The 72089-nt window shown below is 42.2% G+C and overlaps 2 protein-coding genes across 2 annotated transcripts in view; both read left to right on the top strand.

Moving 5' to 3' along the window:
* Positions 1 to 22408: 22408 nt before the first annotated feature.
* LOC110527668 (ubiquinol-cytochrome-c reductase complex assembly factor 1) lies at positions 22409 to 61423 on the top strand. Its single transcript, XM_021609099.2, has 9 exons — positions 22409 to 22655; positions 27341 to 27448; positions 31044 to 31154; positions 34513 to 34585; positions 35046 to 35103; positions 39904 to 40012; positions 49843 to 49920; positions 50212 to 50325; positions 60723 to 61423. The coding sequence occupies exons 1-9, from the start codon at positions 22428 to 22430 to the stop codon at positions 60855 to 60857; spliced, it is 1014 nt and encodes a 337-aa protein (XP_021464774.2). The 5' UTR covers positions 22409 to 22427; the 3' UTR covers positions 60858 to 61423.
* Positions 61424 to 70535: 9112 nt separating this feature from the next.
* fam83c (family with sequence similarity 83 member C) overlaps positions 70536 to 72089 on the top strand; it is an 8841-nt gene continuing 7287 nt past the window's right edge. The window contains exon 1 of the mRNA XM_021609098.2: positions 70536 to 71507. Within this exon, the coding sequence (XP_021464773.1) occupies positions 70998 to 71507 (510 nt within the window). The 5' untranslated portion in view covers positions 70536 to 70997. The remainder of the gene's footprint in view (positions 71508 to 72089) is intronic.

The following is a 72089-nucleotide window of genomic DNA, read 5'->3' as shown; positions in this document are numbered from 1 at the left end:
AGATGGATGGCCTGACATTCTCCTGTAGAATTCTCTGATACAGAGCATACTTTATGGTTCCTTCTATTAAGGCAAGTCATCCAGGTCCTGAGGTGAAAAAGCAACCCCAAACCATCACACTACCACCACCATGATTGACTGTTGGTATGAGGTTCTGCAGTGTTTGGTTTTTGCCATGAGGGGACCAATCATCCAAAAAGTTATACTTTTGAATCTTATGCCCATTGAACATTCTTCCAAAAGTCTTGATGATCAAGCAAGGTGCTTCCAAGTGTGTTTTGGAAAACTTTAGCCAACTTTTTGGATGACATAGGTCCCATTATGCCTGATGTGATAACATTCAGTATAAAACAATTCAAAAATAGAGAACAACAAAAAGGGGGCAAATACTCTTTCATAGCACTCGTAAAGTATTCAGACCCCTTGACTTTTTCCAAATTGTGTTGCGTTAGTCTTAATATTGACAAAGCAAAAACAGGATTTCATAAATGTTCCCAAAAACATTTTTTTTTTAAATATACAGTTGAAGTCGGAACTTTACATACACCTTAGCCAAATACATTTAAACTCAAAATTCCTGACATTTAATCCTAGTAAAAAATCCCTTTCTAAGGTCAGTTAGGATCACCACTTTAATTTAAGAATGTGAATTGTCAGAATAATAGTAAAGAGAATGATTTATCTCAGCTTTTATTTATTTCATCACATTCCCAGTGGGTCAGAAGTTTACATACACTCAATTAGTATTCGGTAGCATTGCCTTTACGTTGTTTAACTTGAGTCAAATGTTCTGGGTAGCCTTCCACAAGCTTCCCACAATAAGTTGGGTGAATTTTGGCCCATTCCTCCTGACAGAGCTGGTGTAACTGAGTCAGGATTGCAGGCCTCCTTGCTCGCACATGCTTTTTCAGTTCTGCCCACAAATATTCTATGGGATTGAGATCGGGGCTTTGTGATGGCCACTCCAATACCTTGACTTTGTTGTCCTTGAGCCATTTTGCAACAACTTTGGAAGTATGCTTTGGGTCATTGTCCATTTGGTAGACTCATTTGCGACCAAGCTTTAACTTCCTGCCTGATGTATTGAGATGTTGCTTCAACATATCCACATAATTTTCCTCCCTCATACTGCCATCTATTTTGTGAAGTGCACAAGTCCCTCCTGTAGCAAGTACCCCGACAACATGATGCTGCCACCCCCGTGCTTCACGGTTGGGATGGTGTTCTTCGGCTTGCAAGCCTCCCCCTTTTTCCTCCAAACATAAAATTGTCATTATGGCCAAAAAGTTATATTTTTGTTTCATCAGACCAGAGAACATTTATCTAAAAAGTACAATCTTTGTCCCCATGTGCAGTTGCAAACCGTAGTCTCGCTTTTTTATGGCGATTAGCCTATCAGAAGCTTCTAAAGCCATGACATAATTTGATAATAAGATTTTTAAAGGTGACCCACTGAAATTGTGATACAGTGAATTATAAGTGAAATAATTTGTCTGTCAACAAATGTTGGAAAAATGACTTGTGTCATGCATAAAGTACATGTCCTAACAGACTTGCCAAAACCATAGTTTGTCAACAAGATATTTGTGGAGTGGTTACTTTTTTTTTTTTACTTTAGTTTATTTTGTCAATATTTTTTTTAATCTATTTATTGAACTGCATTGTTGGTTAAGGGCTTGAATGTAAGCATTTCGGCACATGTGACAAATACAATTTGATTTGATTTTGATTTGATTTGAAATGTATATTTACTCTGTTCCATCTCACTGCACAATCCACTGTCTCATCAGTTTAGCCAGGGAATTTCTAAACTTGAAATTCGATCTCCAGCTGTCCCATAGTAATGAACGTCTTGGGAGTCGGAACGAGACACATGCAGGCAGCATTTCTCAGCGAGTTGAAATTATGAATCAGCTGGCATCATTTTTGTGGATATATACAAAGAAATGTCCATAGAAAACAGTTAAAATTAATCGAAATGTGGCTAGTTTGCGGTCTTTCCAGCTTCAGTTTGAAATTATTGTGTTAGCTGTGTTGTTGGCTAGCTCTTCTGAACAACAGTGTCCTGACGAGAGAGCCAGGCGAAATCGTGGAGCATTAGCTTATTGTTATGAATGTATCCAAATAAATGTCACTAGAAAACAACATAAACATTTGCAAATGCAGCTACTTTGCTGTTATTTTGGATGCACTGTTTGACGTGACTGTAAGTTAGTCATATTTGGATAGCTAGCAAGCCAGTATGGCAATGGAACATGTAGAATGAACGACTGAGTCGTGTCCATAGCTGCAGAACAAAAAGACTGACTGACTGGGTCATGTCTCTGGCAACCGAACATCCCTCCAGCTTGGGTAGCAACTCAAGATTTCTGCCAAGACTATACAGTGCCTTGCGAAAGTATTCGGCCCCCTTGAACTTTGCAACCTTTTGCCACATTTCAGGCTTCAAACATAAAGATATAAAACTGTATTTTTTTGTGAAGAATCAACAACAAGTCGGACACAATCATGAAGTGGAACAACATTTATTGGATATTTCAAACTTTTTTAACAAATCATAAACTGAAAAACTGGGCGTGCAAAATTATTCAGCCCCTTTACTTTCAGTGCAGCAAACTCTCTCCAGAAGTTCAGTGAGGATCTCTGAATGATCCATTGTTGACCTAAATGACTAATGATGATAAATACAATCCACCTGTGTGTAATCAAGTCTCCGAATAAATGCACCTGCACTGTGATAGTCTCAGAGGTCCGTTAAAAGCGCAGAGAGCATCATGAAGAACAAGGAACACACCAGGCAGGTCCAAGATACTGTTGTGAAGAAGTTTAAAGCCGGATTTGGATACAAAAAGATTTCCCAAGCTTGAAACATCCCAAGGAGCACTGTGCAAGCGATAATATTGAAATGGAAGGAGTATCAGACCACTGCAAATCTACCAAGACCTGGCCGTCCCTCTAAACTTTCAGCGCATACAAGGAGAAGACTGATCAGAGATGCAGCCAAGAGAACCATGATCACTCTGGATGAACTGCAGAGATCTACAGCTGAGGTGGGAGACTCTGTCCATAGGACAACAATCAGTCGTATATTGCACAAATCTGGCCTTTATGGAAGAGTGGCAAGAAGAAAGCCATTTCTTAAAGATATCCATAAAAAGTGTCGTTTAAAGTTTGCCACAAGCCACCTGGGAGACACACCAAACATGTGGAAGAAGGTGCTCTGGTCAGATGAAACCAAAATTGAACTTTTTGGCAACAATGCAAAACGTTATGTGTGGCGTAAAAGCAACACAGCTCATCACCCTGAACACACCATCCCCACTGTCAAACATGGTGGTGGCAGCATCATGGTTTGGGCCTGCTTTTCTTCAGCAGGGACAGGGAAGATGGTTAAAATTGATGGGAAGATGGATGGAGCCAAATACAGGACCATTCTGGAAGAACCTGATGGAGTCTGCAAAAGACCTGAGACTGGGACGGAGATTTGTCTTCCAACAAGACAATGATCCAAAACATAAAGCAAAATCTACAATGGAATGGTTCAAAAATAAACATATCCAGGTGTTAGAATGGCCAACTCAAAGTCCAGACCTGAATCCAATCAAGAATCTGTGGAAAGAACTGAAAACTGCTGTTCACAAATGCTCTCCATCCAACCTCACTGAGCTCGAGCTGTTTTGCAAGGAGGAATGGGAAAAAATGTCAGTCTCTTGATGTGCAATACTGATAGAGACATACCCCAAGTGACTTACAGCTGTAATCGCAGCAAAAGGTGGCGCTACAAAGTATTAACTTAAGGGGGCTGAATAATTTTGCACGCCCAATTTTTCAGTTTTTGATTTGTTAAAAAAGTTTGAAATATCCAATAAATGTCGTTCCACTTCATGATTGTGTCCCACTTGTTGTTGATTCTTCACAAAAAAATACAGTTTTATATCTTTATGTTTGAAGCCTGAAATGTGGCAAAAGGTCGCAAAGTTCAAGGGGGCCGAATACTTTCGCAAGGCACTGTATGTTTATCATTATTTGAATATGTTGGTAAGCGTTGTATAAAAGTGATAATGCCGGTGCCCTCAAAGCCGGTGTTTGGTGGATATATTCGTGAGATTTCGTGAGATTTGGTAGAGGGGCCCCCCCACCTAAAATATTTTCGTGGCCCATCACTTGACGTCGGAGAGAAAACAAAGTTAATTACCTGCGATTCTACACATTTTGTAATGGGGTGAAGAGAAAATAGAGACATTTTATAATGCATTTTATGCAATTCTACAAATTTTACCATGGGGCAGAGAGAACAAAATGTGTCATTTTACAACTAATTTCCTGTAATTCTACCCATTTTGCCATAGGTGAAGATATATGTTTTGCAGTTTTAAACTAAGAGAGGAAATTCACTTTTTTTGCCAGTTTAATGACGATGCCCATAATATATTTGGGCTAGGGCTGTTAATGGTTATGCTTATCGGTCAATAGGTTCATTTGCATAATTTAGTGGAATTAATTTGGCACGTGTCTTTTCATTAGTTGTCATTAGAACCTGACTGATTTATTGTTTGACTGATATTATCACGGATATTAGCCTTTTATGGCTAAAAGGACCAATTTAGAATAGATATATAGAATTACTTTTTTGCATTTCATTATTTGTCCTGAAGAAACTTCTTCTCGGGCCTAACAACACCCGTGCCAATAAATACTCCAAACACTGGATTCTCGGGCATTATCACTTAAGAGTGCCTTGAATTTAAAATATTCTGCACACCCTAAAACATACACACATATGCGTACCTGCATCCTTCATTTCGCTTGTTCAAGTATACGTGCCCATCTCCAAAGAGCGCCTCTCATCTGGATACGAAAGACATGCTCCTCCAAACGTATTCAATTATTCAGTCCTATAATGCTGTATCAACGGTAAGACTAGGCTATATTTTGCTTAATGAGACCATGCCTCAAACATACAATTTACAGGCTCCAAGTGTTTTTTATTTTAGGAGCAGTGGCAGAATTTATTAAAATACTGATGGAGAGAATTGTTTCTCACTTTTAAAATGAAAATGTAGGCTGTAGGAATCAAGAGCTTGATGAACGCTTTTCACACTCTAGTGGACAAAAGTGGTGATGACAGCTAAATATCTTTCAAATTTCAAATTATGTCTTCTTCTCCCCGGCACAAATGGTGAATAGTTCATATTTTCCTTGTGGTGTGGTGAACTCAATATGATTCACTTCGTTTATTTTACTAGAAATTATTATGAAAGGTTCTGCACAGAGCACAGAACAACTGCCCCAGAGTATCCTGTTGCAGGCATGAATAAAGGTATTAGCAAGGACGTAGGAGCCGGGGAGACTGAGGCCTCTTTATTTTGAAAAGGCCTCTGCGGCTGGAATATGAGTCACTTCCCCCGCCTTCACTGAGTGCTTCCTTCTCACTCTCAGTTGTTACAAGCAGTGTGACAGTGTGTGAGTGAGAGAAACAGCACTGTGCAGCACAAGCATCATTTCTCACCGCACAAGGTGAATACAAAGTGAGATATTGACATGTCAGTTGGCTAGCTAGCTTGAAGCTACTAGCTGAACACAGTCACTAATGTCATCAACAACATGAGTGAGGCTAGCTAGCCACAATAAGGATTAGACACAATAGTGGAATTTGTGGTTCAAAATAAAAGTCGGAATTTCCTATTTTTGTTGGCAACAACATAGTACGTTTAAGTAAAAATGTATGAATGTGAATGAAGGTTGAAATGTTAGAACGAACGTGAGCAACTATAAACTTTCTCCTGGCTAGTAGTTAGTTAGCTTTACATTTACAGTTTAGTCATTTTTAGCTGTGTCAGGTTTTATCTAACTAGCTAATGCTGGGTAGTTCTGGATGTGTGAAAAACTGATAGTGAATGTTTTGAAGCCAATAATACTTGCTAGCTACAGAATTACTTGCACAATCACTGTCTTAGTCGTCATCATATAGCAAGTTAACAACGGATGTGCCACCAGAGAGAAGAAAAAGCACCTAAGAGTTTTATTTCAAAGGATTGCAAAGGAGATTCTTGGCCACTGACCCCACACCACCCCTGGCAAACTAGCTGAGATTAACTAGCTGAGATTAACACGTTTAGGCATGACATGGGCTCCTGAATGGTGCAGCTGTCTAAGGCACTGCATCCTAGTGCTAGAGGCATCACTACAGACCCTGGTTTGATTCCAATCTGTATCACAACCGGCCGTGATTGAGAGTCCCATAGGCCGGCGCACAATTGGCCCAGAGTCGTCTGGGTTAGGGTTTGGCCGGTGTAGGCCGTCATTGTAAATAAGAATGTTCTTAACTGATTTGCCTAGTTAAATAAAGGTTCAATTATGGTTTTGCCTGCTACCTGTTTAAATTATATGAGCAAAAAATCTAAAATTTTATTTGGAATGGCAAGCCAATCAAAATTATTGGATTACTCACTCATTAATGCATTTGGATCAAAAATAAATAAGCTCCAACATTATTTATGATAGTCTTTAATAATTACATGTTTTGACTGTTTTGACCAGGTTCATCTGCTCACGTTGTGTGTGTTCAATTATTTGTGACGTGGCATTTAATGCATAATGAAGATAGAATCCGCCGTATTTGATGCTTATATACTCTAAAGTTTTACAGAGTATCTGTTCATCAAGATCTTTATGCTTCGTTAATAAAATAAAGATAAAAAATACTTTAAAAATGCAGATGTTTATTTCAACTACTGTACAGTACATTTCAGCTACAGTTTAGTTGCACTTCCCCCGAGCTCCACGACCACGGGTAAAACCTTGCTGAGAAGTTTTCAAATACTTATTTTTCACAAGGGCTATTAGCAGGACAATAGACATGATGTGGTTCTAAAAACATTGAATGTCTCGCAAACTTTGATCCATGCCAGGGCCTGCAGCACGCAAATCATTTGGTCCAAACTACAGAACAGTACAAAACAAGAGAACACACATGGTTAATGTTCTTGGAAAAAATATATATAATTAAACACTACCGTTCAAAAGTTTGGAGTCACTTAGAAATGTCCTTGTTTTACATGAAAACATACATGAAATAAGTTGCAATATGAATAGGAAATATAGTCAAGGTGTTGACAAGGTTATAAATAATGATTTTTAATTTAAATAATAATTGTCTCCTTCAAACTTTGATTTCGTCAAAGAATCCTCCATTTGCAGCAATTACAGCCTTGAGGACCTTTGGCATTCTATGTGTCCATTTGTTGAGGTTTTCTGAAGAGATTTTACCCCATGCTTCCTGAAGCACCTCCCACAAATTGGATTGGCTTAAAACTCCTTGTAACTACCCATCCCGGATCAGGGAGCGTTGTCATCAACTACAGTAATTAGCATAACGCAACGGACAAAAAATATTTTCTAGAAAATATTCTTATTCATGAAATATAGTGAAACACAGCCTTTTGTTAACCAGTTAGAGCTCTAGGGGCGCTATTTCATTTTTGGATAAAAAACGTTCCCGTTTTAAGCGCGATATTTTGTCACGAAAAGATGCTCGACTATGCATATTCTTGACAGTTTTGGAAAGAAAACACTCTGAAGTTTCAGAATCTGCAAAGATTTTGTCTGTAAGTGCCCCAGAACTCATTCTACAGGCGAAACCAAGATGATGCATCACCCAGGAATTAGCAGAATTTCTGAAGCTCTGTTTTCCATTCTCTCCTTATATGGCTGTGATTGCGCAACGAATGAGCCTACACTTTCTGTCGTTCGCCCAAGGTCTTAGCAGCATTGTGACGTATTTGTAGGCATATCATTGGAAGATTGACCATAAGAGACTACATTTTCCAAGTGTCCGCCTGGTGTCCTGCGTCGAATTCGGTGCGCAATTGCCAGCTGCTTCTACTTTACCATTTGATTCAGGGGAGAAAGCATGTGTCCAAGAACGATGTATCAATGAAGAGATATGTGAAAAACACCTTGATGATTGATTCTAAACAACGTTTGCCATGTTTTCAGTCGATATTATGGAGTTAATTTGGAAAAAAGTTTGCGTTTTGAGGACTGAATTTATGGATTTTTTTTGGTAGCCAAATGTGATGCATAAAACGGAGCTATTTCTAATACACAAGGAATCTTTTTGGAAAAACTGAGCATCTGCTATCTAACTGAGAGTATCCTCATTGAAAACATCAGAAGTTCTTCAAAGGTAAATGATTTTATTTGAAGGCTTTTATGTTTTTGTTAATGTTGCGTGCTGGATGCTAACGCTAATGCTAACGCTAAATGCTAACGCGAAATGCTAACTCTAGCTAGCTACTTTTACACAAATTATTGTTTTCCTATGGTTGAGAAGCATATTTTGAAAATCTGAGATGACAGTGTTGTTTACAAAAGGCTAAGCTTGAGAGATGGCATATTTATTTCATTTCATTTGCGATTTTCATGAATAGTTAACGTTGCGTTATGGTAATGAGCTTGAGTCTGTATTCACGAACCCGGATCCGGGATGGGGAGATCAGAAAGGTTAATCACCCTGTCATCTCAGATTTTGAAATTATGCTTTACAGCCAAAGCAAGACAAGCATTTGTGTAAGTTTATCAATAGCCTAGCATAGCATTATGTCTAGCTAGCAGCAGGCAACCTGGTCACGAAAATCAGAAAAGCAATCAAATTAAATCGTTTACCTTTGATGAGCTTCAGATGTTTTCACTCACGAGACTCCCAGTTAGATAGCGAATGTTCCTTTTTTCCAAAAATATTATTTTTGTAGCCGAAATAACTCCTTTAGTTCTTCACATTTGGCTGAGAATTCGACCGGAAATTGCGGTCACGACAATGCCGAAAAATATTCCAAATTAGCTCCATAATATTGACAGAAACATGGCAAACGTTGTTTATAATTAATACGCCAGGTGTTTTGCAAAGATCTATTTGATAATATATCCACCGGGACAGCTGTATTTTCAGTAAGTCCAGGAGGAAATATAGCTACCTCTGTCTATTACGCAAGAATTACTCTGAGAGCCCTCAGCCGGACACTTACGCAATGTAGTCGCTTACGCTCATTCTTCAACATAAAGGCGTGAAACTACGTCAAAATGCTGTAGACTCCTTGGGGACTACGTAGAAAAAAGAATACCTCCGTTTCTTGTCCACGTTTTGTTTATAAATCCACCGAAATTGCGGTCACGACAACGCTGAAAAAACCTCCAAATTAGATCCATAATATCAACAGAAACATGGCGAAAGTTTTTTATAATCAATCCTCAAGGAGTTTTTTAAATATCTCTTCGATAATATATCAACCGGGACAATTGGCTTTTAAGTAGGAGCGAGAGGAACAATGGCCGCCTTTGTCTATTACGCACAAATCACTCTGAGAGCCACCACCTGACCACTGATGCAATGTTGTCGTTCACGCTCATTTTTCAAAATAAAAGCCTGAAACTATGTCTAGTGGCTGTAGACACATTAGGGAAGCCATAGAAAAAGGAATCTGGGCAATAGGGATGCATAGGAAAACAGGGGTTTCAAAATAAGAGTCACTTCCTGATTGATTTTTCTCAGGCTTTCGCCTGCAATATCAGTTCTGTCATACTCACAGACAATATTTGTACAATTTTGGAAACTTTAGAGTGTTTTCTATCCTAAGCTGTCAATTATATGCATATTCTAGCATCTGGTCCTGAGAAATAGCCCGTTTACTTTGGGAACATTATTTTTTTTTTAAATGAAAATAGTGCCCCCTAGTTTCAAGAGGTTAAAGAAAAGCGAACAGGTCTGTGAGAGCTGGAAATCATACTGGTTGGTAGGTGATCAAATACTTGTGTCATGCAATAAAATGCAAATTAGTTACTTAAAAATCATACAATGTGATTTTCTGGATTTTTGTTTTAGATTCCGTCTCTCACAGTTGAAGTGTACCTATGATAATAAATTACAGACTTCTACATTCTTTATAAGTAGGAAAACCTGCAAAATCGGCAGTGTATCAAATACTTGTTCTCCCCACTGTATGTATGTATGTATATATATATATATATATATACATACAGTGCCTTGCGAAAGTATTCGGCCCCCTTGAACTTTGCGACCTTTTGCCACATTTCAGGCTTCAAACATAAAGATATAAATCTGTATTTTTTTGTGAAGAATCAACAACAAGTGGGACACAATCATGAAGTGGAACGACATTTATTGGATATTTCAAACTTTTTTAACAAATCAAAAACTGAAAAATTGGGCGTGCAAAATTATTCAGCCCCCTTAAGTTAATACTTTGTGGCGCCACCTTTTGCTGCGATTACAGCTGTAAGTCGCTTGGGGTATGTCTCTATCAGTTTTGCACATCGAGAGACTGACATTTTTTCCCATTCCTCCTTGCAAAACAGCTCGAGCTCAGTGAGGTTGGATGGAGAGCATTTGTGAACAGCAGTTTTCAGTTCTTTCCACAGATTCTCGATTGGATTCAGGTCTGGACTTTGACTTGGCCATTCTAACACCTGGATATGTTTATTTTTGAACCATTCCATTGTAGATTTTGCTCTATGTTTTGGATCATTGTCTTGTCGGAAGACAAATCTCCGTCCCAGTCTCAGGTCTTTTGCAGACTCCATCAGGTTTTCTTCCAGAATGGTCCTGTATTTGGCTCCATCCATCTTCCCATCAATTTTAACCATCTTCCCTGTCCCTGCTGAAGAAAAGCAGGCCCAAACCATGATGCTGCCACCACCATGTTTGACAGTGGGGATGGTGTGTTCAGCTGTGTTGCTTTTACGCCAAACATAACGTTTTGCATTGTTGCCAAAAAGTAAAATTTTGGTTTCATCTGACCAGAGCACCTTCTTCCACATGTTTGGTGTGTCTCCCAGGTGGCTTGTGGCAAACTTTAAACGACACTTTTTATGGATATCTTTAAGAAATGGCTTTCTTCTTGCCACTCTTCCATAAAGGCCAGATTTGTGCAATATACGACTGATTGTTGTCCTATGGACAGTCTCCCACCTCAGCTGTAGATCTCTGCAGTTCATCCAGAGTGATCATGGTTCTCTTGGCGGCATCTCTGATCAGTCTTCTCCTTGTATGAGCTGAAAGTTTAGAGGGATGGCCAGGTCTTGGTAGATTTGCAGTGGTCTGATACTCCTTCCATTTCAATATGATCACTTGCACAGTGCTCCTTGGGATGTTTAAAGCTTGGGAAGTCTTTTTGTATACAAATCCGGCTTTAAACTTCTTCACAACAGTATCTCGGACCTGCCTGGTGTGTTCCTTGTTCTTCATGATGCTCTCTGCGCTTTTAACGGACCTCTGAGACTATCACAGTGCAGGTGCATTTATACAGAGATTTGATTACACACAGGTGGATTGTATTTATCATCATTAGTCATTTAGGTCAACATTGGATCATTCAGAGATCCTCACTGAACTTCTGGAGAGAGTTTGCTGCACTGAAAGTAAAGGGGCTGAATAATTTTGCACGCCCAATTTTTCAGTTTTTGATTTGTTAAAAAGTTTGAAATATCCAATAAATGTTGTTCCACTTCATGATTGTGTCCGACTTGTTGTTGATTCTTCACAAAAAAATACAGTTTTATATCTTTATGTTTGAAGCCTGAAATGTGGCAAAAGGTCGCAAAGTTCAAGGGGGCCGAATACTTTCTCAAGGCACTGTATATATATTCCCTAGGGCAGTGATTGTGGGGTGCTGTCATTTGGGTGGGATGTTAAATGGGTATCCTGACTCTCTGTGGTCTCTGTGGTCACTAAAGATCCCATGGCACTTATCGTAAGAGTAGGGGTGTTAAACTTGGTGTCCCAGCTAAATTCCCACTCTGGCCCTCATACCATCATGGCCACATAACCATCCCCAGCTTCCAATTGGCTCATTCATCCCCTGTAACTATTGGTGGCCATCTACTCCAGCCTTGTCTGTAAAACACTCAGTTACATAAATTAGAATTTTTGAGCTAGTTGTGTGTTGGTATGAAAGTGTATAAATTGGCTGTAGTTGGTTCTCAGTTCTCAGGCTAGAAATCTTGCTGCCAATTTAGTGACATTAGCTAGATAACAGCAAGCTGACAATATTGACATGTCTATGTTAGGTGTGCTAAGATAGCCAGTCTAATAGAGATCAATACACTAAGTGGGGTGGTTAAATTGTGTATTTTGTTGTACTGTAGGTGGTACAGAATCTGATTCCACCAGCATGTGCTTCTAACCCCTAGCTCTGCACAAGGTGAAGGTAAGTTGGGAAAAATACAAACTGATTGCTAAGATAGCTCAATTTACAGTAAGCATGGCATAAACATGAATTGGGTCATGTTTGTATGGTTTTGTATTTGTATTATGGGATTACAGGTAGCCTAAGGAGTGAGGACCATAGACTACCTTCCAGACCATGTAATCAACTTAGTCTACCTGTCACACCTGCTCCTGCAACACCCTCTACTGCTCATCCTGTGTCTCATTGACCTGCCGCCACTCCCCCAGTACTCTCTCCCTCTCCGTGTGTGATGGTGTGGGCGGAGACAGGTGTGCTAGAGTCAGAGCAGATCCCCACCAGCTGCAACCCGTTCCATAATCAAGACCTCTACAAATACTCAGCCCTGCCTCTTCCACACTGCCGGAACGTAATCTCTGTTTATTCTGCCCGCTCTGACTCTGGTCCCTGTCTCACGGCTCGTCCTGATGCTTCTCTGTCCTGGATTTCCCACACTACTACCCCCTTGGATTCCCTCCGGACCTGCGTACTCTGTCTCAAACCCTCTCGCCTCAGCCTCCGCACGTGGTTTCCAGCAACTCGCCCGAGCTTCCCCTGACCTGCACTCCATCTCCCCCCTGCGGTTCAATAAATACCTTGGTTACTTCATCCCAGTCTCCTCGTCTGAATCTGCTCTTGGGTTCCCCTGTTCCACTCTGCGTAACACTACCTCTTTTCTCTTTTATCATTTTCTCTTTGTAAAACAGGTTATCTAGAGTCCTTTGGGTATACAAGCACGTGGGAGTGAATACACATTGCGGATATGGAGCACAACAAGATTGTGGGACAGAAACCAGCAAGGGACACTGAAAGGTATAAAATCAAGACTACAACAATAAGTCTGTCAATTTGTTTACTGTAAAATTGCGTTTTATCTGGTCAATCAATTTTTCCCCCAAATGTTTACTAAGAGTTGGTAACCAGCTGATTGGTTGTGTGACGTCCTGACCTTAATTCCCTTGTTATGTTTCTTGTTTAGGTTGGTCAGGGCGTGAGTTGGGGTGGGCATTCTATGTTTTGTGTTCTATGTTTTCCATTTCTATGTATTTGGCCTGGTATGGTTCCCAATCAGAGGTAGCTGGCAATTGTTGTCTCTGATTGAGAACCATACTTAGGCAGCCTGTTTTTCCCACTTGAGTTGTGGGTAGTTGTTTTCTGTCTCTGTGTCTCTACCAGACAGGACTGGTTCTTTTGTTTACTTTGTGTTTCAGTGTTCAGTTATCGAATAAATCTAACATGGACACTTACCACGCAGCATCTTGGTCATCTCCTTCCATCAACCGTTACAGGTTGGCTATTTGAGCCAGTAAAGAGGGGTTTAATATTCAGTAGTAGAATGACTTGCTTCCCACCAGGCCTGAGGGCACAAACTTTTTTTATAGGCTTAAATTGAAGATGTGGCGCATGGGATTGGCAATATTGTCTGCTATTATCCTGAGTAATTTTCCATCCAAGTTGTCAGACCCCGGGGGCTTGTCATTGATAGACCACAATACTTTTTCACCTCTTCCACACTCACTTAATTCAAAATGACAATGCTTGTCTTTCATAATATGGTCAGATATACTTTCATGTGTAGTGTCAGAGTTTGTTGCTGTCATGTCATGCCTAAATTTGTTAATCTTGCCAATGAAGAAAAATATTTAAGTAATATCTGCTTATTAGATATCTGGGATATGCTGGTTGCTCCTCCTTACACACCAAGGAACAACAAATATTCTTTACATCAACAACATAGGAATCACTACAAACATATTGAATGTCCTCTTATACACTATATTAGGTCCAGCCTTTGGAACTTTGGTTTTCCTAGATATGTGATCACTACATCTAATGGCTTTGATACTGCTTTCAAGGAAATTTCTGCACCATTAGTGAAGATGTAATCAATAAATGTTGATTTTATTCCTGTGCTGTTTGTAACTACCCTGGTAGGTTGACTGATAACCTGATCCAGGTTGCAGGCACTAGTTACACTTTGAAGCTTTTTCTTGAGTGGGCAGTCTGAAAGCGAGTCTATTTCAATTACTCAGAAAATATACATTTAAAATTTTTTTAAAAAAAATTAACCAGGCAAGTTAATTAAGAACAAATTCTTATCTTCCATGACTGCCTAGGAACACTGGGTTAACTGCCATGTTCAGGGCAGAACAACAAATTCTTACCTTGTCAGCTCTGGGATTCAATCTTGCAACCTTTCGGTTACTAGTCCAACGCTCTAACCACTAGGCTACCTGCCACCTGTCGATCATATACAATTTCAAGTATTTCACACATGTTATCCAGATACTGACTGTTAGCACTTGTTGGTCTATAGCAGCTTCCCACCAGAATGGGCTTTAGGCAAGGCAGATGAACCTGTAGCCATATTACTTCAACAGTATTTAACATGAGATCCTGTCTAAGCTTTACAGGAATGTGGTTCTGAATACAAACAGCAACACCTTAACCTTTGGCATTTCTGTCTTTTCTGTTGATATTGTAATCATGTATTGCTACCACTGTATTAGCTAAGTGAGTTTCAGAGATATGAATGTTATCTGTTACTACCAAATTACTTATTTCATTAACCTTAAGGTTCTTAAGCTACATACAGTAACAGTCAAGAGTTTGGACACACCTACTCATTCAAGTGTTTTTTCTTTAATTTGACCATTTTCTACATTGTAGAATAATAAAGACATCAAGACTATGAAATAATGTAATCAAAAAGTAATCAACATGTTAAGTAATCAAAAGTAATCAAAAACATGTTAAACATATATTTTATATTTGAGATTCTTTAAAGTAGCCATCCTTTGCGTTGACAGCTTTGCACACTTGGCATTCTCTCAAACAGCTTCACCTGGAATACTTCTCCAACAGTCTTGAAGGAGTTCCCACATATGCTGAGCACTTGTTGGCTGCTTTTCCTTCACTCTGTGTTCCAACTCATCCCAAACCATCTCAATTGGGTTGACGTCATCTGATGCAGCACGCCATCATTCTCCTGCTTGGTCAACTTGCCCTTACACAGCCAGGAGGTGTGTTGTGTAATTGTCCTGTTGAAAAACAAATGATAGTGGGAATAAGAGCAAACCAGATGGGATGGCGTATCACTGCAGAATGTTGATGTAGCTATGCTGGCTGTGTGCCTTGAATTCTAAATAAATCCCTGACAGTGTCACCACTAAAGCACCCCTACACCATCACACCTCCTCCATGCTTCACGGTGAGAACCACACATGCGGAGATCATCCATTCACCTACTCTGTGTCTCACACAACTGTTGGAACCAAAAATCTCAAATTTGGACTCATCAGACCAAAGGACAGATTTCCACTGGTCTAATGTCCATTGCTAATGTTTCTTTGCAGCAATTCGACCATGAAGGCCTGATTCACGCTGTCTCCTCTGAACAGTGGATGTTGAAATGTGTCTGTTACTTGAACTCTGTGAAGCAGAGGTGCAGTTTACTTGAATTAACTTATCCTCTGCATCAGAGGTAACTCTGGGTCTTTCTTTCCTGTGGCAGTCCCCATGAGATCCTGTTTCATCATAGTGACTTCACTTGAAGAAACTATCAAAGTTCTTGACATTTTCAAGATTGGCTGACCTTCATATCTTCAAGTAATGATGACTGTCATGTGTCTTTGCTTATTTGAGCTGTTCGTGCCATAATATGGACTTGGTCTTTTACCAAACAGGGCTATCTTCTGTATACCACCCCAACATGTCTAGGTCACCAGGCTGCTTGTTATGGCGCACAACTGTCACCATCGTTACGCGCACCTGCACGTCATCAGACTCACCTGGACTCCATCACGTCCCTGATTACCTTTCCATTATGTCACTTCCTTTGGTTCCTTCCCACAGGCGTTATTGTTTCTGTTTCCTGTCTGTGTGTTTGTTGTTCATGTTTGTTCATTTGTTTATTCATTTATGCACTCCCTGAACTTGCTTCCTGATTCCCAGATATTATGGGGCGTTTGTTAGTGTTAAGTAGTGACCCAATAACTTATTTCAGCAATTCTGAGCTGCCCTTCTCATTGAATCCCACATGCAATATGATAGACTAAATTTCCTGATGCAACTTTATAATGTTTGGAAGAAGCTTATTGATGTCCCTGTACTCGTGCTCCTGGATAGCACAATGTTTTTGCTCCAAGGACTGAGACATTTCTCACCATTGAGCAGCCCAATACAGCGGCGAGAGAAGGGAATGGAGAAATCTGCCAATTCCTACCCCTCGCAGAATTAGTTGAATCTTTCATGGGACCATGAGAAGCAGGATAGCGCACGCCCGCTGCTCCCAGCGATAGGTCCAGTCCTCCCACAGCGGGCTATGTATAGGGGTAAGGTGACTAGACATCAGGAAATATGATAAACAAAGTAGCAGCAGCATATTTGATGATTGTATGTGCGTAGAGTCAGTATAAATGTGTGTGTAGAGTCCTGTGAACATGCATAGAGACAGTGCAAAAATAAAATACAAGGGTCTATGCAGATAATCTGTGTAGCCATTTAGCAGTCTTATGGCTTGGGATAGAAGCTGTTCAGGAGCCTGTTGGTGTCAGACTTGATACTCCGGTACACCTTGCCATGCAGAAGCAGAGAAATCAGTCTATGGCTTGGGTGGTTGGATTCTTTAGCAATTTTATGGGCCTTCCTTTCACACCACCTGATATTATTAATTTTTTACCTTTATTTAACTAGGCAAGTCAGTTAACTTAGGGTTGAAATCCCGTTAACGGGATCGATATGACAACAGCCAGTGAAAGTACAGGGCCACAAACGATTATGTTAGGTCAGAGCCAAGCCACAGAAAACACAGCCATTTTTCCAGCCAAAGAGAGGAGTCACAAAAATCAGAAATAGAGAAAATGAATCACTAACTTTTGATGCTCTTCATCAGATGCCACTCATAGGACTTCATGTTACACAATGCATGTATGTTTTGTTTGATAAAGTTCATATTTATATAAAAAAATCTCAGTATACATTGGGCGTGTAATGTTCAGTAGTTCCAAAAATATCCAGTGATTTTGCAGAGAGCCACATCAATTTACAGAAATACTCATTATAAATGTTGATACAAGTATTATGTTAAAATACAAGTGTTATGCATGGAATTAAAAATATACTTCTCCTTAATGCAACCGCTGTGTCAGATTTCAAAAAAGCTTTACGGAAAAAGCAAACCATGCAATAATCTGAGTACGGTGCTGAGAGAACAAATACATATATCCGCCATGTTGCAGTCAACAGAAGTCAGAAATAACATTATAAATATTCACTTACCTTTGATGATCTTCATCAGAATGCACTTCCAGGTATCCCAGTTCCACAATAAATGTTTGATTTGTTCGATAATGTCCATCATTTATGTCCAAATAGCTACTTTTATTAGCGTGTTTGGTAAACAAAGCAAAACTCCCCGTTCACTAGTTGCAGACGAAATGTCAAAAGGTTCCGTGACAGTCCATAGAAACTAGTCAAACGATGTATGGAATCAATCTTTAGGTTGTTTTTAACATAAATCTTCAATAATATTCCAACAGGAGAATTCCTTTGTCTTCAGAAAAGCAAAGGAACGGGAGATACCTCTCATGTGAAATGCGTGTGACTGCTGCCAGACCTCTGACTCATTCCCCTCTCATTCAGCCAACCTTCATAGTAGAATCTTCAAACAAGTTTCTAAAGAAGGTTGACATTCAAGATGACCAATGGTCGATTTTCTTGTATCTTCTATAGGGGCTGAGTTGAAAATCGACCAACCTCAGATTTCCCATTTCCTGGTTGGATTTTTTTCTCAGGTGAGTATGAGTTATGTTATCCTCACAGACATCATTCAAACAGTTTTAGAAATGTCAGTGTTTTCTATCCGAATACACTAATAATATACATATATTAGCAACTGGGACTTTACTCTGCCCCCCAGCCATAAGAAGTTTTTAAGAACAAATTCTTATTTACAATGACAGCTTAGGAACACTGGGTTAACTGCCTTGTTCTGGGGCAGAATGACAGATTTTCACCTCAGGGATTTGATCTAACAACCTTTCGGTTACTGGCCCAACGCTCTAACCACTAGGCTACCTGCCACCCCAAGGATTCCTGTGAGTAGGCAGAGAACAAGAGAGAGTGACGTGAAGAATATGTGCTTCAGTAAACTGGGATTTTTAGCATTTATAGCCATGGTTGTTAATTGTACAGGAGAAATTAGTCAAAAGTGTGTACGGTGTGTGTGTGTATGGTGTGTGTGTATGTGTGTACGGTGTGTGTGTGTGTACGGTGTGTGTATGTGTGTACGGTGTGTGTGTATGTGTGTACGGTAATAGGTGGTAGGGTCATTTTCCTTTTCCCCAATTTTTATACTAACATTCTAACGTGTATGAGATGGAGTGTGTGTGTACGGTGTGTGTGTATGTGTGTACAGTGTGTGTTTGTATGTGTATACGGTGTGTGTGTACAGTGTGTGTGTGTGTACAGTGTGTGTACAGTGTGTGTACGGTAATAGGTGGTTGGGTAATTTTCCTTTTCCCCAATTTTGTATTATTGTATTCTTTTATTCTTTATATGTTAAGTTCAAGTATCAAGTATTTTAGCTACTTTCACATGCATTTTATATCTCAATTGCCCTTGTCCCTGACCCATACTTTTGAGCTTCTACTATGTTTTTCTATGAGAAAACATGAATTAACCCTTATATAATGTATCCACTTGAGAGAGTCAATTAAATAAAAGCTATATCAATATTTATTGTGAGTTTGCCTGTCATTTTTTTACACAAAATATACCTGTCCTTTGTCATTTCTACCACTGAGGGCAAATTCCTCATTAATAATGTTTTTTCAAGTATGTTTTTAGAATATGCCACATAAAACAGAGGTCACAGACATAGAAATAAATACGATACCAGGAACATCTGCAAAAATAATGGGAGAGATACTGGAAGAAAAAAGAGAAGGGAGGTGTGAAATCTATCTCTGAGCTTACAAAGCGAGAACAAGGCAAGGCAAGAGAAGGCAATAGAAATGCAACCAATGGAATAGAAGACAGACTTCAAAGACCACAGTTGAAATGGAGACGTACCTATCAGGCAACACACCACCTCAGTCACCAGATGACTTGCAGCCAGAACAGCATACCACTCTGCATACCACTGCTGGCTTGCTTCTGAAGCTAAGCAGGGTTGGTCCTGGTCAGTCCCTGGATGGGCTAAATTCCCAATCTGGCCCTCAAACCATCACAGTCACCTAATAATCCCTAGTTTACAATTGGCTCATTCATCCCCCCTCCTCTCCCCTGTAACTATTCCCCCAGGTCGTTGCTGCAAATGAGAATGTGTTCTCAGTCAACTTACCTGGGAGAAAAAAAGATGATAAAAACAACTTGATAAAGCTTTACGGAAAGCTGAGAAATAAAAAAAACAGTCCACTCATGAAGAAAATGGAGAGACAAGATTTGTCACGCCTGCTCCCGCTCCCCTTCCCTGGCACTCGAAGGCACCAGGCTCCCCAGCATTATGCACTCCTGCTACCATCATTACGCACACCTGCCTCCCCCTGTCATGCGCATCAGTGAATATTGGACTCACCTGGACTCAATCACCTCTCCGCTCTGTTCCCTGTTTCAGCATTAATTGTTGTTTGTCGTTGCTTACCCGTGTGCTTACGTCTCTTCTTGAACAAATGTTGACTCCCCGTACCTGCTTCTCATCTCTAGTGTCGGTCATTACAGAATGCTGAAGTCATCATACGAAGCATCGGGGAGTCCTGGCGTTCCGGTTGGTTGTGACTTCGGGTCCAAGGGCCTCCACCGATGGAACCGGGGGTGCCTAAGTCAGCCCCGTCAGGCTGTCACACCTTCAGCTAGCTCGAGAGGTTCTTGCCCTGGTTGGCTCTGAAGGCTCCCATCCCACGTCGGCTCCCATCCCACGTTTATGCCCAGCCGGCTCGTCAGGTTGCTACGCCTCCGCCAGATCATCGGGCTCCCACACATCAGCGGGATCAACAGGCTTTCGCGGGCAAGCCGGATCATCCGGTTCCTATGCCTCGGGAGTTTACGCTCAGCCAGCCTGTCCAGTGGCCGCGCCTCGGCCGGCCCGTCAGGCTCGCCCAGGTGGGACGAGGGTGGCATCCCTAGAAGGGGGGGGGGGGGGGGGGGGGTACTGTCACGCCTGCTCCAGCTCCCTGGCACTTGGAGGCTCCCCAGCATTATGCACTCCTGCCACTATCATTACGCACTCCTGCCTCCCCCCGTCATGCGCATCAGCGATTATTGGACTCACCTGGACTCAGTCACCTCTGTCATTACATCCCCTTTATCTGTCTGGTTCCCCGCTCTGTTCCTTACTTCAACATTAATTGTTGTTTGCCGTTGTTTACCCGTGTGCTGACCCTGTTCCTGTTTTGTTACTTGTCTGTTCTTGAATAAATGTTGACTCCCCGTACCTGCTTCTCATCTCCAGCGTCGGTCATTACAAGATTCCCCAAAGACAAAACAGCAAATGAAGGGAACTCCGAAGAACTTGAGAAGTATTTTATTGTATCAAAATGCCATCATTGCTGAAAAGTTAAAACAAATGTGCAGTACCAAGGACAAACAAGTGGCTTCAAAATTGTTCAGAGGCAACATCCTGAGAAAGTATGGCCTGGGCAAAGCCGCAAACAGAGAATTTGGGTTTTCAGCAAAAGCAATTAGGGCAAATCAATACAGGCCAACAAATCTTCAATACTCCAGGAAAAAGCAGTGCAACAGAATTAGCATAGCCACAGAAGAGAATATCACTAGATGATGAACGTGATGACTATGATGAACGTGATCACTATGAACGTGATGACAATCAAAGGGGAAAAGGATACACTAATGAGGAACGAGAAAAAAAGCAGAAGCGCATCTTGAATGGCACAATTCAGAACCTTTTATCAGAGGTTTAGGATTCAGAGATTGAAATGTCCACTATGAATTCTGCAAAACACAGCCTTTTTTGTTTTGTCAAGCCAGCAGTCCAGGATAGGGACACATGCTTTTGCCAACCTTCAGATCATAGAGGACAAACTAAAATACCACAAACCTTATTGAGTCTTTGTGCTGTGAGAAAAACCAGAATAGCGAGAGAAGAAAGACAAAGGGAAACATGGTGAAGTTCACTGTACAGTAAAATAAAATGTGTGTGTATGTGTGGCTCACTGCATATTCTACTGGAGGACTTCTCCAAAGGATTGAAAGAGAAGTTGGGTCAACACGTGTACACCATTCGATACAAATACTCCAAACTGAGAGAATTAAAAGAGAATCTGCGGAAAGAGATCATCGTGCATATTGCTTTGCAGAGAACTACCTGTGTAAATTAACCAGAGATATCCTGGCAGTTCACTTTGGTGATTCTCATAAGCAGGTGACCCTCCACACCTGTGTTGGATATACCACAAAGGATACAGTTTCACTTTGCTCACTGAGCTCTTCTATGCAGATGATCTCTCAAAAACACTGGCCTACTTCCTTGAGCTCTGCCCATCGGCTACTTTTGGAATCTTACTTTGTGTTATGTTAATTACATGTTTTAAAATGGTTGTTGTTCAAAATATTTGCAATAAAATATTTTTGTTCATATTTTTTACCATAGATGTAATTTCCATCACACCTGGTCATTTTCACCACACCGATATTTTTGAGGTAAATTCGTATATAATTTACATTGATTGATTTGTTTTAGATAAGGAAATTATATGGTTGTTATTATAATCTCACAAAAAGTTGGGTGGAAATATCTTATTTTTCATGATAAATGTTTTCAGTCGGTCACGAAGGCAAGTTTATACATTCAGGCGTCGTGTTGAGTTATTAATATTAGGAAAATCTTAAAAATCACTTAAAATAATATCCAATAGAAGTTCATGTACACGTATAAGAAATGTGTTATAAATGAATTGTACGATGATGTTTAATGCCTTGACAGAAATGACATTTGTCTATGGCTGTCTGAGAAAAAAAATCAAAAGTATATACATGCCTGAATAGTATGATCGCAGCCATGATCAGATATTGCTTCAATACAAATCAAAGACAATTATAATACTTGTATAATTGTGTTTCAATAAGTTTAATTTATGACAGCCTGCAACGCCGAAGTGCCCGAAGTTGCAGTTACCCAGGTAGGCCGTGAATGGCCTCACACGCCAGTACAGTAGGTGGCAGTGTATGTACCTAAAAGTTGGATGCGATCAACCAACCAAATCAAAAAGAAGAAGGAGGGCCAGTGTTACAAAACGTGAAGATTTAATTGAAAAACATTCTGTTACCCGCTTCTTGGTTTCAATACGTAGGTTAAATATTGTAACTTTTGTCGGAGTCATGTATCGGCGACTATTGCAGTCCGCTGTGAGGAACATAATAAATACGTCAGCATCCAGAGTCACCTTCGGCAAGGTAATGTAAGGCTTGCTCACATGAAGGCTATAGCTAGCTTAGCTAACAGTCAAGTCACAACATTTTCTGTATTGGTTGCCAAATAAAATAACTTCAGTACCAACCAAATTTCTCGCCCTTGTTGGATTGGAACATGAATCATAGATCGTAGCCTTACTCTATTGAATGTTCCAAAAACAAGAAAAACATGAGCTAACGTTAGCCAATGTCAGCTAGCATTACCTCCAACCCAGGAGAACTAGGGTGTCACTAACTTATTTCAATATTCTTCCTAAATTGCACTCTCCTTGCCTTTGTGTAAAACTTCGAGAGATGTACCCGATTACACACTATGACGTGGTAGGCTGCTTCATCTTTTTGCTGCAGTCGAGAACAGTCCGCAGTGACTAACTCTCTCTTATACACTTCACTAAACCAGAGGCCAAGTCAGGGTTCTAAGATCACAACGACAGCAATACAAAATGTTATTGGTATACAGGTAGCTTAGCTCTCGAGAATCAAATGTGTTGGAGTCAGAAAGGCAATGAGGTAGCCAGGGTAGCTAGAGATTTCATGGATAGGGGGGCTAAGCCTCTTTTAGGAGGGTCTGGGCATACTCCCCCAGCATTTGTTTTAAAGCCCCCAAAACGTTTTCATCAATCAAATCAAAATGTATTTATATAGCCCTTCGTACATCAGCAGATATCTCAAAGTGCTGTACAGAAACCCAGCCTAAAACCCCAAACAGCAAGCAATGTATTTTTAGAGTAACAACGGGTGTAAAGTTGATCAAAATAAGGTTATTTTTGGTTAAGGTTGGCTAAAAGTATACCTGTCTCATAGTTTGTGTTAGACACTGATATGTAATTACTTTATTTGGATAGAATTTAAGTCCACTCTGTCCCTATCCATCCAACACCAACAAAAGGTCCAAAAATGCCTGTACTATCTAGCCAAAATACTTTTGGGATGTTATTTTGAGAGAGGGAGAAATGTGAAGACATGCAGGTCATATTATACCATTAGAAAAAATCTTTATTTAAATGTGTTGCTCAAAATTAACCCAGTAATTCAGACACATGGAACATCTTAAACAGTATCATCCACAATGGGGCAAAACTAAATTAAACTAATGAGCTAAATATGATTTTAAAAACTGAAAAATAATTAGGAATAAAATCTGATAAAGTAAGATCCCAAAGAAATATTACAACTTATATTACAGAACTTCTCCTGCTTCCCTCTCTTTTGATGCTTATTTTATGGTTGGATGCATCAAAGTGTACCTCCTATTTTTAAAGGTGGCGGTCAACAACACTATTGTGGCTTAGTGGCCAAAAGCACTTCACCCTCAATGGACATGGCTGCAAGACTTGCAAGCCTTTTCTGGCCCATTGTCTTACGCAACCAGGAGTGCATCCGGCGCAGTGCACTAAAGGACCTTTCACAGGAGCAGCTGCTCACAGGAATTGTGAGGGCAACCTGAATGATTTCCTTCAGAGGAAACATATCATCATCCAGGAGGTTATGCATAGCAAGCATATGGGACATCCAGCCTTTCTTTTCCGGGCAAGGAAGTTTCTGGCCACCAACATCTCTTCTGTTTTAACAGAAGTGCTTGGCAAGCTCAGTTAAGCATGATGTACCAAGGACGTTTTTTGAGCTGGGCAGCATGCCTGTATGCCTTTTGAGTAGACCTGTATCTACAGTCGAGAATTGCTGGTCAAGCTCACAAACCATCCTGTCCAAGCAGGGGAGCAACAACCCTGTTTTCATTGTTTGGGAACATGAAAATTCTGTGCCTAATCCCAAGGAGGTCTCCACCACAAAATCTCCCATTTTCCTTTGTTTGCGCTTTCTTGCTGCATCTGCCTCTGGGAATGTTGTGAATTTCACAGAGTGCTTTGGTTCTATCATGAAGTTCTTTGGCGAATGTATCTGTGCGTTTGCCTATCAGTGTGTCACATACAAGCTTGTTTGCTGAAACAAGCTTCTGCCAGGTCTACCGTCTCTTTCTGGAGGAACTTGTGTCGTCCCTCAGTTACAGAAAGAAGGGACTGAAACATCAATAGCAAATACACGGTGGAGAAATTATGAAGCTTTGCTCTCAGACCAACAGCCATGGGGGATCCAATAGTAGATAGACAATCAAAAATAGCAGTTACGGTGTCATGCCCAGCAAGTGTTTGAGAGCTGTACAAGTTCAGTTGATGCTATTCCAAGTTTGGACTGAGCTTCTTTGAACTTGTGGTGGTTAACTAGGGATGTACTGAAAAATGAATACACATTCTCCAAGAAACTGAAACTCAGCAGCCTCCGAAATCGCCCTGCAAGTATGACACAACACCAAATGATGCTCATGAGCATAGCAATGTACGTAAATTGCCTCTGGATGCAGCACTCTGAAATGTGCTTGCACACCTCCTTTGGACCCACTCATGACAGCTGCACCATCATAGGTCTGTGCAATGCACTTTAGGCCTGCTACCCCTCATTTGTTGTAGCTGTCGCAACTCATTTGCTATCGATTGGGCATCAACTGACTTGATTTCTGCTAGTGCTAGTAAATGCTCCTTAACTGTCCCCTCTGTTACATACCTAACAAACAGAGCCAACTGTTCAGTCTGCCCATCCCTGGCCTCATCTTCCATAATGGCATACATTCCAGATTTTGACATCTCCGAGACCATGGTGTCCATAATCTCTTGAGCACAGCATTCGATCACGTCATTCTGAGATTCTGGAGAGAGACGTTGCATTTGATGGAGTATTGTACTTTTGCAGGAAAGGGTCAAACACCTTCATAAGCTCCATACATTCAAGAAATTTCCCTCTTTGTGCTTTCACTAGATTCATCATTGGCACGGCAAGAGAGTCCCTGTCTTCCTAACACTGAGGTGACTGCAACAATTCTCCTCAGATACTCCCTTCTCTCTGCAATATCACTAGCATGGGCAGATATTCAAATCTGAGTAATGTTCCCATGACTGCTAGTTGCCTGGTAGCTTTGCCATGCCACAACACTGTCTCTGTGCCATTTCATGTTTACCGAAGATAAACAAAGCTTTAAAAAAAAAAATGTGTAGCCATTACTGACAAAATAATCAGTTTTTGCCAAAAACTCTACATGGACAGCAGAAAGCTACGTTTTTGTGGACAGAGTACTCTACACAATTGTATTTCTCAAACCAGCAGTGCTGAAATGCCCTTTTCTCTGTACCAAAACATTAGTGTGGGTAGCTATTCAGCTTCACTTGTCTGGGCCCAGTGTCTTTGGCACCTAAATTGCTCTCATTTCTGGAAGGAGTTGCTGCAGCGACTTGATTACTTTCTTTCTCTGGATCTGTTGTCCCTGCCTCTCTGGATCTGTTTGTTGTCCCTGCCTCGCTGGATCTGTTTGTTGTCCCTGCCTCGCTGGATCTGTTTGTTGTCCCTGCCTCGCTGGATCTGTTTGTTGTCCCTGCCTCTCTGGATCTGTTTGTTGTCCCTGCCTCGCTGGATCTGTTTGTTGTCCCTGCCTCGCTGGATCTGTTTGTTGTCCCTGCCTCGCTGGATCTGTTTGTTGTCCCTGCCTCGCTGGATCTGTTTGTTGTCCCTGCCTCGCTGGATCTGTTCGCTCTCTCTCACAGCTCGCATGTTGATCTCTGCCTTGCATAGAAGCCTCTCTTTCTGCATGACCCTTTAAGATATCATGAACATCATTTATTTATGCCTAACAAAAGTAAGACATGCTGTACAAATTTAACTGAAATCAGACATGCTCCCTCAGCCCTGTCAGCCTCCAGCTTCTTTCTCTCATTCTTGTCTGCTGTGTTTTGACATGTATTGTTATTAAACTCATATTTACAATAACTGAAGGCTTAATAGGTGATTCATCAGTTTAAGTTTTAATTTGCTTGTTTGAACTGGTAAAATCTTAATTTCTCACCAGATTGGCCTTCGGCAGAGCTGGTGGCACTGCCTCTCTTGAAGAATTTCCGTATACCCATCTAACGTTAGTCGTTAGCTAGCCTACAGTTGAGAAATTGATAATACAATCACATTGTGATCAACACTATGCCACCTTTTCTACACATGACCTACTTATAATTAGGTGGCGACGATACCTAGTTATGTCGAATTTAAAAGGTACCGTTAACTAGCTCGCAGCGTTTGTTACACTGTTAATTTACAGGCAGCCTCACATTAAAACGTATTCGTTAACAAAGCTTTGATTATGACCAAAGTCTATAGTAGTGAATGCTCTCTGTTCTAACTTACCACAAATTCACATCGTATCCTATCTGCATGAATCCGTCCTGCCAGAGCCTATTCCTGTCAGTTTACTGTTAGCTAGCAGTCTCAAGCCACAGGTGTAGCTAACGTTAACCAAAATGTTATATACAAGTAGACCTAACAGTCACTAGTGCATGCAGCAGCCTCCCCTGAAGCCCCCCTAAAATAGGCCTAGCGACGTCTCTGCAGGTAGCTATGATAGTTCAGCAAAACTTAAAAGCTTTTTGAGAACATTTAGCCTACCATGGACACATGCACATATTTTTTTCTCTTTATAAAATGTATATAATCGGACTTTACTAGTGCTACTACTAATTGTCTAATTGTATGGTACATCTACTCCCAAATATGTTGGTAAGTAGGCCTAACTGCATCTGACAGTCCTTTTATTGGATTTTACCTAATGCCATATTTTTCTGTCATTCTTTTAGGCATTAGAGCAAGAGGCCTGTCTTGGAAGAGCTTTAATTGCTTGCCGGTTGTTAGCCTCAACCTCTCCGTCCCAGACACAATGCCGGACCCTTCACAGCACTTCACAGGTATGTGCTAACCACCATGACTCGCATCAAGGCTGGAACAACAGCAAATGTGCCTTCGCTGATGGTATTTTCAGTCTAGCCTAAGCCTAATTTAGCCCAATATTGAACGAAAAGAGCCTAATATTAATGTAAGGTCCTTGGACTAAGGAGCAACATGTTCTGTTTAAAAGACTTAATTGGCTCCGGGAGGCAAAACGGCCAAATACTCCATTAAAAACGTGAATCGATTCTGAATTGCGTTGCTGTTCTAGAAACATGCCTCCACTTGCAAAGGTAAAATGTAAATAAAATATCACAATCAATTATTTCGCAAAGTCCACATTACCTGTACACTGTTTTAACCAGAGATTGGAACTGGTTCAGGGAACCAAACTAATAAATACATTTTTGAAAGAACAGAAACGGAATTAAGAACAAAAGTGAATCATACAGATGTTATTTTAAAAGCATGGGATCCGGTTAATGTTATTTTTACAGTCCATGTTTTTTTTTTTTTTTAACTAGGCACGTCAGTTAAGAACAAGTTCTTATTTTCAATGACTGCATAGGAACAGTGGGTTAACTGCCTGTTCAGGGGCAGAACGACAGATTTGTACATTGTCAGCTCTGGGATTTGAACTTGCAACCTTTCGGTTACTAGTCCAACTCTCTAACCACTAGGCTACTGTGCCGCCCCAGCAATAAAGCGCCTATGCAAAGCCCTCTCTGCCGCTCAGACTTATTCTAGTGTCTGGCTGCAAGCTGAAATCTTTGCCATAGTTTGTATGTGTTTAGTCTTCCTGCCCCTCACTCTGAAGCATAGGTTACTGTACTGACATTACAAGTGTGATTCAGAAGATATACATTTTTTTATTAGCTAGAGAAGAATGTATTAACTTTTTCAATGCTAAACTCAGCAAAAAATGAAACGTCCCTTTTTCAGGACCCTGTCTTTCAAAGATAATTAGTAATAATCCAAATATCCTAATTGTAAAGGGTTTAACTTCTTATGGTATAGTGGACGCTTGCGTCCCACTTGGCCAAAAACCGGGGAAAATGAAATAAATTGATATAAAAATCAAACTTTCATTAAGTCACACATGTAAGATACTCAATTAAAGCTACACTCGTTGTGAATCGAGATAACATGCCAGATTTTAAAAAGGCTTTTCGGCGAAAGCATAAGAAGCTATTATCTGATGATAGAACAACAGTAAACAGAGGGTAGCATATTTCAACACTGCAGGCACTACACAAAACGCAGAAATAAAATATAAAACATGCCTTACCTTTGACAAGCATCTTTTCTTGGCACTCCAATATGTCCCATAAATATCACAATTGGTCCTTTTGTTCGATTAATTCCATCCATATATATCCAAAATGTCAATTTATTTGGCACGTTTGATCCAGAAAAAAACAGCTTCCAAAATGCGCTACAAAATATTTCAAAAGTTGCCTATAAACTTTGCCAAAATATTTCAAACTACTTTTGTAATACAACTTTAGGTATTTTTTTAAACGTTAATAATTGATCAAATTGAAGACGGGTCTGTCTGTGTTCAATACAGGAAGACAACAAACCAAGCTACTTTTCAAGTCTTGCGCAACTCTCAATAGTGTTACGCAGTTCCTAGTTGGCCCTACATCTTCATTGCACAAATGAATAACCTCAACCAAATTTCAAAGACTGGTGACATCCAGTGGAAGTGGTAGGAACTGTAAACAAGTTCTTAAGAAATATCATTTTCCAATGAGAAATCAGTGAACAGACAGAGACCTAAAAAAAAAAAAAGTATTCTGAACGGTTAGTCCTCAGGGTTTTTGCCTGCTACATACATTCTGTTATACTCCCAGACATGATTCAAACAGTTTTAGAAACGTCAGTGTTTTCTATCCAAATCTACTAATAATATGTATATCTTATTTTCTTGGCATGAGTAGCAGGAAGTTGAAATTGGGCACGCGCGCAGTGCGCGCTAGCCAAGGTTGCCAGGTGCACGGTGTAGCCTCCGACACATTGGTGCGGCTGGCTTCCGGGTTGGATGCGCGCTGTGTTAAGAAGCAGTACGGCTGGTTGGGTTGTGAATCGGAGGACGCATGACATTCAGCCTTCGTCTCTCCCGAGCCCGTATGGGAGTTGTAGCAATGAGACAAGATAGTAGCTACTACAACAATTGGATACCACGAAATTGGGGAGAAAAAGGGGTAAAACATTTTTTTTTTTAAATAAATTAAAATAAATTGGGCACGCTATTTATCCAAAAGTGAAAATGCTGCCCCCTATAAGTTAAACACTTTTCCATGCTTGTTCAATGAACCATAAACAATTAATGAACATGCACCTGTGGAACAGTCATTAAGACACTAACAGCTTGCAGACGGTAGGCAATTAAGGTCACAGTTATGAAATCTTAGGACACTAAAAAGTCCTTTCTACTGACTCTGAAAAACACCAAAAGAAAGATGCCCAGGGTCCCTGCTCATCTGCCTGAATGTACCTTAGGTATGCTGCAAGGAGGCATGAGGACTGCCGATGTGGCCAGGGCAATAAATTGCAATGTCTATACTGGAGACAGGAGACAGGACGGACAGCTGATCGTCCTCGCAGTGGCATACCATGTATAACAACACCTGCACAGGATCGGTACATCCTAACATCACACCTGCGGGACAAATGCAGGATTCCAACAACTGCCCGGGTTACACCAGGAAAGCACAATCCCTCCATCAGTGCTCAGACTGTCTGCAGTAGGCTGAGACAGGCTGGCTTGTAGGCCTGTTGTAAGGCAGGTCGTCACCAGACATCACTGGCAACAACTTTGCCAATGGGCACAAACCCACCGTTGCTGGACAAGACAAGACTGGCAAACGAGTCACAGTTTTGTCTCACCAGGGGTGATGGTCGGATTTGAGTTTATCGTCGAAGGAATGCGCGTTACACCAGGGCCTGTACTCTGGAGCGGGATCGATTTTGGAGGTGGAGGGTCCGTCATGGTCTAGGGTGGTGTGTCACAACATCGGACTGATCTTGTTGTCATTGCAGGCCATCTCAATGCTGTGCGTTACAGGGAAGACATTCTCCTCCCTCATGTGGTACCCTTCCTGCAGGCTCATCCTGACATGACCCTCCAGCATGACAATGCCACCAGCCATACTGCTCATTCTGTGTGTGATTTCCTGCACGACAGGAATGTAAGTGTTCTGCCATGGCCAGCAACGAGCCCGGATCTCAATCCCATGACAGTGAGGAATTTATTTTTTTGCTGAGTTCATTAGCAGGTTGGAAAAAGTAGCCTAGCACTGGTTAGCTGTTAATGCTTAGCCTACATGCTAAAATAATAAGCCATTATTGTTGTATGTTTAAATTTTTAAATGTGTTTCTGAGAAATATTTAATCAGATGCGTTTTGAATTTACAGGTTGCGGGTCCCTTACTGTATCACATCAAGACGGGCATTTGCCGGAACAGTTCTTTTGAAATTGTGGACAGTTGTGGTTTTGAAAACCGCTGATCCGCACATCACTAGTCAGTGTCTGTAGTTGGCTTTACTGGGCTACCTTTTCAAGCTGATATCATGCGTCAAGGCTCTTTCCTCTTGTTCCTCCATTCCCAGCTCTTTAATGTGAAAGAAACCCCACAGACGGCCATGGAAGAGGAGGTGGGGGCCTTCACCAAGCTCATCGAGGCCATGGGCTTCACAGGGCCTCTCAAATACAACAAATGGGTAAGTGCCTCTAGCGTTCACCAAACCATTCAAATGTCCATCCACTACAGTTCTTCATACAGCATTACTGTAGGTCTCTCACAAGTAACCTCTGATTTATCACCTCACACTTTAATCTATATGTAGGATGTCATGTTCAATAATGTATTGAGGTTCAGTCGTGAATCACAGATTAGAGGTCGACCGATTATGATTTTTTTTAACGCCGATACCGATTATTGGAGGACCAAAAAAGCCGATACCGATTAATCGGGCTATACATATATGTGTGTGTGTGTGTGTGTGTAATAATGACAATTACAACAATACTGAATGAACACTTGTTTTAACTTAATATAATACATAAATAAAATCAATTTAGCCTCAAATAAATACTGAAACATGTTCAATTTGGTTTAAATAATGCAAAAACAAAGTGTTGGAGAAGAGAGAAAGTGCAATATGTGCTATGTAAGAAAGCTAACATTTCAGTTCCTGGCTCAGAACATGAGAACATATGAAAGCTGGTGGTTCCTTTTAACATGAGTCTTCAATGTTCCCAGGTAAGAAGTTTTAGATTTGTAGTTATTATTGGACTTTTTCCCTCTAAACCATTTGTATTTAATTAACCTTTGACTATTGGATGTTCTTATAGGCACTTTAGTATTGCCAGTGTAACAGTATAGCTTCCGTCCCTCTAGTTAGCGCGCGCTAACTAGCTAGCCATTTCACTTCGGTTACACCAGCCTCATCTCGGGAGTTGATAGGCTTGAAGTCATAAACAGCGTAATGCTTGACGCACAACGAAGCGCTGCTGGCGCTTGAATGAATGTTTACGCGCCTGCTTCTGCCTACCACCGCTCAGTCAGATACTTGTATGCTCAGTCAGATTATATGCAACGCAGGACACGCTAGATAATATCTAGTAATATCATCAACCATGTGTAGTTAACTAGTGATTATGATTGATTCTTTTTTATAAGAAGTTTAATGCTAGCTAGCATTCGCGTAACAGGCAGCCAGTCTCCTTGTGGATTGCAACGAGAGAGAGGCAGGTCGTTATTGCGTTGGACTAGTTAACTGTAAGGTTGCAAGATTGGATCCCCCGAACTGACAAGGTGAAAATCTGTTCTGCCCCTGAACAAGGCACTGGGCCGTCATTGAAAATAAGAATGTGTTCTTAACGGCGCCCAAAAATACAGATTTCCGTTTGTTATGTAAACTTGAAATCGGCCCTAATTAATCGGCCGACCACTAGGACAGATGCATCCAAAAGTATGTGTCCCGAAATGGGAGTTGTTGCAACTCTCTTGTTGTTTTAGACCTATCGTTAATGTAGTTCTGATTTAAAAACAGTGATGTTTCACAAATGCCTGTGTCACATTGAATGCACACATTCCCATCTCTAAAGACAGGACTGGCACTTAAAATATGTCCATCCTGGTTACAGGTGGATATGAGGCTTATGAACCCTAGCAGGGCAGCATTAACCCTGTGGTGAACCAGGAATCTTCCCTGTGGACGAGCCAAGTACCTCCATGGGTTAAGGGTGACAATGTATTCTAAAACCACCCTCTCATGGGTTGGGCCCAGACCTGGGTTCAAATAGCCTACCATTTGAAATCATTATAAATACTTTAGCTATGCTTGATTGAGCGTCCCTGTTGCAATGGAACCGATAGAAAACGGGTAACCCCACCCATCTGGGACTAAAGCAAACACTCAAAGTATGTGAAATGTTTCAAATTAAGCTAGGTCTGGTTCCTAATGTTGGTAACTCTGGGCTGGGCCTAGACTTTAAATGGGTCCCTGGGATGTTTTTCTGGCCAGGTTACAAGGACAGAAAAGTGTATCTGACAAGGTATAGCCTTAGCAATATGGTAATAGCCCCACCTCTGAAGTTTTGTCATATTACACCTATCCAATCCACTCAGATTTCTAAAAGTGCTTAGGGAGTATCGGAGGATGGTGTTTTAAAGTGATAATCAACAGTTGAAACAAGAACAAAAGCGCACTCCCCTACCCTGTTCGGGGTGAAACGCTGAAGGATGGGGCTGGAGAAATTTAAATTCATACAACTATGGATACAGACTGAACTGCCATGATATTAACCTTTTTTATATTTTTAACCATGGGCTGGAACCCAAGTTGATTTTTCAGTCGTTTCGTTCTGAACAGAAACGTTTGTTTGTGTTCCACTGTTCCGACCAGCAAAATAAAGTTCTGAACCCTAGGAGGAGCTTCTTCTATGGAGGAACTTTGACTGTCCTTTGAGCTAGCTAGCTAATAAGCTTATTTGTTCAGAGCGGCACCAGAATTAAAAACACATCTTACCTTTTTGTAGTTAATAAATCCAACGTGAAATGTGATAACTAGGCCTATAGTATCGTTAACTAGTGTTGAAAAAGTTAAACCATTCCTCTCTCGCTAATAAAAAATCTCTCACTATCTTCTGAATTATGGTTGTAACGTCAGTATAGTAGCCTAGGCTTAGGAGGGTTTAGGGACAGGTACACTCTGGCAAAGATTTTCAGCTTGCAGGCAGACACTGAAATAAGTTTCTGATTGACAGTTATGCCTTTGCATAGACGCATGGTTGCGTTTTTTTGTGTGGGTCTAGATCATTTTAAAAAAATGCCTTGAACGTAAAAGCTTTTGAAATAATGGTTCTGTTCCAGAACAGTATGGCTTTTCGGTAAAACAAGCTTATACTTTGGGTTCTGAAGGGGTATGACAGTTGAACTAAGCTCATTTCTAACTTATATTCGTCAAGAATCAATGGGTATATATCATTAATTTATAAGTCTGAAAATGGATGTAGCAACTGCAGATTGCCCCTTTTTAAGTCGGCTGTCATTTACCTCTTTTTGTTCTGCACTGCTGCTCAATTTGCACATGGACTTTGTCACCACTGCTATAGGGTCTTAGAACAGCAGAAGGTAGCTTAATTTAGATCAGCTTGAAAAGCCTTCCTCTGAACCGTGTCTTGCAGTTTAAATTGCTTTGGTGTCAAAAGCCTTAGGGAATGCAAAGGCATACCAACTCCAAACCATAGCCACTGCTGTGCTGTGAGTGGGTAGCAGCAGAGTTCCTATATGAATGTTGACTCGCGTGCACAGCAGCTGAGGCTGCGCTCAAAGAGGGCCTCCCATGCCACCGCCAAGCTTACCCAGAATCCCCGGACGGAGAGCGATTTTACCCATGATTCACAATCCACTCTTCTTATTCCACCACCCACCCTGGGCCTAAGCCCTCTGCTTTTATTATGTGTGAACTTTGGTTTACATTTTGGAGAAGTTAAAAGGAAAGTGTTACTGTGTGGGATACTCTTTAGGTCTTTGTTATCTTATCAACTTATTGCTACGGTCTGTTTTTGCAGAAAATCAAGATTGCTGCCTTGCGCATGTACACATGCTGTGTGGAGAGAATCAACTATGATGAATTTTTTGAAAGTAAGTATTTACATGTATAGATTCAGATTCCTTCTATGTAGTTAATTCCTTCTGTAGAGTTCATCACCTGAGGTAACCTATTATTCCACCTAGATGCCAACAGGTCTTTGTTGATAATTAATTGAACACAAGCTAGCTAATTGATAGATTAGTAATCTATGACTGAGATGTAGTTGTGCTAGTCTGAGTACATTTCCATAGCTTTTGAAAACAATGGCCGTGTGGACCTTACCAGTCCAATGGATGGAGGGAAGGGCTGCTTGGGCTTATCGACCCAAACTCCCAGAGTAACTTCACATCAACAAGACTGCCCAAGTGTCTAAATGGACCCTTTCATCTGCATCCTGAAAGATTAATGTGACACTTTACAGGGTGGTTAGGCTGTTTTCTTTAGCGGGTGGGGGGATGGAATGTAAGCCGGTCTTGGCTGACACGCCTCCTCTGATCTCTCCGTCCACAGAATGCTCCCTCCCTGACACGCTCAACTCCTGGTTCCTGGTGGCACAGCTCCATGTCTGGCGAGTACCTCTATTACACCCCCTCTACAGGCCCTCCTCAGGCCAGGTTTACTTAGCATTTGCCACCCTCTGTTAATTTTGAAACCCTTTTGGGAACTTCAAGTTCCCATGATGAAGCTGCCTTATTTTCTACTTTGACCTCCATTCTGTGTTATTTCAGTTTGGCTGTTTTGTCTCCCATACGCTATTCCTTTGAAGTCAAATCTAGACTTTCAATTGGTATTAAGATTTTGTATTTTCTGGTAAAAGGATTTGCCATAGGAGACATTCTAGGCATGAGCGCCAATGATGGCTAAATAAAATTGTATTTGTCACATACACATATTTAGCAGATGTTATTGCAGGTGTAGCGAAATGCTTGTGTTCCTAGCTCCAACAGTGGAGTAGTATCTAACAATACACACATCTAAAAGTAAAATAATGGAATTAAGAACTATATAAATATTAGGATGAGCAATGTCGCAGTGGCTTTGACTAAAATACAGTACAATACAGTAATACATATGAAATGAGTAAAGCAGTATGTAAACATTATTAAAGTGACTAGTGTTCTATTATTTAAGTGGCCAGGGATTCTATGTAAATAGAGCAGTAGCCTCTAAGGTGCAGGTTGAGTGACTGGGTGGTAGCTGGCTAATGATGACTATTTAACAGTCTGGTGGCCTTGAGATAGAAGCGGTCTCTCGGTCCCAGCTTTGAAGCACCTGTACTGACCTCGCCTTCTGGATGGTAGCAGAGTGAACAGGCCGTGGCTCAGGTGGTTGATCTTTATGCCTTCCTGTGACAACTGGTGCTGTAAGTGTCCTGCAGGGCAGGCAGTGTGCCCCCTGTGATGCGTTGGGCAGACCGCACCACCTCTGGAGAGCCCTGTGGTTGCGGGTGGTGCAGTTACCGTACCAGGCGGTGATACAGCACAACAGGGTGCTCTCAATTGTGCATCTGTAAAAGTTTGAGTGTTTTTGGTGAAAAGCCCCCAAAAAATCAGCCTTCTGAGGTTGAAGAGGCGCTGTTACGCCTTCACCACACTGTCAGTGTGGACGATTTCAGATTGTCAGTAATGTGTACACTGAAGAACTTGAAGCTTTCCACCTACTCCACTGCTGTCCTGTCAATGTGGATAGGGGCGTGCTCTCTCTGCTGTTTCCTGAAGTCCACGATCAGCGCCTTCGTTTTATTGACGTTGAGGGAGGTTATTTTCCTGGTACCACTCCGCCAGGGCCCTGACCACCTCCCTGTCTATGTATAGAGTGCAGTGGTAAGGGCTTAATTGTTTAGGTATGTTTCTATTTGGATAAGAATTGTTTAGAGGTAAATCTTGCCATCTTGATTTTCCAAGAGAAAAATCTAACCTCACTGCCCTTTTTGCATCTGTACTCTCAAGCCCTAGGTAGTTCAGGTTACATGCCTTGAGTTAACACATGCCTTGGTATTTGAACCAGACCTGGGAAAAAAAGGTATGCATGCATGAGCTCATCAGTGTTGGGTGATAAATTGCGCTGCCACGAACCTCTTCATCAAACATGCCCACCACTCTGACTTCCTGTCAAAGCTACTTTCCTGCCACTAATTCTGTTGACTTTGGCATGCGGGATGACATAAGCTCAAAGCCAGGCCTGGACTCAATCAAAACTGCTGTGCGCATGAGGCTAAACAATCTTCACGCTATGAAAAGGGTGTCATGTCGTGGGAATAATGCACACGAATGCGGATTCATACGCACTCTGGTTTAGGTTATTTGCATTTGGATCTAAGAACCAGTGAGTGAAAATGTAGAACCACCACAGATTCAGTTTTATTGACTTAATCAGCTACCCGTTTCAGAAATTGCACAGTACATTTTCAGAATAAAGCCCATTAAGAAAGGGTTGAAAAAACATGTGAACCCAACACAGCAGAATCAACATGAACCACTTAAAAGTAGCATTGTTACAATGACAAATTATAACTTGATACAAGCATGTGTGACTTGAACATAAATAAATCATGCATTGATGTCAGAGGATTTCCTAGGTATGGCCATGTACACTACATGACAAAGTATGTGGACACCTGCTCATTCAAAAATCATGGGCATTAATATGGAGTTTGTTCCTCCTCTGCTGCTATAACAGCCTCCACTCTTCTTGGAAGGCTTTCCACTAGCTGATGGAACATTGCTGCAGGGACTTGCTTCCATTCAGCCACAAGCATTAGTGTGGTTGGGCGATTTCATCCAAAAGATGTTTGATTGAGGTCAGGGCTCTGTGCAGGCCAGTCAAGTTCTTCCATGCCGATCTCGACGAACCATTTCTGTATGGACCTCGCTTTATGCACGGAGGCATTGTCATGCTGAAACAGGAAAGGGCCTTCCCCAAACTGTTGCCACAAAGTTGGAAGCACAGAATCTTCTAGAATGTTATTATATGCAGTAGTGTTAAGATTTCCCTTCACTGGAATGAAGGGGCCTAGCCCGAACCATGAAAAACAGCCCCTGACCATTATTTATCCTCCACCAAACTTTACAGTTGACACTATGCATTGGGGGCAGGTAGGTTTCTCCTGGCATCTGCCAAACTTGTTTGTCTGTCCGACTGCCAGTTCAGGAAGTATGATTCATCACTACAGTGCACACATTCCAGTGTCCAATGGTGGCAAGCTTTACACCACCAGCCGACGCTTGGCATTGCGTATGGTGATCTTAGGCTTGTGAGCGGCTGCTCGGCCATGGAAACCCAGCACATGAAGCTCCCGACTAATAGTTCTTATGCTGACTTTGCTTCTAGAGGCTGTTTGGTAGTGAGTGTTGCAACTGAGGACAGATGAGTTTTATGCGCTATGCACTTCGGCACGTGGCGGTCCCGTTCTGTGAGCTTGTGTGGTGTACCACTTCACGGCTGAGTTGACCGGGGCATCTCTAGAAGGGGAGAAATTAATAGGGGAGCCTATTAATTTGAGGAAGTGAGGTGGCATCCTATGATGGTGCAATGTTGAAAATCACTGAGCTCTTCTGTAAGGTCATTCTACTGCCAATGTTTGTCTATGGCGATTGCATGGATGTGTGCTCGATCTTTATACCCCTGTCAGCGACGGATGTGGCTGAAATATCCAAATCCACTAATTTGGAGGGGGTTCCACATACTTTTGTGTATTTACAGTGCACTCGGAAAGTATAAAGACCACTTGACTTTCTTTGTTACGTTACAGCCTTTTTTCTAAAAATGGATTAAATAGTTTTTTCCCCCTCATCAATCTTCACATAATACCCCGTAGTGACAATGCAATAACAGGTTTTTATACATTTTTTCAAAAAATGTATAAAACATGTAACTGAAATATCTCATACATGTGTATTCAGTCCCTTTACTCATTACTTTGTTGAAGCACCTTTGGCAGCGATTACAGCCTTGGGTATGACGCTTCAAGCTTGGTACTCCTGTATTTGGGGACTTTCTCCCGTTGTTCTTTGCAGATCCACACAAGCTCTGTCAGGTTGGATGGGGAACGTTGCTGCACAGCTATTTTCAGGTCTCTCCAGAGACGTTCGATCTGGTTCAAGTCCGGGCTCTGGCTGGGCCACTCAAGGACATTCAGAGACTTGTCCCGAAGCCACTCCTGCGTCGTCTTGGCTGTGTGCTTAGGGTTGTTGTCCTGTTGGAAGGTGAACCTTCGCCCCAGTCTGAGGTCCTGAGAGCTCTGGAACAGGTTTTCATCAAGGATCTCTCTACTTTGCTCCGTTCATGTTTCCCTTAATCTTGACTAGTCTCCCAGTCCCTGCTGCTGAAAAACATCTCCACAGCATGTTGATGCCACCACCATGCTTCACCATAGGGATGGCGCCAGGTTTCCTCCAGACGTGACGCTTGGCATTCAGGCCAAAGAGTTCAATCTTGTTTTCATCAAACCAGAGAATCTTGTTTCTCATGGTCTGAGTCCTTTAGGTGCCTTTTGACAGGCTGTCATGTGCCTTCCATCTGGCCACTCTACCATAAAGGCCTGATTGGTGGAGTGCTGCAGAGATGGCGGTCCTTCTAGAAGGGTCTCCCATCTCCACAGAGGAACTCTGGAGCTCTGTCAGTGACCATCAGGTTCTTGGTCACCTCCCATCAGGTTCTTGGTCACCTCCCTGACCCTTCTCTCCCGATTGCTTAGTTTGACTGGGCGGCTCTAGGAAGAGGCTTTGTGGTTCCAAACTTCTTCCATTTAAGAATGATGGAGGTCACTGTGTTTTTGGGGACCGTCAATGTTGCAGAAATGTTTTGGTACCCTTCCCCAGATCTGTGCCTCGACACAATCCTGTCTCTGAGCTCTACGGACAATTCCTTAGATCTCGAGGCTTGGTTTTTGGTCTGACATGCACTGTCAACTGTGGGACCTTTATATAGTAGACAGGTGTGCATTTTCAAATCATGTCCAATCAATTTATTTAATATACCACAGGTGGACTCCGATCAAGTTGTCAAAACATCTCAAGGATGGTTAATGGGAAACCGGATGCACCTGAGCTCAATTTCGAGTCTCATAGCGAAGTGTCTGAATACTTATGTAAATAAGGTATTCATGTATTTGTATTTATTTTTTGGCTAAGGTTTCCAAAAAACTGTCTTCGCTTTGTCATTATGTGGTATTGTTTGTAGATTGAGAGGGAATAAAATTGATTTAATCAATTTTAGAATGTGGCTGTAATGTAACAAAATGTGGGGAAGGGGTCTGAATACTTTCCAAATGTACTGTATAGTGTATCTCAAGTTCGGTATTGGCCCTTTAGGGTAAGAGGCTGTCCGTCCCTGTCAGATAAGGTGTTAACTCTGTTCTCCCCTGTAGGATTTGTCTGGTGAGGATTAGGCAAGAAGGCCGTGAGGGGAAGTACATGTGCCGCTACATCGTCCACTCAATGTGGGAGGACGTGGAGCAGAGGAGCAAGATCATGGGGGTAAGTCCCTCAAACTTCAACCTCATGTCTTTTCCAGTCTAAAACCTGGGACCACATCTATCAAGCATCTGAAAGTAGTAGTGCTGGTCTAGGATTAGGTTCCCTCTGTCCATGTAATCTTTTTTTATAATGACTTAAAAGGCAAAACTGATCCTATGATCAGACCGCTAATAATGGCTCAACTTAACCTTCTGATAGGATGGATGGAGTTTCTACCATTTTGTTTTCTCAATACCCATCCAGTAATGTCAGGTCAAGGTTACATGATGTTTTTCGTAGCAGAGAAAAAATTGGGATTCATTGCATATTGGACATCTCCATTGAATCAGTGTGCCCAAAGGGTACCACTGGGAGGGACAAACTTCTGCGTATTGCTTTTCAGATGTCAATGAATTCTACAAGATGCACATCTGTTGCAATAACAAAGCATCCTGTATTATCTATAGGCAGATATAGGGAACTGCCAAAATAATGGGAACACTTGAGTAAATTAGGGATACAAAGTATATTTAAAGCAGGTGCTTCCACGCAGGTTGTGCTTCCTGAGGTAATTAACTTCCCATCATGCTTAGGTTCAAGTATAAAAATGCTGGGCAGGCCAAAATTATTTTGGCTACCATGGCTATACCCCATAGGATGACAATGCCGCCTTCCACAGGGGCACGAGTGGTCACTGAATGGTTTGATGAGCATGAAAACAATATGCCATGGCCTTCTGTCACCAGATCTCAACCCAATTATTGAACACTTATGAGTTTCTCAGATGGCCCCTGAATGCTGTTGCATCCCTCCAATAGAGTTCCAGACACTTGTAGAATATACATTGCGTTCGGAAAGTATTCAGACCCCTTGACTTTTTCCACATTTTGTTACTTTACAGCCTTATTCTAAAATAGATTTTTTTTTTCCCTCGTCGATTTAATCAATCTAGACACTACCCCATAATGACAAAGTAAAAACAGGTTTTTAGACATTTTTGCAGAGTTAATACAAGTAGAAACCTGAGATCACATTTACATAAGTATTCGGATCCTTTACTCAGTACTTAGTTGAAGCACCTTTGGCAGCGATTATAGCCTCGAGTCTTCTTGGGTATGATGCTACAAGCTTGGCACACCTGTATTTGGGGGAGTTTCTCCCATTCTTCTCTGCAGTTCCTCTAGCGATGTCGCATTGGATAGGGAGCGTAGCTACACAGCTATTTTCAGGTCTCGAGGTGTATGATCGGGTTCAAGTCCTAGCTTTGACTCGGCCACTGAAGGACATTGAGACTTGTCCCGAAGCCACTCCTGCATTGTCTTGGCTTTGTGCTTAGGGCGTTGTCCTGTTGGAAGGTGAACCTTCACCCCAGTCTGAGCTCCTGAGTGCTCTGGTGCAGGTTTTCATCAAGGATCTCTCTGTACTTGCTCCATTCAGCTTTCCCTCAATCCTGACTAGTCTCCCTGTCGCTGAAAAACATCCCACAGCATGATGCTGCCACCACCATGCTTCAACGTAGTTATGGTGCCAGGTTTCCTCTAGATGTGATGCTTGGCATTCAGGCAAAATAGTTAAATCTTGGTTTCATCAGACCAGAGACTCTTGTTTCTCATAGTCAGTGTCCTTTAGGTACCTTTTGGCAAAATCCAAGTGGGCTGTCATGTGCCTTTTACTGAGGAGCGACTTCCGTCTGGCCACTCTACCATGAAGGCCTGATTTGGTGGAGTGCTGCAGAGATGGTAGTCCTTCTGGAGATTCTCCCATCTCCACAGAGGAATTCTGGAGCTCTGTCAGTGACCATCGGGTTCTTGGTCACCTCCCTGATCAAGGCCCTTCTCCCCCGATTGCTCAGTTTGGCCAGGCGGGCAGCTCTGGGACGAGTCTTGGTGGTTCCTACCTTCTTCCATTTAAGAATGATGGAGGCCACTGTGTTCTTGGGGACCTTCAATGCTGCAGAAATGTTTTGGTACCCTTCCCCAGATCTGTGCCTTGACACAATCCTGTCTCGGAGCTCTACGGATAATTCCTTCATCCTCAAGGCTTGGTTTTTGCACTGTGGGACCTTACACAGACAGGTGTGGGCCTTTCTAAATCATGTCCAATCAATTGAATTTCACCACAGGTTCACTCCAAGTTGGAGAAACATCTCAAGGATGTACCTGAGCTCAATTTCGAGTCTCATAGCAAAGGGTCTGAATACTTATGTAAATAAGGTATTTCTGTTTTTTGTTTTTTTACTGTTTTTGCTTTTTCTTCCAATTGGTGAGATATTGTGTAGATTGATTAAATATTTTTCCTTCTCAATCTTAGAACAAGGCTGTAACGTAACAAAATGTGGAAAAGGTAAGTGTCTGAATACTTTCCAAATGCACTGTATGCCTAGGTGCATCAACTGTTCTGTCTCTATACCTTTTCTTCCTCTATCTGCTGGTACAGCCACTTTCTTTCACTCAAAATGTCAAGCTTCTGCCTATAACCCTAGGAAACAGCAGACCCACTGCTGAGTGGCTTAGCAGTCTAAGGCTTGAGGTGTCTCTACAGACCTGGGTTCAATCCCTGCCGTGACCAGGAGACCCATGAAGCTGCACACAATTTGCCCAGTGTCGCCCGGGTTAGGGGAGGATTTGGCTGGATGACATTTCCTTGTCCCATCGCACTCTAGCGACTCATTGTGACGGGCCGGGCACCTGCAAGCTGACTTCGGTCGCCAGTTGGACGGTGTTTCCTCCGACACATTGGTGCGGCTGGCTACAGGGTTAAGTGAGCAGTGTATCAAGAAGCAGTGCAGCTTGGCAGGATCGTGTTTCTGAGGACACATGGCTCTCAACATTGCCTTTCCGAGTCGGTAGGGGAGTTGCAGCGATTAGACAAGACTAACTACCAATTGGATATCACGAAATTTGGGAGAAAACGGGTAAAAGTACTGCAAAAAAAATGACAGACCCTTTTTTTTTTTTTCCAAAATACTAAAGTGTGCTGACTTACCAACTTTCTCTGCGTGATCTTCAACCTAACCGGTCAGGCTTCAAGACAGGTCACTCAACCGAGACTGCTGTCATCTGTGTCACGGAGGCTCTCCGCACTGCCAAAGCTAACTCTCTGTTCTCATCCTCCTAGACGTATCCGCTGCCAATTAGATCCTTTTCTCCACCCTTTCGGGGCTGGGCGTCTCAAGCTTTGTACACTCTTAGAATACATCCTACCTTGCAGGCTGCTCCTACCAGATGACGTGGAGAGGATCTGTGTCTGAAGCATGTACCCTCACTACTGGTGTCCCTCCAGGCTCAGTTCTAGGCCCTATTCTCTCTTCACACCAAGTCACTTGGCTCTTTCATGTCCTCACATAGGACAGACTATCATTGCTATGCGGATGACACTCATGATGACACTCAACGGATGACACGCATCTCTCCGTGCCTGCAGATATCTCGGCCCACCACCTCAAGCTCAACCTCAACAAGACTGAGCTGCTCTTCCTCCCGGAGAAAGCCTGCCCTCTCCATGACCTCTCCATCATGGTGACTACTCCAGTGTCCACTTCCCAGAGTGCAAAGAACATTGGCGTGACCCTGGACAACATCCTGCCGTTCTCTGCAAACATCAAAGCAGTGACTTGCTCCTGAAGGTTCATGCTCTACAACAGCTCCTATCGCACATAGGAAGCGGTGCAGGTCCTAATCCAGGCATTTGTCATCTCCTGTCTGGACTACTACAACTTGCTGTTGGCTGGGCTCCCCGCTTGTGTCATCAAACCCCTGCAACTTACCCAAAACGCCGCAGCCTGACTGGTGTTCAACCTTCCCAAGTTCTCCCATGTCACCCCGCTCCTCCTCATACTCAACTGGCTTCCAGTTGAACCTTGCATCCACTACAACACCGTGGTACTTGCCTAAGGGGCAGCGAGAGGAACTTCCCCTCCCTACCTTCAGGCTATGCTCAAACCCTACACTCCAACCCGAGTACTCTGTTCTGTAATTTCTGGTCTCTCTTACCCACACAGGAGGGTAGCTCCTACTCAGCTCAGTCAAAGCCCCAATGGTGCAACCAGCCCCCTGAAGCTAGGATGGCAGAGTCCCTGCAAATCTTCTGAAAACATCTAAACCCCCGCCACCCTGCATCCCACTGCTGGCTTGCTTCTCAAGCTTAGCAGGGTTGGTCCGGGTCAGTCCCTGGATGGGAGACCAGATGCTGCTGGAAGTGGTGTTGGAGGGCCAGTAAGAGGCACCCTTTTTCCTCTGGTCTAAAAACATATCCCAATGCCCCTGGGCAGTGATTGGGGACATTGCCCTGTGTAGGGTGCTGTCTTTCAGATGGGATGGTAAACTGGTATCCTGACTCTCTGTGGTCACTAAAGATCTCATGGCACTTATCGTAAGAGTAGGGGTGTTAATCCCTGTGTCCTGGCTAAATTCCCAATCTGGCCTTCATACCATCTTGGCCACCTAATCATCCCCAGTTTACAATTGGTGTTTTCATCCCCCCCCCTCTCCCCTGTAACTATTCCCCAGGATGTTGCTGTAAATGTGTTCTCAGTCAACTTACCTGGTAAAATAAGGCTTAAATAAAATAATTAGAGGAAAAATGTACTTACTATTTTAAGATGAATGCACTGTAAATTGCTTCGGATAAGATTGTCTGCTAAGTTACTAAAATTGAATGTGGTGGCCCAATGCCATATTTAAGCACTTTGTTTCCTTTATTTTTGCAGTTACCTGTAATAGCATACCAAGTCAAATGCTATTGGGTGCTGATGTTGCAGCCCCCGGTAGTGTCGCTATTAACATTACCAAAGCAGGGGCTTGAATAGTGTTTGAAGGGCTTTTTAAAGTTTCCGCTGTCATGATAAACTGTGAAAACAGTCAGTGCTTTACTCTGCCCCCCACCCCAAACTTTAAACGTGACTGTCATTCCTCATCTCTGAACCCTGACCCAGAAAAACACATTCTTATTTCATACCTGATTTACATATCTGGGAACTTGTTTAAAATGCAATACATTATCTTATGGGATAGATGACTTCTGTATAGCCTACTTTCATAGTGTTATTGCATATTTTTTATTTTACCTTTATTTAACTAGGCAAGTCAGTTAAGAACAAATTCTTATTTTCAATGACGGCCTAGGAACAGTGGGTTAACTGCCTGTTCAGGGGCAGAACGGCAGATTTGTACCTTGTCAGCTCGGGGGTTTGAACTTGCAACCTTCCGGTTACTAGTCCAACTCTCTAACCACTAGGCTATCCTGCCGCCCCTGAACCAGTTCTCTTGAACCAGACCAGCTTTGGCTGTCAGTCATGTCAACATGTATAGAGTTGGATGTTGGCCAACAGTTTCACCAGCTATATGCACAGTAGGAAAGTCAAAAGTCCTGTCCCCCACCGTCTATTCATTGTAAGGAATGATTTGCCTGGTTATCAAGTCAAGATTCCCCCTTGGAGCTTTAAGTAATACTTTTCTATAACTTTCATGTTGAAGTCTTCAAAATTGATTTATGGTTAACTTGTAATAGAGTGATGTCTGACAAATGAATACCTTCCTTGTAAAACAAATGTCAATGTCTCCCTTTTCAAAGGCCATGCCCTCGTATATCTTTTACTGCGCTCGCACTAACGTCTGAGGCCGCCGCTATCTTCGCCCATTTTCATGATTTCCTTCCGAGCAGACTGTAAATCAAGAAGGAAAGGTTTCAGCATTGGATTTTATAAGAATATCCTCACATTTTCAGGTGTCTAGGGAAAATGTATTCGGCCATTATCAGTATTATTTAGCCCAACTGAGACGGGCGAGCTGCTGGCAGCTATTTAGAGTAATCCTCTGTGAGTGGGCTAGCTTTTACAGGGCCCTGAATAATCACCACGACATACTGTAACCACCCCTATTAAATAGTTGGAATCAGCTGATCGAGCCATCCCGAAACATGAAGCATCTTTGTGTGTCCTGTGTATAGGAGTACAATATTGTAGTTCCATACCACGCCAGGAACACCTGAAGTCAGGTCACTGCTCTCCATGCTCCGGTCACCCAAACATGCCTCGTTAAAGCCGGTTTTCCATGGAGAATTTGGGCATCCGTTGGCGTGACCTCATTCTCGACAGTGGCGGGGGAATGAGAACCCAAGCTGTAAAGATTGATAATGACTACAGTAGCGGGGCCCTCGCTGTAAGCTCAGTCGTATACCGTCTCCCGAAGTTTAACCACTCCTGTGCCCTGGCAGCTCAAGCCCCACTTGGCACTGCTTCAACCTGGCCTCATTTTCCTGCTCCTCCACCCAACTGGCCTGAGGGCACCACCGGGGCAAGCCCATGTAACTTCAGAGGAGAGGGTTACTAAAATGAAGGGATCCCTTGTTCCCCACAGCATTAACGTGGCACTGAGCAGATGGCTCTGCGAGTGCATATTCTGTCTTTACCTGGACAATGGAGCTACAGACCAGTAAGGCTGACATACACAAGCTGTTTCATTTAAATACTACCCGCAAACCACCAGTCTCAACGTCAACAGTGAAGAGGCGACTCCAGGATGCTGACCTAGGCAGAGTTCCTCTGTCCTGTGTCCTTTTGCCCATCTTAATCTTTTATTTTTATTGGCCAATCTAAGAGATGGCTTTTTCTTTGCAACTCTGCCTAGAAGGCCAGCATCATGGAGCCGTCTCTTCACTGTTGACATTGAGACTGGTGTTTTGCGGGTACTATTTAATGAAGCTGCCAGTTGAGGACTTGTGAGATATCTAGTTCTCAAACTAGACATTCTAATGTATTGTCCTCTTGCTCAGTTGTGCGCCGGGGCCTCCCACTCTTCCTATTCTGGCTAGTGCCAGTTTGCACTGTTCTATGAAGGGAGTAGTACACAGCGCTGTACGAGATCTTCAGTTTCTTGGCAATTTCTCGCATGGAATAGCCTTAATTTCTCAGAACAAGAATAGACTGACGAGTTTCAGAAGAAAGTTCTTTGTTTCTGCCCATTTTGAGCCGGTAATCGAACCCACAAATGCTGATGCTCCAGATACTGAACTAATCTAAAGAAGGCCAGTTTTATTGCTTCTTTAATCAGACAACAGTTTTCAGCTGTGCTAACATAATTGCAAAAGGGTTTTCTACTGATCAATTAGCCTTTTAAAATTATAAACTTGGATTAGCTAACACAACGTGCCATTGAAACACGAGTGATGGTTGCTGATAATGGGCCTCTCTACGACTATGTAGCTATTTCATAAAAAATCTGCCGTTTCCAGCTACAATAGTCATTTACAACATTAACGAAGTCTACACTGTATTTCTGATCAATTTGATGTTATTTTAATGGATGAAAAATGTAATTTTCTTTCAAAAACATGGACATTTCTAAGTGACCCCAAACTTTTGAACTGGTGTGTGTGCCTTTTGGTAGGCCGTCATTGTAAATAAGAATTTGTTCTTAACTGACTAGTTAAATTAAAAAATCTGCAAATATAGTAGCTTAAGTTTCAGATGAGGCATAAGGAAGGTCATTGGTATATAAACTCAGCAAAAAAAGAAACGTCCCTTTTTCAGGACCCTGTCTTTCAACGATAATTCGTAAAATTCCAAATAACTTCACAGATCTTCATTGTAAAGGGTTTAAACACTGTTTCCCATGCTTGTTCAATGAACCATAAACAATTAATGAACATGCACCTGTGGAACAGTCGTTAAGACACTAACAGCTTACAGAGACGGTAGGCAATTAAAGTCACAGTTATGAAAACTTAGGACACTAAAGAGGCCCTTCTACTGACTCCAAAAGAAGATGCCCAGGGTCCCTGCTCATTTGTGTGAACATGCCTTAGGCATGCTGCAAGGAGGCATGAGGACTGCAGATGTGGCCAGGGCAATAAATTACAATATCCGTACTATGAGACGCCTAAGACAGCGCTACAGGGAGACAGGACGGACAGCTGATCATCCTTGCAATGGCAGACCACGTCTAACAACACCTGCACAGGATTGGTACATCTGAACATCACACCTGCGGGACAGGTACAGGATGGCAACAACAACAGCCTGAGTTATACCAGGAACGCACAATCCCTCTATCAGTGATCAGACTGTCCGCGAGAGGCTGGACTGAGGGCTTGTAGGCCTGTTGTAAGGCAGGTCCTCACCAGACATTACCGGCAACAATGTCGCCTATGGGCACAAACCCACTGATGCTGGATCAGACAGGACTGGCAAAAAGTGCTCTTCACTGACGAGCCGCTGTTTTGTCTCACCAGGGGGGTGAACGGATTCGAGTTTATCGTCGACGGAATGAGCGTTGCACCGAGGCCTGTACTCTGGAGCGGGATCGATTTGGAGGTGGAGGGTCTGTCATGGTCTGGGGCTGTGTCACAGCATCATCGGACTGAGCTTGTTATCATTGCAGGCAATCTCAATGCTGTGCGTTACAGGGAAGACCTCCTCCCTCATGTGCTACCCTTCCTGCAGGCTCATCCTGACATGACCCTCTAGCATGACAATGCCACCACGCACAAAACAAACAGTATGGCTGATTTCCTGAAAGACAGGAATGTCAATGTTCTGACATGGCCAGCAACGAGCCCAGATCTCAATCCCATTGAGCACGTCTTGGATTGGAGGTTGAGGGCTAGGGCCATTCCCCCCAGAAATGTCCGGGAACTTGCAGGTGCCTTGGTGGAAGAATGGGGTAACATCTCACAGCAAGAGCTGGCAAATCTGGTGCAGTCCACGAGGAGGAGATGCACTGCAGTACTTGTTGCAGCTGGTGGCCACACCAGATACTGACTGTTACTCTTTGTTTTGACCCCCCCCCCCTTTGTTCAGAGACACATTATTCAATTTCTATTAGTCACATGTCTGTGGAACTTGTTCAGTTTATGTATCAGTTGTTGTATCTAATGTTCATACAAATATTTATGAACAAGTTTGCTGATAATAAATGCAGTTGACAGTGACAACTTTTGCTGAGTTTAGTAAAGAAGTGGCCCAAGGCGGCTGCCTAGCAGTATTCTACAGTTTAAAGCATGAGGGGAAGAAAATGTGGAAACCCTTAAACTGATTTTTAATAAATGAGATCACTTTTTTTTTTTTAAATGAATCCAAAAACACCAGAGATTGCAGCATGTATGTTACTGTGGAGAATTGCACAGAGCAGAGGTTAAGGACTCATACTTGCCTTTTAGGCCTTGTTGTAATTGTTTTAAGTGGGAGTTCTACTCCGGTCTTATCACGCCTGCTTCAAATTGACCTATTTTCAATGCGTGTCTCATCACACCTGAAATGTGAAGTTGGGCGTGTTGAACCGGTAAAACTAGGTCCTCGTCTATTGAGTTCTCAAACCGCTTCCAGGTTAGTGTTTTTCAAGCTGCTGAGTTTGTATGGAAGAATCCTAGAGGTGACCTCTGATTTCATTCTTGTCATAGCCTATTGAGTTCTGTGTTTTACTCCCCTAGTCTATTACAATGCATTCATTATCTAAACTCCCTGAGTGTTGTTAGTGTCCTTAGTGTACCTAATACAGCACACATGCTTACATACAGTACTGTATCTGTGTATTTATGTAAGGATAGTTTACTCCACCTGCTGGACACACTCATTGAGTAGCCACAAAGATCCCCTACTCTCAACCTAGTCCAGCACTATAAACTGGCTCCAACAGCTCAAGGAAAAGGTTATTTATATTTCAGGAGGGGAAAGTGTGTGTGTGCGTGCATGCGCTTGATGTGGAAAATGTGACCAAATTTGAGGAACTCAAGCAAAGCTGTAGTATTGGGACTGTTTACCCAAAATAGTGTTAATAACAACTTAGGTCCTTGCTTTCCAGCTGGCTAACCCACATCCCTCCATCCTCCTTCCCTTCTCTCTTTCGCCCGTCTAGATTGATGCCATTCACCGGAAGGAAAGCATGAGGGCTATGACAGAGACTTTCTATGCTGCTATTTTTGGATATGATGAGGTAAGACCCCGCTTTGACCATTAGAGTTATCTTTGCCTCAGCTGTGGCAGATAGTATAAAACACAACACACACTGGAAATGATGACTGGGAATGGAAGGGGCCCCAGAGACCAAGCCTGCTTGGGAACAGGTCCGCAGTTAGCATTTCGTGGTGCTGTTCTAGCCTGACTGGCGGAACGGTCCTGCAGGATCCACTGTGTTCGGTCTGGTCCAGTCCTCAGTGCTATTTGACAACGCAGTGATGGAAGGTGACAACCATGATTCACCTCCTCTGTGTTGTTGCATTTGAAGGGAATCCTTTCGGACGATGGGGTGCTGGCGGCCGCCCTGTGGAGGAACATGTTCAACCGCCAGTGCGAGGACCCCAGGCAGCTGGAGCTCATGGTGGAGTACGTCCGTAAACAGGTGAGAAAGGAAGACGACCCTCTATATAACCACAGATGGGATACTTGGACCCTAGTCCTCAGTGGTTCCCCAAATAAAGAGAACCAATGTTTCTGGCCTCAGTTTTCTGCCTGCACGCAAAAAGAATCTGCCCTGACTTCAGGTTTGGAAAGACGTGGGGACCACCAGATGTTTCACAATGTTGTTGTAGCCCTGAACTAGCTCACCTAATCCACCTATTCAAGGGTTTGATGATTAGTTGATTTAAATCAGGTGTGCTAGTTCTGGAATAGTTCAAAAACATGGAATGGCTGGGATTCCTTAGGAAATATTTGAAAAGGGCACTCTGGGGAGCCTAGTTTATATTCATTTTAGTTAGTTTAAATAACTACAAATAATTAAAACTAGGCTCTCCAGAGTGGAATTTGAAGACAATTATTCACAAAAAAAGATTAACATTTTGTCATGTTAAAACTGACACCGGCATGTTCCACACCTTATGCCAGGTTCGGCAATTTACCTGTCTAACATCAGCTCGCTTGTGCTGAGGTGGGAGGGTGCCAATATGCACAACTAAGGATATTTAAGACTGACCAAAAGCAGGTTTATGGGGAACGAGATTGGTTATGGCATTGATTTTGACAGCAGAGAGGCACACAGTACTGTAGCCTTATGTAGGCTTACATCACCAATGTTTTATTAAAATAAAAACTTTCTAAATGTAATCCGTGAGTGACAGTTGCCATGGAAAAATATTGCGATACTGATATCTTCCCAGCCCTAGTTACTATACAGAAATATAAAAGCAACATGTTGTCTTGGTCCTTAGTGTTGGTCCCATGTTTCATCAACTGAAATACAAGACCACAAAATGCTAATTTCTGTCAGATTTTGTGCAGAAATGTGTTTACATCCCTGTTAGTGAGCATTTTTCCTTTGCCAAGACAATCCATCCACCTGACAGGTGTGGCATAGAAGAAGCTGATGAAACAGTGTGATCATTACACAGGTGCACCTTGTGTTGGGGACAATAAGGCCACTCTAAAATAAGCAGTTTTGTCACACACTTTAGTTTTGAGGGAGCATGCAATTGGTATGCTGACTGCAGGAATGTCCACCAGAGCTGTTGTCAGATCATTTTATGTTAATTTCTCTACCACAAGTCACCTCCACCTCATTTTAGAGAATTTGGAAGTACGTCCAACTGGCCTCAACTGCAGATCATGTGTAACCACGCCAGCCCTGGACCTCCAAACCTGGCATCTTCACCTGAGGGATGGTCTGAGATGAGCCACCTGGACAGCTGATAACTGTGGGTCTACACAACCAAAGAATTACTGCTCAAACTGTCAGAAACCATCTCGGGGAACCTCATCTGCATGCTCGTCGTCCTCACCAGGGTCTTGACCCGACTGCAGCTTGGCGTCGTAACCAACTTCAGTGGGAAAATTCTCACCTTCGATGGCCACTGGCATGCTGGAGAAGTGTGCTCTTCATGGATGAATCCTGGTTTCAACTGTACCGGCAGATGGCAGGCGCAGACAGCCATGGCGTCGTGTGGGCGAGCAGTTTGGTGTGCCCCATGGTAGTGGGGTTATGGTATGGGCAGGCATAAGCTACAGACAACGAACACAATTGCGATTTAATCAATGGCAAATTGAATGCACAGATACCGTGTTGAGATCCTGAGGCTCATTGTTGTGCCATTCATCCACCACCATCACCTCCTGTTTCAGCATGATAATGCACGGCCCAAGGATCTGTACACAATTCCTGGAAGCTGAAAATGTCTAAGTTCTTTCATGACCTGCATTGATTATGTTTGGGATGCTCTGAATCGTCGTGTACGACAGCATGTTCCAGTTCCCGCCAGTACCTAGAAACTTTTCACAGCCGTTAGTGAGACAATATTCCACAGGCCACAATCAACCGCCTGATCAACTCTATGAGAAGGAGATGTATCGAGCTGCATGAGGCAAATGGTGGTCACACTGACTTTTAAAAAAAATGTTTAAAGGTGTCTGTGACCAACTGTTATTCCCAGTCATGTGAAATCCATAGATTAGGGCCAAATGTATTTATTTAAATTGACTGATCTTCCTTAACTGTAACTCAATAAAATCTTTGAAATTGTTGCATTTGTTTTTATTCAGTGTCATTTATTTAACTATTATTAAAAGTAATGTCATTATCATTAGTATGCTTAGTGTACAGTGGTTCCTCCTTTAAAAGTTGTGAGTTTACGCCGCGGGATTTAGAGGTAATTTGTGGTTTAGTACGATACCCTGTATCACCACTTCATTGCTCCAGACCAGCGCAAGGGGGAGTTAGAGCACCGATTTATGCTTTTGGGTCCTACTAACAATGAGTGGATGGCATAAACCTAAATAGAAACTGATAATTGTGCACAACTTCAGTAATACTTACTAAAACTGTTGTTACACTCAGGGTTTTATTGTGTTAGGATTATTTATTTATTTATTATTTTGCTCATATTGTAGGCCACTCCTGACCGGTCACGTTGTACAGCGCCTGGGTGGCGCAAAGGTCTAAGACACTGTATAGCAGTGCAAGCTGTGTTGTTAAAGATGCTGGTTCAATACCCATGACGGCCTCGACTTGGAGACCCATGAGATTACATGTTTTTTTTCCCCTCTAAAAACAAATTAGTAACAATGTCTCACCCCATGTTCAAGAATGGCCTTTTCTCGCTCATTTTACTTTATTTCAAAACAAAATAATCTCAAATATTTAAGGGGCATTGCACTAATAATGGCGCTGACTAGGGAAATGTTCCCACTGTTCTGTTCTTAGTGTCAGTCTGCAGGTTCAAACTAAAACAATGTAACTAATAATGGCATCTTTATGCTTTCATTAATAAAATAATTATAAAAATACTCTTTCAAAATGCAAATGTTGATTTAGTTATGGATCCGTAACGAATTACTATGGGAATAAATATCACTGAATTACAGAAATATCCTCCAATCCTCTGTAATTATTGGTGGAGAGTCACGTCATATTTTTTGATATACTGTAGGCCTACCGTAGGCGACATGAGTCTCAATAGTGTTGAGTAATGTGCTGTTACAAGTAGTGTAGGTCTTATTTAATTAAAGAGCATATTGAAGTTAGAAGCAATAGGATTTGAAGCAAAAGCCTACAACTCTCTTTTAGCACAGTTTCGCACTGCTCTGAGACAAGCATGGGGGCTGGTCTTGATAAATCAATGAGATTTTTATTTTCACTTCATCTCCGTTTGGGTATTGGTTAGACTAGAATAAAAAAAAATTAGGGTGCAGAAATGTTATGCTCTTAGTGTAATCTTTTATTTAACTAGGCAAGTCCGTTAAAAACAAATTCTAATTTACAAGGACAGCCTACTACTTCCTCCCCGTCGGGGAATTGAACACCGGTCTCCTGCGCGCCCTGCCCGCAATTGGATTGAGATCTGGGCCCTTCGCTGGCCATGGCAGAACATGGACATTCCGTTCTTTCAGGAAATCACGCACAGAATGAGCGGTATGGCTGGTGACATTGTCATGCTGGAGGGTCATGTCAGGATGAGCCTACAGGAAGGGTACCACATGAGGGAGGAGGATGTTTTCCCTGTAATGCGCAGTGTTGAGATTGCCTGCACTGACAACAAGCTCAGTCCGATGATGCTGTGACACACTGCCCCAGACCATGACGGACCCTCCACCTCTAAATTGCTCTCGCTCCAGAGTACAGGCCAAGTCTATATTATGGCAAGAACAGCTCAAATAAGCAAATAGAAACGACAGTCTATCTGGAAAAATGTCAAATGCAGTTGCAAAAACTATCAAGCGCTATGATGAAACTGGCTCTCATGATGACTGCCACAGGAAAGAAAGACCCAGAGTTACATCTGCTGCAGAGGATAAGTTCAGTTACCAGCCTCAGAAATTTTAGCCCAAATAAATGCTTCACGGAGTTCAAGTAACAGACACATCTCAACATCAACTGTTAAGAGGAGAGTGCGTGAATCAGGCCTTCATGGACGAATTGCTGCAAAGAAACCACTAAAAGGACACCGATATGAAGAAGACTTTCTTGCGCCAAGAAACATAAGCAGTGGACATTTGTCCGGTGGAAATATGTCCTTTGGTCTGATGAGTCCAAATTTTAGATTTTTGGTTCCAACCGCTGTTTCTTTGTGAGACGCAGAGGAGGTGAACGGATGATCTCCGCGTGTGTGGTTCCCAACGTGAAGCATGGAGGATGTGGTGCGGGGGTGTTTTGCTGGTGACACTGTCTGATTTTATTTAGAATTCAAGGCACACTTAACCAGCATGGCTACCACCGCATTCTGCAGCGATATGCCATCCCATCTGGTTTGCGCTTAGTCCCACTATAATTTGTTTCTCAACAGGACGACCCAAAAAACACCTCCATGCTGTGTAAGGGCTATTTGCCCAAGAAGGAGAGTGATGGAGTGCTGCATCAGACGACCTGGCCTCCAAAATCACCAGACCTCAACACAATTGATATGGTTTGGGATGAGTTGGACCACAAAGTGAAGGAAAATCAGCCAACAACAACAACTGTTGGGAAAGCATTCCAGGTGAAGCTGGTTGAGAGAAAGCCAAAAGTGTGCAAGGCAAAGGGTGGCTACTTTGAAGAATCTCACATTTCTAGTTATTTCATAGTTTTGATGTATTCAATATTATTCTACAATGCAGAAAATAGTAAAAAATAAAAAATAAAAAAAACCTGGACTGTAGTTGATTTGGTTAAAACATATAGCATGTCTCTATATATGGGGGGAAAAAAACATTTTTTTAAAAATTTCAATCAATCAATCAGAAGTCTGTCGACCAAGATTTTTTTTTTTTTTTTTAGTCGGGGGCTTCCCTAGTGGCAACTTGGAGACATCAAATTAGACCTCTCAGTCAAACCTTTTTTTTCCAATCTTGCACCTACTCCAAAATGTCCAGTGTATTTTCAGATTTCGTTGTTGACAAATTCTGTGGAAACTACAGTAAATGTAAAATACAGTAGTTTAACATAAGTAAAAGAATACTTTGAAGTACTACTTAAATTGTGTTTTGGGGTGTCTACAGTACTATTTATATTTTTGACCACTTTTACCCCACTATGTTCCTAAAGAAAATGTACATTTTCCCTGGCACATTTTGAATGCTTTAGCAGGACAAGGAAATGTCCAAATCACGCACTTATCAAAAGAACGCAGTCATCACTACTACCTTTGGTGTTGCTTGAGATAAGGAATTTGTCATTATTTCTAGCGTTTACTTTTGACGCTTAAGTATATTTAAAACCCGATACTTTTACTCGTATTTTACTGGGTGACTTTTACTTGTCATTTTCTTTTAAGTTATTTTTATTTTACTTGGGTACTTTTTCCACCACTGGTAAAATGCACAAAATCAAGTCTGTTTGGATTCAAGTCTTATCAGGTGAGCTTTTGTCCTCACCTTTTAGTCTAACAATCTCCTAAATGTTTTCTTTCTATTGCTACCATGGTCATACATAATGCTTTTTATAGTTGTAAATGTTTCTAAACAGAACATTTGGCCATATCCATATAGGCCTATTTCTACGAGTTTAAAGGATTAGCGTTTGACCGTTTTCCTCTACCCAAGCCTGCATGGCGACAGTGAAACTTATGTTAGTACAAAAACATATGAAAGTGGCGTTGGGAACATGTGACTACGGTGACGGCCACTCCATTGGCACCCCCCTTGGTCCTGTAGTCCTGAGTTATTGGTGTGTACGTTGTCCAGGGCCTGACCCACTCCTGCCTGCATGCATTAAAGGTGTCCTCGCATCACTGCACACAGAGACAGGGCCCTGCTCTAGGGCCATGCCACAGGTTGCAGTTAGCTAGCCTACATTACAGGCACTGCCAGGAATTTATGAGACGAGGGGGGACTTTTCAAGAGGGGAAAAAACAAAAGATACTGTTTTTCTGAGCTCGCAGGGATTTCAAGAGCGTAGTCGAGCTCTTGGCCCTAGGCCCCTTCCCCAGCGACAAAGTCACGTACAGTGGTGGCTCGCTACACTGGCATTGCCACTGCATCGTTACACACACTAGTTACTTTCATAAAATGCTCCTTCCATGAGCTCAAGCCACTTAATTAAAGATTCAATATGTAACTTTTTGGGTGACCCTACCAAATTCACATAGAAATTTGAGTTATACAGTGCATTCGGAAACTATTCAGACCCCTTGACTTTTTCCAGGTTTTGTTATGTTACAGCCTTATTCTAAAATTGATTAAATTGTTTATTTTCCCTCAGTTTACACACACTACCCTATAATGACAAAGCAAAAACATAACTTTTATTTTTAAGGTCTCTCCAGAGATGTTTGATCAGGTTTAAGTCTGAGCTCTGGCTGGGCCACTCAAGGAATTGAGGCTTGTCCCGAAGCCACTCCTGCGTGGTCTTGGCTGTGTACTTAGGGTCGTTGTTCTGTTGGAAGGTGAACCTTCACCCCAGTCTGAGGTCCTGAGCGAACTGGACCAGGTTTTCATCAAGGATCTCTCTACTTTGCTCTGTTCATCTTTCCCTCGATCCTGACTAGTTTCCCAGTCCCTGTCGCTGAAAAACATCCCCACAGCATGATGCTGCCACCATCATGCTTCATCATAGGGATGGTGCCAGGTTTCCTCCAGACATGACGCTTGGCATTCAGGCAAAATAGTTTAATCTTGATTTCATCAGACCAGAGAATCTTGTTTCTCATGGTCTGAGAGTCCTTTAGGTGCCTTTTTAGCAGGCTGTCATGTGCCTTTTACTGAGGAGTGGCTTTTGTCTGGCGGCCACTTAACCATAAAGGCCTGATTGGTGGAGTGCTGCACAGATGGTTGTCCTTTTGGAAGAGTCTCCCATCTCCACAGAGGAACTCTGGAGCTCTGTCAGAGTGACCATCACCTCCCTGACCAAGGCCCTTCTCCCCCGATTGCTCAGTTTGGTCGGGCGGCCAGCCCTAGAAAGATTATTGGTGGTTCCAAACTTCTTCCGTTTAACAATGATGGAGGCCGCTGTGCTCTTGGGGACCTTCAATGCTGCAGAACATTTTTGGTACCCTCCCCAGATCTGTGCCTCGACGCAATCTTGTATCTGAGCTTTACAGACAATTCCTTCAACCTCATAGCTTGGTTTTTGCGCTAAAAGTAATTTAATTTGTTTTAAAATACATCTAACGTAACAAAATGTGGAAAAAGGAAGGGGTCTCAATACTTTCCGAATGAACTGTCGATCTGTCATTCCCATTAAAGGCAAGTCTAAGAAGCGGTAGATAAGTTCTGTGTGTGCGATTTCTATACTTCTCATTTAAGTTTTGGTTTTGCGTCTTTTACTTAGTTTGATTACCAGCTGAAAATAAAATATTTCTGGTAATTGAAAAGGTACATCATAGCGGTGTGGATGGGGGAAATTAGGTAAAATCATGACGTCAATGATCTTCAGGTTGGAGCTCTAGAAAGAGGCCAGTGATTCCGAGTTGGATGACACTACAAATGTACTTTCCCCAGTCAGAGCTCGTTAATGGCACGCTAATTACAGAAAATAGCTTACGGTTGTGAGTGTGACGAAATAAAAGCAGGGCATTGTACCTGAGAATTGTTGTATTTGGACTGTCTCGTTTGCCTATAGTTATCCTAATTTGACTTTGGTGCAGGTCATGTTGTTCTTCACATTACCGTCTCTGGTAAACACACACTATCAAATAAAATCTAAGTTTATTTGTCACATGCACAGGATACAGAAGGTGTTAACGGTTCATTTAAATGATTACTTGCATAATGCATGTGGCTAGCTAGCTAAACAATTAGCCATAATACCAACTCATAACATTAGTACCATGCATGAATCTGTATGTAGCTAAATCTAACCAACTAGGTTCAATGTTAGCTAGCAATGCAAATGTATTTCTGAGATACAAATAATATTACTACACAGATCATACACAACATTAGCTAGCTAACAGTATGCTTTAACTGGCATTGAAAACAACTTTCTGACAAAATTCAAAACAAATATCTGAAAATGTAGCTTGCTAAACTCTTACCCGTATACATGGATGAACGCTTCTCACTCTGTCATGGATGCCATAGTTGCCGTTAGTTTGAAGATGTAATCCGAAGACAGGTGTTTTATACAACAGCCTTCTGACTCTTTTCAACTCCCTCGGTTGAAAACTTATTCCGTGACAACACGCCGTTTCTTCCCCATCACTGTCATCAGAAGACTACAATGTCTGGTTCAGTTACAATATCAGGTATTTCCTCATCTGATACATTTGCAGTGTCCGAGAGAGTCAGCATGGCACGATTGTCCTACAGAAAGTAATCATCACAACCTTTTTCCCTCTGATCTTGACTTTGTCGATAACACGTCAAAGCTAGCGGGAAGATTCTTGCCATTTTTCGTGGCTAAACCAACTAGGCTTGAAATGTAACAATTGTATTTACAGATGGCATACTAGTTTGTTATTAAGGCACATAAGTTCACATGTTCCAGAAGACATTTCTGCAAAAAAAAACGCATTTTGATTTAAATAATAAAATGCCTCTCCTGTGAAGTAGTGACGTGTGACATACGCCTAGCTTCTTGAAACGGGTCACAATTTACAGCACTTGTTGAGTTTTTGTCCAACACAAAATACTATGTTGAGAAAAATACTTGTAGGTTGCTTTGGTTTGGTTCACCATGTCAATATTCCACAAACTATCATTGACAATTCAGTACATAATAAAAATACACTACTCAAAAAAAATAAAGGGAACACTAAAATAACACATCCTAGATCTGAATGATTGAAATATTCTTATTAAATACTTTTTTCTTTACATAGTTGAATGTGCTGACAACAAAATCACACAAAAATGATCAATGGAAATCAAATTTATCAACCCATGGAGGTCTGGATTTGGAGTCACACTCAAAATGAAAGTGGAAAACCACACTACAGGCTGATCCAACTTTGTAATGTCCTTAAAACAAGTCAAAATGAGGCTCAGTAGTGTGTGTGGCCTTCACGTGCCTGTATGACCTCCCTACAATGCCTGGGCATGCTCCTGATGAGGTGGCGGATGGTCTCCTGAGGGATCTCCTCCCAGACCTGGACTAAAGCATCCGCCAACTCCTGGACAGTCTGTGGTGCAACGTGGCGTTGGTGGATGGAGCGAGACATGATGTCCCAGATGTGCTCAATTGGATTCAGGTCTGGGGAACGGGCGGGCCAGTCCATAGCATCAATGCCTTCCTCTTGCAGGAACTGCTGACACACTCCAGCCACATGAGGTCTAGCATTGTCTTGCATTAGGAGGAACCCAGGGCCAACCGCACCAGCATATGGTCTCACAAGGGGTCTGAGGATCTCATCTCGGTACCTAATGGCAGTCAGGCTACCACTGGCGAGCACATGGAGGGCTGTGCGGCCACCCCCAAAAATGCCACCCCACACCATGACTGACCCACCGCCAAACCGGTCATGCTGGAGGATGTTGCAGGCAGCAGAACGTTCTCCACGGCGTCTCCAGACTCTGTCACGTCTGTCACGTGCTCAGTGTGAACCTGCTTTCATCTGTGAAGAGCACAGGGCGCCAGTGGCGAATTTGCCAATCTTGGTGTTCTCTGGCAAATGAAAAACGTCCTGCACGGTGTTGGGCTGTAAGTACAACCCCCACCTGTGGACGTCGAGCCCTCATACCACCCTCATGGAGTCTGTTTCTGACCGTTTGAGCAGACACATGCACATTTGTGGCCTGCTGGAGGTCATTTTGCAGGGCTCTGGCAGTGCTCCTCCTGCTCCTCCTTGCACAAAGGCGGAGGTAGCGGTCCTGCTGCTGGGTTGTTGCCCTCCTACGGCCTCCTCCACGTCTCCTGATGTACTGGCCTGTCTCCTGGTAGCGCCTCCATGCTCTGTACACTACGCTGACAGACACAGCAAACCTTCTTGCCACAGCTACCATTGATGTGCCATCCTGGACGAGCTGCACTGCCTGAGCCACTTGTGTTGGTTGTAGACTCCGTCTCATGCTACCACTAGAGTGAAAGCACCGCCAGCATTCAAAAGTGACCAAAACATCAGCCAGGAAGCATAGGAACTGAGAAGTGGTCTGTGGTTACCACCTGCAGAACCACTCCTTTATTGGGGGTGTCTTGCTAACTGCCTATAATTTCCACCTGTTGTCTATTCCATTTGCACAACAGCATGTGACATTTATTGTCAATCAGTGTTGCTTCCTAAGTGGACAGTTTGATTTCAAAGAAGTGTGATTGACTTGGAGTTACATTGTGTTGTTTAAGTGTTCCCTTTTATTTTTTTGAGCAGTGTATGAAGCATCAGTTTGCCTCTGTAATGATGTCCTTGTGCCAGTCTTAATGGTGCTTTCTTTGTCTTTATCTGTACTTGTTCCACACAGATGCAGTTTATTGATGCTCTGGACGGGGAGGACCTCCTGCTGACTGGGGAGGTCAATTGGCGCCCCCTTCTGGAGGATAATGCACAGAGCATCCTGAAGGTCCCCACGCCCACCTACAACGACGCTGGGCTCTAAGACGCCCACCCCCATCACCCTGCTTCACCTCCTCTACTCATACTCCTCTGTGGCCAGAAACACTGTACTCTAGGCAGGATAGGGACTCTCACACCTGATCTACACAACATACACACACTCTCCCTTCACCCCCCCTTCCCCACCCACCCTCCAAAACAACCCCCTAACCAGTGTCCCATCAACCAACTGACTGGCAGGGAATACCATCCACTGCCATTTCCTATAAGTTTTGAGAGTAAGAAGATGCCCGCTTGGAATGTTGCACTTCATTTAAAAAATTATACAGAAATCCTTTCTAGTTATCTATTTTTTTCTGATGCCATAACATTTATAAGCGTTCCTCATAGCCTTTGCGGTTACATGCCCCCCTGTCTAAGTTTTTCTGGTGCAGCGGTTCCGTCTTCCAATGCTCTCCGAATGTTATGGGAAACATATACATGTTGCCTGGCGAATCATCAGTGTATAAAATGGGACTTTTGCCCTAACTGAAATAAGTCTCAAAGGAATATTTTGTTTTTATTTTTGTTTGTATGAATCCTCCTTCAAAATAAATCTGTAAACCAGTATTGAAGTGCCTGATGAGTGTAGCCCAGTTTTGCATAACAGGTGTGCTAGTTGATACATGTTTGTCATTTGCTCTCAGCCAATTGCTTTAGGTCTTTGACAGTGAATGGAGGCTTCCCCATGGAAACGGTGGTGTTGGGTTTCCCTCTGACTGACAGATCACTGTCTCGTTGGTCCACAAGGGGCTCTGGGAGAGGGAAAGAGTCTACCGAGTCCTGTGTGTGAGAACAGGTCTAAAGGGTGTTTAAGAAAGGGAAGTTTTATGCTCTGGTCTGGAGAAGAGACCTAGATACAGACTCCTCTCAGGAATAACAGTTGTCCAATTGCAAATTAATTTTTTTGTTAAATTCATCTGAAATAATTTATAATGGTACATATTTTCTGGAGCTGTATGTTTCCTTTTTTTACACCTTTGGTTTAGAATTGGGTATGTGTGTGTGAGTGTCTGGCCATCCGTGTGGCTGTTCAGCTGACTGTGACTGTGAGGGAGGGAGTGTGCCCTTTTAGGTCCCACCTCCTGCATTTGTTTTAGGGCTTTTTTTCCACAGCAAGAGTTCTCTCATTCAGTGAAATCACCCCATCCATGCAGTCTTTCACCTATGCTTCGAACACTCATATGGGAGATGTATTTCACATTTCCCATGAAAGTTTAAAAAACGCATCTTATGAAAGACAACAATCCAAAACTAGCGATGGGGGCATAAACATGCTATTGGTCATTTTATGATGCTGGGAAGTGATATAAACAAAGATGGAGTCATCAGCAAGTCACCATTGTTCACTTAAGCCACAGGTCTATATAAAAAGGACTTTATATACGGTTGCTAGTGGTTAGTACTACATGGTCATATGATCTTGTTTGGTGTACCTTTCTAGGCCATGTCTATTTGCTCTGCGGGCAGCCAGGCGCTGACCTATACTGCTAACACAGATCATGTGCAGGTTTACAGCATGGTGGTTTTAGAGCAGTCAACAGGACAGCAGTAAAACTAACAGTCTTCCTGTGTTATATTATCCTTCAGGTGTGTCACCTGGTGTTTACTTACTACACCATGATCCACACAGCCTGCTCACATGACCAGGCAGGATTCAGTGTGCCACTTCTGTTGTGTCTTCCAGTACTGTGACCCTTTTGGGTTCAGATCAGTCACCCCATTTCCTCTACTTGTTTGTGTTCAGATCGGTGCGCCACCTTTCTACAAAGATTATTTTGTGATCTGAATAGTGCTGCGGTAATCTTATCAAAGATGACCTTTGAGTTTTCTTGACCTTGTGATTCGACCAGGAAAAGCTTAGGGCTCTAACCAACACCGCTATATTTCCAGTTTGGGTAAAAGTTGAGGGAAGCCTTAGTGAATATTCCCAGTGAATTGTTGGATGAGGCAGTTATTCTCCTGTTGTGAAACAAATGTGGTATTGCCCATAGTAGTCTCATTTAGGTCTCAGAGATATACAAACTACATTTAACAACCTACCCAAAATCTCAAACAGACTTTAAACAGGAAATGGTAAGCTCAAGTCGGCTTAGTCAGTGTTCCCATGGTAGTAAACTGTAAATGTCCCGAGGCCCAGACCAGAGAGTGACAAACAGCGCCTTGGAAAAGGTTGACGTTAAGCTGTTGAGAGCAATGTTGTCAGGCTGCAATTTATTACCATGAGCTGGATGGAGGCCCTGGCACCGCACCAGGGAGTCAACTGGTTCAAACACGGCCCTGTTTTTTCCTATTTGTTTTCTTCATGAGAGTCCTGGAGGAGCACTCACCCTGCTGCTGTGTTAAGGGAGTGTTTAGTGCATGCCTATGGGTGGAGGAGGTTTGACTTCACAAACCCAGTGGTATCACGGCTAAGCTCGCTTCAGGTGATCTGTATAATCTCTAGGTGTAAGCAGTACTGTCAGTAACTTAAATGCAAAAAATTGTTTCCTCCCTAAGGAGAACATTACGAGGGTTCTGGCCCACGTTGATTTCAGAGAAATTGTTTTAATTGGGATGTCATATAATCAATCAAAAATGACCCTACAAAGTGCTCAGTGAAAATCTGAGGTGGCCCTTCCAATTTTAATTAACTTATGCTCTCAATTTTGCAGGGATAATGCCTTTCCATCGTATTAATGAAATTAGGTCATTTTAAGCATTTGTACTCTTACATCTCTACCCGGTACAGCCAGAAGAGGACTGGCCACCCCTCGGAGCCTGGTTCCTTTAGGTTTTTTCCTAGGTTCCTGCCTTCTCGGATGTTTTTCCCTACAGCAACCTTTCGGTTACTGGCCCAATGCTCTAACCACTAGGCTACCTGTCGCCTCTCTTTGTGACAACTGCTGATGAAAAAATGCTTTATAAAATGCGTTGGATTGATTTGCCATAAATATATAATCTAGATATGTTAAGTTTGTAGACAGCCTCACATGTACAACGTTATTTATTGACAGAGGCAATCATGAAAAGGACTACAGAGTAAGCCAAGCACTTAATTGTTGTGCTATATCCTTTCATTTAAGAACCCGTTCCTCTATCTGCTACTGTCAATCTAACTACACTTTATTCAGCCAGTCTTTACAGGCAATTCCCAGGAGGTTAAACATGATCTAGGAGAAGATAGATTAGCAGGGTGAGACCAGCTAGCTAAGAAGGTTATCTGATGAAACGTTCCATGTTAGAGTACATTTTTTTTAGATCCAATGCTTAGTCAAGACTACAGTAGGATTGTAGCATAACCTAGACCTGTCTTGTGAGCCCTACTTAACGCACGCACATGGATGCAGTTTGGTAAATGGACAGGGAAATAAGTGCTAAATTGTTTTGTTTTTTCTGACTGAATCAAGTCGGAATGTTTTCCCTAGCCGAGAAGAAAAAATGCTTAGGACTGACACATCTTACCGAATATGTATAGTATGCAAACCCTACAGCATGTTTGATGGTTTTATTAGCAAAAGTATTTCTCCACAAAGAATGAATTCATTAGGAGAGTGTTGGCCTTATGTCATATGGGGCATCCTTGACTTGTATCAACTTTTACTAAGCGGTTGCTGGGACAAGTTCGAGTCAGGTCACATCTTTTTAATCAAATCGAATTTTGCAAATTTGTACTTGCCCTCCCTGCAGGGCTGTGGCTGTCGTTTCCATTTAGAATGTAACTCCTGTTATTTAAGCATTACTTCAGCACCTCTTAGCACCACCCTTCACAAACAATCAGATCAAAACCATTATTTGAGTTCGCCATCCTGAAACGTCTGAAAAGCTGAGGAAGAAGGTGCCAAAGATGCCAGATGTCTGGGTAGTTCAACAATTCTATGGCAGTGCTCCATCTTCCATTTTTTGTTTTTACTGGAATAATGGGTGGTGGCATATTACTATTGGTGGGATATTTATGTAAAAATTAAATAAGGCTGGCACGTAGCTCGTAGTCAATGTATTATTACGATTGCCATTTTACCTATTTGAAAGGTCCAATTTGTATTTCTGAGAATACAGTGGGGCAAAAAAGTATTTAGTCAGCCACCAATTGTGTAAGTTCTCCCACTTAAAAAGATGAGAGAGGCCTGTAATTTTCATCATAGGTACACTTCAACTATGACAGACAAAATGAGAAGAAAAAAATCCAGAAAATCACATTGTAGGATTTTTAATGAATTTATTTGCAAATTATGGTGGAAAATAAGTATTTGGTCACCTACAAACAAGCAAGATTTCTGGCTCTCACGGACCTGTAACTTCCTCTTTAAGAGGCTCCTCTGTCCTCCACTCGTTACCTGTATTAATGGCGCCTGTTTGAACTTGTTATCAATATAAAAGACACCTGTCCACAACCTCAAACAGTCACACTCCAAACTCCACTATGGCCAAGACCAAAGAGCTGTCAAAGGACACCAGAAACAAAATTGTAGACCTGCACCAGGCTGGGAAGACTGAATCTCCAATAGGTAAGCAACTTGGTTTGAAGAAATCAACTGTGGGAGCAATTATTAGGAAATTGAACACATACAAGACCACTGATAATCTCCCTCGATCTGGGGCTCCACGCAAGATCTCACCCCGTGGGGTGAAAATGATCACAAGAACGGTGAGCAAAAATCCCAGAACCACACGGGGGGACCTAGTGAATGACCTGCAGAGAGCTGGGACCAAAGTAACAAAGCCTACCATCAGTAACACACTACCCCGCCAGGGACTCAAATCTTGCAGTGCTAGATGTGTCCCCCTGCTTAAGCCAGTACATGTCCAGGCCCATCTGAAGTTTGCTAGAGAGCATTTGGATGATCCAAAAGAAGATTGGGAGAATGTCATATGGTCAGATGAAACCAAAATATAACTTTTTGGTAAAAACTCAACTCGTCGTGTTTGGAGGACAAAGAATGCGGAGTTGCATCCAAAGAACACCATACCTACTGTGAAGCATGGGGGTGGAAACATCATGCTTTGGGGCTGTTTTTCTGCAAAGGGACCAGGACGACTGATCCGTGTAAAGGAAAGAATGAATCGGGCCATGTATCGTGAGATTTTGAGTGAAAACCTCAAGGGCAGCAAGGGCATTGAAGATGAAACGTGGCTGGGTCTTTCAGCATGACAATGATCCCAAACACACCGCCCGGGCAACGAAGGAGTGGCTTCGTAAGAAGCATTTCAAGGTCCTGGAGTGGTCTAGCCAGTCTCCAGATCTCAACCCCATAGAAAATCTTTGGAGGGAGTTGAGAGTCTGTGTCGCCCAGCAACAGCCCCAAAACATCACTGCTCTAGAGGATATCTGCATGGAGGAATGGGCCAAAATACCAGCAACAGTGTGTGAAAACCTTGTGAAGACTTACAGAAAACGTTTGACCTTCTGTCATTGCCAACAAAGGGTATATAACAAAGTATTGAGAAACTTTTGTTATTGACCAAATACTTATTTTCCACCATAATTTGCAAATAAATTCATTAAAAATCCTACAGTGTGATTTTCTGGATTTTTTTTTCTCATTTTGTCTTTCATAGTTGAAGTGTACCTATAATGAAAATTATAGGCCTCTCATCTTTTTAAGTGGGAGAACTTGCACAATTGGTGGCTGACTAAATACTTTTTTGCCCCACTGTATATGTCCACTCAAACTCAGCAAGATAATCCTGCTGTGTATTTATTATTGATTGTGATTTCAAAATGATCCGTTGAAAAGAAGTTGAGAACCCATATCTAAAAAGGGAATATCTGTTTACTATTTTTCTGGTCCCAAAAGTAATGGGAGCAGCAAAGCAGTGAGTGAACATGATATTTTTCTGTTTATTGGACCTTACTTTTGTCCAGCTCCTGTTATTATTGTGGATGTGCGTAAAAAAAATAAAAAAAACTCCATTCATTATTCCTATATGTTAAAATAATGTGCTATTCACAACACGAGTGTTTGCTGTTGTATCACGATGAGCTGTGTCACCATTACCTCTATGGGCACCTCAGTTGAAAGAATCTGGTTAAACCTGATTTGTTAGTTTTGTAAGGAACACACTGTAGTTGCAGTGGTGATCGTAGTGCAAACTGATGACAATTCCGGTCTCATGATAATGGGTGGTTAGAGAAAGAACACATCTGAGCTGTTTTGACAGCTTTTAGATTAGCAGATATGAATGTGATCAACAAGAACAACCCTACTTGTACTGTTAACACTTCAGTGACAGACGATTAGTTGCTTCGGAGACACGTTATTGTAGATAAGGGCTTGATGTCAGGCATTGTATGTATGATATCAACCAGGTATAATATTGCTTAACATGAAATAGTAACTACAAGCATGGGTATTGATTACCTCTACATCCTGCCGCATCACTTCACAATGGAGTACCCCATCCTGTGCCTTCAATTACTAGTTTTGAGTTTTTGTGGGAAGAAAGATTCCACCATGGGTGGGCCTACATCTGTCTTACCCCAGTAAGGATCTCTTCAGTGAATGTGATCAAAAGTATTAACCGCTGGTCAGTTTAATTTTTAAATATCCTTCTTTTGAAATAGAACCTCACATTGTGGAAAATTCAATCATTATTTTGTATCAATCAATTTGACTTGAAAGATAAAGGAAATACAAAACAAAAGACAAATTAAATATCTGCGCCTCAGATGCTGAGATGTAGGCTACTGATTTCCTTCCTGTTGAGGACTTTTAATTTGAGTGTGGATGCTTTTTTAAATATAATTTGCCTTGTGGCCTTTTATGTGCAAGATGACATGTAAATGAACTTCTACAATGTCATGCACTCTTCCCTAGTTCCTATATTTACTATTCAGTCAGTGGCAGTGCAGCCATAGCCAAGCTGGTATGATATGAGTGCCTGATCAAGCAAGCCTATTAGACCTAAATGCTTACATTGCTAGAAGTCAAAATACTAGATGTAACAAAGGTAAATCCGAGACACTCAAATTAGTATTGTATGTTATATTTGGTATGGTTATATAAGTCAAAAGCAAAAGTAGGGTGGGTGGAGCTCATCTTGGTCAACTTTAGCATTTTAGCTAATTAGCACATTTTCAACTACTTAATACTTTTTACCTCCTTTGCAACTACTTCGCATGTTGCCTAATCCTTCTCCTAACCTTAACCCTGTTAGATAACCCTTCCCCTAAAGTTACGCTTAGCTAAAACATCCCCTAACCATAACCCTTTAGTCTGACTCCTAACCCCTAGCCTAGCTAATGTTAGCCAGCTATCTAATGTTAGCCACCTAACTAGAATTCATAATGTATCATACGTTTTGCAAAATCGTAACATATAATACGAATTGTAAATAATAACATATCATACGAAATGAGTGATGGCATCCACAAATGAATTCATCCAGAATAATATGAAATGCTCTGAGACCAGGTTGAAAATAAAGGTAAATTACTACCAGATAGTTTTGTCTTGTGGACCCGTTTGTCAAATTTAGGTGGACACACAACTCAGAAGCCATATCTTTGACACTGCTTGAGACCCATTTGTCTATTACATACGAAATTGGGTAGGCCTATAAACAATGTATAATAGGCCTACATTGCCTAATTATAACCTATGTAATAAAATAGAAAGGTGACATCAGGTATAGGTTTGTAACAGCGTATTAGGAGAAGTTGCAGCCATGCATTAATTTGTTGTATGCAGATTACAACAAAAAACAAACAATGGAGTGCTAATCCTACATTGTCACTTAATAACTTTATCCCACTCACGGGGAGGGGTGGAATTGAGAGCGCTCTCAGCTGAATTGAGGTTGAACATTAGACTGTGTAGAGCCCTTAATCTAACGTAGCTGGCATAAAGGCCTCCCTGAAACGCAATACCACCAATGTTACATGTATATACACTACCGTTCAAATGTTTGGGGTCACTTAGAAATGTCCTTGTTTTTGAAAGAAAAGCACATTTTTTTCCCATGTAAAATAACGTTTCAATTGATCAGAAATACAGTGTAGACATTGTTAATGTTGTAAATGATTATTGTAGCTAGAAACAGCAGATTAAAAAAAAAAATGTTTAATGGAATATCTACATAGTCGTACAGAGGCCCATTATCGGCAACTATCATTCCTGTGTTCCAATGTCACGTTGTGATAGCTAATCCAAGTTTATCATTTTAAAAGGCTAATTGATCATTAGAAAACCCTTTTCCTAAAAATAGGACCCACAAAACACCAGTCTCAGTGTTAACAGTGAAGAGGCGACTGGAATGCTGGCCTTCTAGGCAGAGTTGCAAAGAAAAAGCCATATCTATATATATGTGCTCTTCAAGGACATTTCTAAGGGAGCCCAAACCATTGGATGACACACAAAAAGTGCCTCGGAAAGTATTCAGACCCTTGGACTTTTTTCACATTTTGTTACGTTACAGCCTTATTCTAAGATGATGTATTACATTGTCCCCCCCCCCCCCCCCCCCCCCCATCAATCTACACACAATACCCCATAATGACAAAGAAAAAAACAGGTTTTTAGAATTTTGGGGAAAAAATAAAAAACTGAAATCACATTTACATATGTGTTCAGACCCTGTACGCAGTACTTTCTTGAAGCACCTTTGGCATCGATTACAGCCTCAAGTCTAATTGGGTATGACCCTACAAGCTTGGCACACCTGTATTTGGGGAGTGTCTCACATTCTCCTCTGCAGATCCTCTCAAGCTCTGTCAGGATGCTGCACAGCTATTTTCAGGTCTCTCCAGAGATGTTAGATCGGGTTCAAGTTCGTGCTCTAGCTGGGCCACTCAAGGACATTCAGAGACTTGTCCCGAAGCCACTCCTGTGTTGACTTTGCTGTGTGCTTAGGGTCGTTGTCCTTTTGGAAGGTGAACCTTCGTCCCCAGTCTGCCCTGGAGAAGGTTTTCATCAAGGATCTCTCTGTACTTGCTCCATTCATCTTTGCCTCGATCCTGACTAGTCTCCCAGGCCCTGCCGCTGAAAAACATCCCACGGCATGATGCTGCCACCACCATACTTCACTGTAGGGATGGTGCCAGGTTTCTTCCAGATGTGACATTTGGCATTCAGGCAAAATGGTTCAATCTTGGTTTCATCAGACCAGATAGTCTTGTTTCTCATGGTCTGAGAGTCTTTAGGTGCCTTTTGGCAAACTTCAAGTGGGCTGTCATGTGCCTTTTTTACTGAGGAGTGGCTTCCGTCTGGTCACTCTACATAAAGGCCTGATTGGTGGAGTGCTACAGAAATGTTTTGGTACCCTTCCCCAGATCTGTGCCTCGACACAATCCTGTCTCTGAGCTCTACGGACAATTCCTAAAACCTCATGGCTTGGTTTTTGCACTGACATGCACTGTCAACTGTGGGGTACTTTATATAGACAGTTGTGTGCCTTTTACAAATCATGTCCATTCAATTGAATTTACCACAGGTGGACTCCAAGTTGTAGAAACATCTCAAGGATGATCAATGGAAACAGGATGCACCTGAGCTCAATGTTGAGTCTCATAGGGTCTGAATAGTTATGTAAATAAGGTATTTTTTAAATAATTTTGCAAAAATGTCTGTAGATTGCTAAGGAATTATTATTATTTATCCGTTTTAGAATAAGGCTGTAAAGTAACAAAATGTGGAAAAGGTTCAGGGGTCTGAATACTTTCCAAATGCAATGTATGATGGCTACCATAAAGAGACGCTGGGGATAGGTTTTCAATTCCATATCATGTGAGCGAGAGGTGGAGCCAGATGACGTTAGATACCGCGACCGCTATATGCAGGGGTGTATTTATTACACCGATTCTGTTGCAAAACTTTTCGTAAACGGAAGAAAACGGAACGAGGGCGAGACCTACCTGAATGTGTCCAATAGAAACTCTTGTTTTTGTTGCAAAACGGAACTTTTTGGACTAATGGTTACACCCTGGTGGGAAGAGGCGGTGTGCTTCTGAACAGACTATTAGACCAACAATACGATAGCCCCCGCGGGAATAGCCTACAGTCGCTGTCATGATCGGCAACTAGAGAAGTCCAGTCCATTTCAGCGCAGGCCGTTTTCATAAAGAGACTACTAGTTTTTAGAGATTTACATTTGCTATATGCCTGTAAGAGTACTGTAGTGCAGGAGAGTACACCGCCATCTGTTACCTTAGTGCTGCGTAGGCACAATGATGAGCTCCGACGCGCTCCGGCCGACACAGAACTCCGGGCGCAAAGCGCTTGGTAAACTCGCCAGCAGGTTAGAAGAAGTGAAGAACCCATGGCGACAAGGCTCGACGCTCGAACTCAGCCACAACGAGGCGGCCAGGTTGGCAACCGACGCTCTGTTGGAGTCTGGGGAGAAGGAATACAGACGAGTTCTGACAGAGGAAAGGGAATTAAATTTTCTCTCGCCGCTTGAGATTCATTATATTACGGAGAATGCAGCCAAGAACTGTAGCTCCGAAAACAGCTCAAATGGCACCGAGGGGGACATTGGGGAGGGGGATACGGTGTCAGAGCTTACCTCGGGGACCTATTTCCCAATGATGTCCGACGAAGAGCCACCTATTCTGGAACTAGGGTGGCCAGAAAACCCCCAACGATACGGACCCTCAGAAACACAGATCTATTTCCAAAGGGACAAGACTCAGAATGTGAAAGACCTCATTCGGTCGTTAATTAATAAAGCAAAAAGGGTAAGTCATTGAATTTTATATATACACACACCGAGAGAGAGAGAGAGTAACGGCCAATGGCTATGGTCCCCCAAAAAGCACTTGGGTTATTTTCCTACCTCTGTCCACTCCTGTGGTATGGCTATGGGCTTATTTTTGCATTAATACAAACAATTGAACTATTTGACATGTCTAAACATGCCCATGTACTGTATGTTTTGCAATCTTATCTGGAAAAGCTGTGTGTTTTCGCTAAAACACATACATTTACCTCCATGTATTTTAAAGGAAATTGGGAGACATTACAAGCTTTTAAGGTTTCGTTTTGGAGCAAGAGGCCCCCCCATACAGTAATCCATAGGCCCAGGCTATAATTTTCTTAGGGTCATCAATGTTTCATACATTCATTTCAGCCTGTAAGATGTAATGTGTGTGTCATATTCAGTTGAAGAAAAGGTAGCCTAGTGCAATAGCAATACTTTTTACTACAGCATGTACAGAGGCATACAGGCCTTCAGCTCATGCCTAGTTATCCTTGGCAAAAAGCCATGTAGACTTGTGTTAGATACAAATGTTAACATTTCCTATGAATACCCTCTGCAT

The sequence above is a fragment of the Oncorhynchus mykiss genome, chromosome 7, assembly GCF_013265735.2.
Source record: "Oncorhynchus mykiss isolate Arlee chromosome 7, USDA_OmykA_1.1, whole genome shotgun sequence".
In the NCBI taxonomy this organism is placed as follows: domain Eukaryota; kingdom Metazoa; phylum Chordata; class Actinopteri; order Salmoniformes; family Salmonidae; genus Oncorhynchus; species Oncorhynchus mykiss.
Note: the sequence above shows the minus strand (reverse complement) of the source record. Positions and strands in the feature narration are given on the sequence as shown.

Bases quoted from the DNA above. Each gene is read 5' to 3' on its own strand.
- LOC110527668 (XM_021609099.2), top strand. From the start codon at position 22,428: ATGTACCTAAAAGTTGGATGCGATCAACCAACCAAATCAAAAAGAAGA. The intron at 27,449-31,043 runs GTATGTGCTAAC...CTCCATTCCCAG, and splicing joins CCCTTCACAGCACTTCACAG to CTCTTTAATGTGAAAGAAAC. The intron at 31,155-34,512 runs GTAAGTGCCTCT...CTGTTTTTGCAG, and splicing joins CTCTCAAATACAACAAATGG to AAAATCAAGATTGCTGCCTT.